The 72,089-nt window shown below is 32.7% G+C and overlaps 3 protein-coding genes and 2 pseudogenes across 7 annotated transcripts; 2 read left to right on the top strand and 3 right to left on the bottom strand.

The window, feature by feature from the left end:
• Positions 1–25,928: 25,928 nt before the first annotated feature.
• LOC114166537 (mitochondrial import inner membrane translocase subunit Tim9-like) lies at positions 25,929–27,850 on the bottom strand. Of its 2 annotated transcripts, XM_028051285.2 has the most exons (3): positions 27,642–27,850; positions 26,790–26,977; positions 25,929–26,394 (listed from the first exon to the last, which is right to left on the bottom strand). In XM_028051285.2, exons 1-3 carry the CDS (start codon positions 27,734–27,736, stop codon positions 26,369–26,371), a joined length of 309 nt encoding a protein of 102 aa, XP_027907086.1. In that variant the 5' UTR covers positions 27,737–27,850; the 3' UTR covers positions 25,929–26,368. The 2 variants fall into 2 exon arrangements, with proteins under 2 accessions (XP_027907086.1, XP_085524078.1); XM_085667952.1 differs by lacking the exon at positions 25,929–26,394 and having other exon boundaries at positions 26,567–26,977; positions 27,642–27,848.
• Positions 27,851–29,068: 1,218 nt separating this feature from the next.
• Positions 29,069–33,531, top strand: LOC114165223 (transcription factor MYB3R-3-like; annotated as a pseudogene). The gene is made up of 8 exons (XR_014984924.1): positions 29,069–29,216; positions 29,684–29,829; positions 30,063–30,114; positions 30,371–30,428; positions 30,879–30,973; positions 31,058–31,161; positions 31,541–31,669; positions 32,398–33,531. The product of XR_014984924.1 is annotated as a transcription factor MYB3R-3-like (transcript).
• Positions 33,532–35,127: 1,596 nt separating this feature from the next.
• LOC114167664 (uncharacterized) lies at positions 35,128–39,945 on the bottom strand. Of its 3 annotated transcripts, none has more exons than XM_028052782.2 (5): positions 39,838–39,945; positions 39,364–39,604; positions 38,708–38,751; positions 36,493–37,786; positions 35,128–35,947 (listed from the first exon to the last, which is right to left on the bottom strand). In XM_028052782.2, the coding sequence occupies exons 2-5, from the start codon at positions 39,527–39,529 to the stop codon at positions 35,271–35,273; spliced, it is 2,181 nt and encodes a 726-aa protein (XP_027908583.2). In that variant the 5' UTR covers positions 39,530–39,604; positions 39,838–39,945; the 3' UTR covers positions 35,128–35,270. The 3 variants fall into 3 exon arrangements, with proteins under 3 accessions (XP_027908583.2, XP_085524132.1, XP_085524133.1); XM_085668006.1 differs by lacking the exon at positions 39,838–39,945 and adding an exon at positions 39,723–39,777; XM_085668007.1 differs by lacking the exon at positions 39,838–39,945 and having other exon boundaries at positions 35,131–35,947; positions 36,493–37,793; positions 39,364–39,458.
• Positions 39,946–47,869: 7,924 nt separating this feature from the next.
• Positions 47,870–48,942, bottom strand: LOC146882125 (uncharacterized; annotated as a pseudogene).
• Positions 48,943–60,167: 11,225 nt separating this feature from the next.
• On the top strand, positions 60,168–63,459 carry LOC114166495 (putative protein phosphatase 2C 4). The gene is made up of 4 exons (XM_028051235.2): positions 60,168–61,715; positions 61,957–62,070; positions 62,164–62,428; positions 63,160–63,459. The coding sequence occupies exons 1-4, from the start codon at positions 60,291–60,293 to the stop codon at positions 63,273–63,275; spliced, it is 1,920 nt and encodes a 639-aa protein (XP_027907036.1). The 5' UTR covers positions 60,168–60,290; the 3' UTR covers positions 63,276–63,459.
• Positions 63,460–72,089: the final 8,630 nt, after the last annotated feature.

Raw genomic sequence — 72,089 nt, 5'->3', positions numbered from 1 at the left:
TAAAATCTCATAATGTGAATATTAAAATTACGAGTCGGGTCTCTATTTTGAAACAAAAGAAATATTTTAATGTCTATAACATTGCACAATATTATTTTTATTATTTAATAATTTTTCAAATTATAAAAATAGAAAGGATAAATAAAGAATTATGAAAGATACATTTTTTACTGGATTTAGAATAAAAATAAAAATAACCTAAATAAAAAATAATAAGGATTTAATGAATATGAGATTCAAAGAAAGCGTGATTGTGAATGTGCAAGTGATAAAATGCAAACAAAAGTTACAAAACTGATAGTTATATAATAAGGTCAATAAATTTCAAAATGTCTATAATAAAAATTAAAATGTTCACAAAAACTATATGACTAAGCTTCAGTTAATTCATTGATTATTTCTTTTTAAATAAAATTTTTTTCTTAAAAAAATTTGAGTTTTAAAAAATATATAAGGAAAAAACATACTGTACCCTGTATACACAGCAGTGTATATGCAGGTACACTAGTGGAAATAAATGTAATATACCGTGTACACTGGTAAAAATACAAGAATACGTGGATATGCATCTTTTATATTAAAAAAATACAAATAAAATATAACTATTGTAATAAATTAATTAAAAAAACTTACTAAATTTTATATTAAAGATTATAAAAAATAATGTACATAAAAAATAAATTTTCTAATTATTTAATTATTTAATAGAAACTCTTAGAAATGTTATAATAAAATATGCATAAAAATTAGTTATTAAATATTTTAATTTTAATTTTAAGCATTATGATTATTATGCAATAAAAACCATTTTTATGCATAATATCTACAAAAATATATATAAATACTCATATTTTACTCTTAATAATATTTTAAAATTAAAATAAATATACAATAATATACAAGGAGATATAAATTTAATATTTTTATTTTACTTTTGATTGTTTTCTAAAATAAAAGGATATTTTAACATTAAAATAACTACGGTATACTTACTTATTTCTTTTTGTGGAATAATTGTTATTAATATTGTTTTTCCTTAACTTACATAAAGTCATTTTTATAATATTCAATTATCTAATAGAAACTCTGAGAAAATTATAATAAATATGTCTAAAATTTTGTCTTAAAGATATTTTAATTTTAACTTTAATAATTATGATATTTTACGCACTTTTCATGTATAATATATCACAATATATAAAAACATTATCTTCTTCTTCATGTATATATTTTATATTTATATTTTACTCTTAATAGTATTCTAAAATTTTAAAAAATATATATAATAATATATAAGGTTTTATATATATATATATATATATATATATATATATATATATATATATATATATATATTATTTTACTTTTAGTTATATTTTACAAATAAAAAGATAAACTAAGTCAACATTAAAAGCAATTACTGTATGCTCACTTACTTTTTTCTATATAATCACTATTATTAATATTTTTTCCCTTAAATTATATAGAGTCATCAAGTGTTTTTATTTTTTTTACCACTAGACAGTGAACATTAAAAAGTTAGTTAATAAATATAAGCATAAAAATATCAAAGAAGTAACAATATTACAAAAATAAAAAAATATTTGTAAAATTTAATTTTTATTTTAAATTAACTATAGACAAAATCACTTTCCATTTGTCTAGACAAATTTGTAGAGGATGGAAATTAAAAAGTTGGTTATTGGATGAAATCATATTATATTATCAGTTACTAATCAAGAAATAACCCTTTATTAGCTATATATTAAGAAAAAAATATTAATATTGTTGTGTTGAAGTTTTAGTTACTTTTGATATATATTTTATTTTATTTCATAATATAATTAAGGATAAATTAGGTTTATGAGATGTGAAAGATTACCTAGTTACTTTATGAATGTCCAGTTTCAAAGATACAACGTTTTTTTCAATAGTTTCTCTTTGGATGATGTAGCTAGATATATTTTCATTCTTGGTAGCTACTCTTGCTCATCATATATGTCATAGCCTTCTTTGTTCTATAAGACTGATCATATATGTCATAGCCTTCCTTGTTCTATAAGGCCAAGCCATGTTGATACCTCTTACTTGATTATCTAAATCTCAAACTAGTTTACTCGATTCCTTTTAACAAAGCTATTAAATTCCTACATCAAGAGTCAAAACAATGGAGGCCAAAAATACAACTCCATTCCTCGTAGTTGCTTTCTTTGGATGATTTAAATTAGTTTAGATAATGAAATCATTTTCCAATCTAAGATCAAGTTCAAAGATTCCCCTCTAGTTCAAGAATTAAACACAAAAACCAAATCAAATGGAAGACATAAACATTTGAGTATAATTGCATAAACAAGAAGATAGTACAAGGAAATTATTGTTCCATTCAATTTGAACATAAAGAATCTTAGCTACTTGTGATTGGTAGGATATTACAATGCAAAGCAATAATACCAAATAACACAATATTACAATATAGAATTATATCTAATTTTGGCTTTTTATGACTCAATGTCTAAGACATTTATCTACTCTCTATTTATAGATTCAAACTACTTTGTTCTCTCTGAAAACTTTGCAATCAACATTGGTATGTTTCACTCAATTGATGACATTTTGTCATATCCAAGGTTTCCTTTATGTTTAGCCTCTTTGCAATGTGTTCAGTGGATTCTTTAACTCTCTTGGAGGGTTTCTTTTGGTGTTGAGCCTCTCTTCAAGTCACCTAACCCTCTAAAGCTCATCTAGTTAGTTAAACTTGTTATTTTTTTAGTCACTCAAACTCTGTGTTTGTATTAGTCAAGAGTGGCTTGTCAAAAAGAATATTTAGTTAACCCATAAGTGGCATGTGGAAAGAATACTTGAACAAGGCCAACTAAAATTGGTTGGGAGCCGAAAGAGTACTTATTTGTGCTTGGGAGAGTTAGCATGCTAGTAGAACTTCATTGGTTGGTTCAAAAAATATGTAGTTTGCATGATCATACAATCAATATGCATATGAGTATCTTTTCTCTGCTTGATCTTTTATATTGCACGTTATAATTGTTCAACTAACTAAAAAGGGAAGGAAAATTCAAAATCATACTTGCAAAAGCTTTTAATATATTATCTTATATCTATCTACGTATTGTCTAATAGTTCTTACACAAACTATACAAGCAAAAAAATCGCACAAATTTTTAAACATAATTCAACCCCTATTCTTGTTTTATTTTTGTTTTTCACAACTTGGATTTTTTGTTATGCTCGTACTCAAATGATTAAAGGTTATATCATCTTGATATGATTTGATTTAATAAGAATTCAATATTCAATTTTAACATTTTGACAACCCATTAAACTTATGCTTCATTCTATCAGTTTATTTAGTGTTCAAAATTGTTTGTGGAAATTTGATCACTTGAACCTTGTTTTTGAAAATATCATGTTAAACTTTATTGTTTTAAGCACCATGAAAAAGGGGTACTATTAGAGAAAAACCCAATAAACTATGTTTTGATTAAGTGTTGTCAAACAACAAAGTTGAAAATATGACCATACTTCACTTGTAAGATGAAAAGTAAAATGCAAGTGTTTTGTTTGTCAGACAATACATCACTATGCAATCTCTTTTATATTTGATAAGCATTGTTGTTCTCATACAATACATACGTTGTCATAAACTAACATTGTACTTCCTAAAATATCTTTGTGCTTATTTTATGTTGTGGAGAATGTTAGTTTCCTTCGTCTACCAAGAAGATTCAAAAAAGAATATGTGATATCAATAATCTCTTGGAATATAAAGTTGTTATGCATCAACATCGCCTTAGTGCTTGCTTTGTCAACTTTGGAAAACACTATCTGCCTTGTACGATTCAATGCTTTATACAATATCGAGTAAATTCACTTTGACAGAGACTTGATAAGCTCTACCAATTATTAGATCTTGCTTTGAAGAGGACAAAATCATTTAATACATGTATAAAGCACAATTAATGCACCATCTACATTCAAGGTGTTTAGATGCAAGGAAGATTTTCTAACGAGCAAAAACTACTCAATGGCCAAAAAAGGATTTAGGACTCTTTTCTTCAACACCTATAGAAATCTATATTTTAGGAAGTAGTGCAGCAAGTTCACATTGCAAAAGTGCCAAAACGTTTCTAGAATTGTTGTGCCATAAAAGCTTGTTAAGAACACTATTGTGTCCATTAATGAATGAGAAGAGAGAGTTTAATCCTTGTACACATCGAAAGACACTACCCTCTCTAATGAACGAATCCTAGGATCTTTTGATTACATCTTAGACAATCATTTGTCTTAGCCAAGGGTGACTAATAATACTTAGTGGGTTAGCTAGGAGTGTTACATTATAAAACAAAACTTGCTTTTTAGTTGAAGTGGCTAAGTGTTTGAAGAATACATGATGGGTTAACCAAGAATTACTACATTATGAAACAATACTTGTATATGTTAGTCAAGAGTGTCTATTAGCCGAAAGAATACTTGTGTTGTAACATGCAATGTTAGTCTGCTTAGTAGAATTCAATTTGTTGATTGAGAATTGAACGTAGTCCTTACCCATCTCGAGTATTTGTTTCCTTACCCATCTTCTTAATATTGCATGTTATTTCATTTGTGTCACTTACGAAGAATATTTTTTAAACGAAGTTTTTGAAGGTCTTTACAAAAACATCTACAAAGTCTAAAACAAGTGTTTTACTCCATATCATTAGGTATCATTAGACAATATTTATGAAACATTGCAGAAAAAATTAAACCAATTCAACTCTCTTTTCTTATATTTTGACGTATTTTTTACAACAATAAATCAAAATTAACTTGAAAATTTAGAAAAATCAAGAGAGAACTTCTACCCATTCTCTTATATTAAACTAATTTTAATTTGTAAAGTTCATTTAATTCTTTTCCTCACCCAAGAATTTGTTTGAATCAACAAAATATTTGTTTTCATAACTTTTGGTATAAGGAAACAACTATTGCAAAAACTTTCAAAATTTTCTCACTTTGAAAATCTTCTTAAAATGTTCTTTGACATTAAAAGGTAAAAGACTTCATTTGTGTTAAATTTGGACATAGAGGCTTTCTAAGATTTGCATCATTGTACTGCATAATGCTTAAAAAACATCATTTCATTGGACCACAATTGAGGAAGTGGACCATGGAAGATGTCCACAAGACTTGAATCATGTCTTTGATTGGAAAGAAAAAGGAAACCGAAAGGGAGAGTACAATGAAGAATAAGAAAGTGGGAAGAAAGTGGTTATGTCATTCGTGTAGTACAATTATCTTTTCTTTTTCATGTTTAATTTGCAACTCTGTTACACTAGTAGTAGTATATCATATTTCTTTTTCTCCTAATAGTTGAAGTCTTAGGCCAATCCAACTATTAATTTTTTTTTAATTATAAATCTTAAAATGAATAGAACGTGGTGGATTAAATATGATTTTAATTTCTAAATTTAGATGTAAAATTGAAATTTATCACTCTTCCAATTTTGACATTAAACTTAAAAAATAAATGAATATAATATTTTTTACCTAATAATATTAAAGAACTATATTCATTTATTTTTAAAATATAAAACATTTAAAAATAAATAAATTTTAATTTTACATCTAAATTTAAAAACTAAAAATATATTTACAATCTAAAAAGTTCCAACATTAAAACTTAGGCTATATAGTTTTTTTATTTTATTATTATGATGCTTTTTTTTTTTTCAATTTTATGCATTACTTTAAATGATCTCAATTTGATTTTTTTTAGTTTCAACATATCACTTTCGGTCAAATTTATATTTATAATAACAATAAATAATATGACATGACATATTTTATTGTTAAAGTTACATATCATTCATACATAGTATGGATGATATGTAATGTATGTTATTGATGTAACAATTATTGTTACTATTATTCTAATATCATTACTAAAAAACTGTATGAACTCATTTAAAAAAAAACAAAATCTAAATTAATAACATTCAAAACAATAAGATAAAATTGAAAAAACAAAAAAAAAAACTATATATGAACTCATTTAGAAAAAACAAAATCTAAATTATTAACATTCAAAACAATAAGATAAAATTGAAAAAACAAAATGCATCTTAGTGAAATAAAAAAGTCTATTTAATCTAAAATTTAATGTAAATTAAACTATTGTTTTATTATGATTCACTTAGTCCGTTACTTAGTTCGTTAGGTCCGATCCATTTTTAAAATCAATAATTGTATTAAAAACTATTCTATTAAAATACATTTATATATTATTTAATTGTCAAATTTAAAACCATCTTTTAAAGGGAGTTGAAATGGCTACTGCGAGATCAAGTCTAATTATCAGAGTTCATTGAAATTCTAATCTAATCATATCCATTTTAATATTTCTAGTCATAATTAATAGAGTTATTACGATTAGTTAGCATAGATTTTATTATAACCACTCTGCGTGATTTGCTGTTTTAGTAAAATATATTCATTATTTTTGGGATCTTTTTAGACCATATGAATATTTTTATTTTCTTTCTCAATCTTCCATTTATATATTTTAATTACTTAAGAAAATATCACACAAACACTTTATCTAAACAATACATAACCATCGTATAAAACACACACACACACACACATATATATATATATATATATATATATATATATATATATATATATATATATATATATATATATATATATATATATATATATATATATATATAAGAAGTGAGGTGAGGATTTTAAATAACAATAATACTTTACATTTTAAATGGTTAGTAAAAACTTAGTAAGGTGGTCTCAATCCGAACAATATCTAAAAAATTTAAGGCCTTATGGAATTAAAAGATATTGTATACATTATTTTATTTTATATTGTTTTTGTACTATACTAGGTAGATATGACAGGTGAGGTACCCAGCCTTATCCATCAACTTATAGTCCTATTTGCTATAAATCATTGATCAACTATATAGAAAAATAATACATACATGATGGCTAAGGTTACATACCGGTAAATGCCACCTACTCTAAACTTAGGAAATAATACCCATCGTTTCATAGGCCTGATACTTGGACCCTGATCAGACCCACACAAGCCCAAAGAAGACCCAACGAGCCCAATACAGGCTCAACCTCTAAGCTAGGTAATTTGTGATTAATATTTTATAAATACAGGTGGACCCCAGCAATTAAAGATATGCATTCATTAATACTGAAAATTGATATTTGACTTCTAGAACTCTTGCTCACTTGATCATTGGAGTCCTTCCTACAGGTAACCTCCCTAATGTTCCATCCAGTAGCTGGATATGAAGACATGCCAAGCGAGATCGTAGAGTATCCGCCCGAGAGATTCGAAGATTAGGTGAGACAAGATTTATGTCTCATGATAATCTGTATTGTTTTGCAGGAACAATTTTTAATTTTTCGAGTTGTAAAATTGTGTTTTCTTTTACATTAAATATTAAATATTATAATGTAATTTGTAACATCTCATTTAATAATATGTGACTATTAAATAAAGAAGTTCATAATACATAACCAACATATAAAACACACACACACACACACACACCTATATAATATATTTATACAATCATCCAAAAGGGATTTAATTATACAAACATAAGAATAAACTTAAAGATTTAACCACTAAAGGTTTCTATCAAAACTTTACGCATCTTCTATTCAACTAACTCAAGCCTCAAGCTGAAGACTTCTCCACATCCACTGATGCGTCAAGGCGGACATCATTCCCTGCTCACCACATTGGTGATCACAACAAAAGAAAATAAGATAGCACAAGACAAACAAAGAAAACAAACATGGTAAACTAGATGAATAAAATGATACATATGCATTATAAAACAGTCCATATACATATAAATTTTCAAATTCAAAGTATATAACACAACCACACAACATGTCATGTTATAAAGCAAACTCTTCTAGACTCAATATTATCTGGATACATGCACTTGTGTCAGACTAGCGAAGCCATGCAGTTGTGGTCATATAACCTGGTGTAGTGAGGCGAGCTACCACACACAGGGTTAATCCCTTTCATGATCATAAGAATAATGGAATCATCCTTATGACAAGACTTCATGCTACTCTCACCACCTAACCATTCTCCTTTACATGAGTATGAATAGCTTGTAGAGTTCAGAATAGACTCACAAAATGGATTAGTACTGATTGTCAAGACACACTCTAGTGAAACACATTACCAATTGGATTTCTTCCTCGGGAAATACCCTACAACCGCTCAAAACATACCTTTGTTTCATGATATAAACCAATAATGTCATATATGTAGTAATTCACTTTCGCCATAACACACCAAAGTTTAGCATAAAAAATAACTACTAGATTCTAATGTATTCGCTCAACGAGATCATTTATTCGCTAGGCAAAAATTTCACAGCTGTCCACTCGTTGAGCGATCGAATGGCTCGCTCAGCGATCGAATGGCTCGCTTAGTGAATAATCACTAGAGCTCATAGAGGTAACTTCCTTAAAAATCCGCTCAACAACTACATTTTCACTTAGTGACTACAAAGTCAGTAAGCACCCTGAATTTGGATTCGCTCAGCAAGCATATTCTCACTCAACAAGTCTCCATAATTCTGTAGAATTATTTCATTCCAGTCCATTCTAAGCAGTCCAACAGTCATTCTAAATGTAAAAAACATACCAAACCCAAATTCATCACAAACAACAGTACCAATTAATGTCAAATATAATAACAAATCAATCAATATTCCAAAGTAAGCATCATCACACCTAAAATCCATGATTCACACATCATATATCACTCAACATATCATATGCACAATCAAATCACAGTAAATTCATACAATTTACTCAAATATTGTTTCTATTAAAGGCAATTTACCAACCTCCTTCAAATTAATAGGATGCCCACACTAAACCTAGGAACAACACAACATGATTAGGACCATACCGTTAGAACCACAAATCATCAAAGGCTCACAAAGATGACTTAGACACCACATGTGAGTGAGAATCACTCACATGCAACAAGAAGATCAATTGATCATGAGAAAAGAACAGAAAACCAACTTTCTTAATTGGAGAAATTGATCCGACGAAAGTGGAGAGTTCGCCACGAGGATCAACCTAGTGGTCTTCAATCTTAAAAGAGATGAACATGTGATGAGAAATCCTAGAAAGAACTCTAGGCAGAGGCGATCCTTTTAAAGGACCGAGGGGAGCCACGACTCCCCTAACCTTTTTTTTTTTAAATTTATATGTATTTTAAAAATATATTTTTATATTATTTTATTATTTATATTAATTTAGTTTAGAAAAAGGTTTTTTAGGATTTGAAAACTGTGTTTTCTTCCTCTTCTGTTATTTTTTGTTCTGTTTTATTTGATTTCTTTCTTTTCTATACTTCTCTTTCTCATCTTTTCTTTTTATCTCAATTTTCCCTCTCAATCTCTCATCATTTTAAAAATCAAATTACACTAAGGCAAAATTAAAGAGTTAAGGAATATTTTGAACCGAATAACTTCTTCATTTTGAGTAGTTTATTTTTTAGCTTTTTTTTGTTATAAGCAATATGTTTTCCTCTTGTATGCGGCTTTTCTACATTATAGGTATATTTTTAGTTGTTACAGATAATAAAATCATGATATAATTATTGATAGAACTCTTCTGTGTGTAAATGGAGTTATTTTAGGCATTGAAGTTGTGTAAGGGAAAAACAATATTATTAAGAATTTACTTAAAGATAATGAAAGTTAATTATTTGGAAGTTGTTAATTTTATTAAAATATTGAGTTTTGGTTTTGAGATTTAGTTTGGAGTATTCATAATTTTTTCTTTTCCTAAATAGGTGAGAAGTGACAAATTCATATTAGAAAAATTACAGTAAAGAGTTAAAGAATTGATTCTTTTTTCAAGAAAAAGATTTGTGATGGATATGAAACAAAAATGTATCTACGTCAACTAAACCTGAAAAACTTCATAAGAATCCAAGAAGTGAAGAAAATGAAAAACAACTCTCTAAAATTGCTAGAGTTACATATAATGAATTTGAAAATTCTTTAGAACGTGATTCGGCGAAGTGTCAACTAAAAGATATTTTTCTGCAATAAAAATAATCAAGAATAGGTTGCGAAATAAGATTGAGCTTGAAATTTTAACAAGTAGCATGATAATCTATATTGAAAGAGATATTGCAACAAGTTTTAGTTTTAATTCAATTATTAAAGATTTTGAAGTCATTGAAATAACGTAGAGCAACAATTTGACTAAAAGTAAATTTTTCTTTTTAAGATATTATTATTAATGATAAACTTTATGTTTCACTTTCATATATATATTATTATATATTATTGTCATATTTTGTTGGATTCTACTATCATGTGTATTTGTTTTGAGTAGAGTAAATTGTGAGAGAAAATGATTTTTTTTAATTAGAAAAATAATTTATAAATAAAAAATATAACTTAGCCCCCTTAAATTTTTGTCCAAGTTCTGTCACTGATTATAGGAAAAAGATTTTTAGAGATGATGTATTATTTATAAATAATAAAACTCGTTTATAAAACATCTATTTATAATTTAACATTTTAATATTAAATTATTTGAATATTATTATTTTAAATACCCTATCCATTCTAAAATACCATTTTATGGGTCTTTACATAATTAGAAAATTTACTATCATTTCATGCATATTTTCAATATGTTATGCTATTCAACATGATCTTTTATAAATTATCATCCTTTGATTCTTCATATACTTGTTCTTGAACGGAATCAGGACTATTAGTATTTCTACATTATTGATCCATATATGTAATCATTTTTTTTCTCATAAATATAGTTATTTATTTTTGTATCTTTTCTATAAATGATAATAAATTTATCTAGAGTAACATAATGAAATTAATTTAATTTTCAACTCGTATTTTATTTAATTTTCTAAAATAAATTTTTTACTTGAATTAGCAGTATAAATAAAATAATACACTGTAACAAAAATAAAGCAAATAAAAATATGTTTTTTTCTTTTCCACAATGCTGGTTTATTCGGTGCAATCCACCGAGTAATTGGGTTGGTGACTTGTTAGTACATGTACTGCACTGCATTTGTAGTACTAACTATGTGCAAAAATCAAACGCACCCTCATCATATTAAAAAGTCAATTAGAAAAATCATTTTCCATAATTATGTCAGCAAAATATACCACTGTTGTATCACTTTCTTTTCGCATCTTTGTAATCTTGGCTACTGAAATTTATATATGATTGCACTAAACTATTAATTGTAAGGAATCACTTAAAAAGTGGTGATAGATATTTATTATATGAAACCGAGATCACCTTGGATTATCCCAACCAAGGAAATAGTGGAAAAAAGTTGACATGAACTTGCACAAACTTAGTGGAAGAAAGTTCATGAAGGTTGGCGGAGTACATCTTGGTTACTAGGAACAATAGTGAATAGTGTAAAATTGACCTCATACCAATTAATAACTTGACATATAATGTGACTGTCTATTGAAAATCGATAAATAATTTGACATTTCATAGGATAGACTTTTGTTTACGGAAACATTTATTATCTCTTAATACCTATAATTAATATGTGTTATTTTGGGAAGAATGATTTGAGGAAGAAAGTTGATCGATTTGAGTAGATTTGAAAGTGAAGTTTGTGTTGATTTTTTGAAGGGATTTGGAAGTAATGGTGAAATAGATTTGAAAGTAAAATTTGTGAAAGTTCCTGAGAGATTTGATTTATGTGACTAATTAAAAATCAAATTTAATAGATGAAATAGGTTGATTACCAAATTGTTCTTGATGTTAAAAGGAATATAAAATGATATTTAGATGAGTTGTAATTATTTTGAAAATATTTTTAATGATGAATAATATTATTAAAAACAATTATTAATTGAAATAGGTTCTATCAACACAACCAAAAATCTCAGAGAGTGGAATGGGTACCAAAATTAACAGAATCGATGCCATTATTGTTTTGAAAACTAGATTTGATTCCCAAAGACCTTGGATTTGATTCTGTTTTTGTTTTGCCTCCATGCACCAATGCACGTGATGGTTTTTTAGAGGATAGTTTGGTAAAATACCATTATTCACTTGCATATCTCTTCATTGAAGCAGTATGGGAAAAAATGACCTTCTCTTGTGGTTTCGCGCCTTCGCTTAAATCCAAATACACACAAAGGAACACATGAAATCATTGGTGATCATCACTTGCAATTCCCTTCTATGTTTTCACCCACACAAATGAACACAATATTAGGGATGACAAAGTGGACCAGACTAAATGGGCCAACCCCCCAACCTGACAAAAAATATACGGGTCGGGTTAGATATTTGAACCTGTCAACCTAAAGAAATCTGACCCACCTAACCCATCAACCTGTCGGGCTACAGACTGGACAGGGTGGGCTAACTCGTCAACTTGCATACGTTTGAGTAATTTGTTCACCCACCAAATTATACACACAACACAACAACAAAGGTGAGCCAGATCCAACAATTTTGTTCATCCACGAATGACGAGGGCGAAATCTCAAAGCGAGAGTAAGGACCAAATCCAGCAACGACGAAGGTGAGACCTGAGAGAGAGTGAAGGTCAGATCCAATAACGACAAGGGTGAGATATGCGAGACTGAGGGTTGCTTTGTTTGTTCGTAATGAACCTTCGATTTCCTTGCATGAGGGTTTCAAAATGGAGCCACCTCAATTGGATCATTAGAGGAATGAACACCACCGCATTGTTTGTCACTAGAGCCACCTCCGTCGATTGTCGTAGGCATCGAGACCAAAAGGTTTCGTGACACCATCTCCTTGTATTTTTTCTCCTCGCGTGTTATTTTGTTTAGGATTTAGGGTTTTCTTCTACGCTTGTTAAAATGTTGGTTGAAGCCTAATGTTGGTGGAACCCTAAAACTACAAAAAAAAATGTTGGGTAAACCCGTCAACTCGCCCAATGACGGGATGGGTTACCATTTTCAACTCATGTTTTACATTCGAGTTGGCCCAGCCCAGTTCGTTTTTTGTGGGTCAAATCAAAATGGATTGGGTTGGCTCATTTTACCACCCCTACCTATATTATTTTCAATATTGGAAAACTTTTTGTAGGGATCGAAAATTTTGGAGAATATTTAGATTATCATTCAGTACCTTATATGAGATCATAATTGCTAGAAGAACCTCCTTGGTCTCATTAAGAACATTTTTTGCGCCTATCATACGACTAGGAATAATTCTAGAAGGTTGTATGGTATTAATAACTGGAATGACAAGTGTCAATAGATAGAGATCAACAGAAGCTCAAACAACCAACAATAGTCAATTGACTCTTTTGACAGAATTGCAAAGAGAATTAGTTGAACTCAAAAGACAGAATGCCAAATAACTTATCACGTTGAGGCAAGAAAATGAAGTTATGAGAAGGAAACTAGCCGAGAAAACTCACATGTCCTACCAACCTGAAAATGATATTGATCAGGCCACCGAGAGAAAAACCTGGGTGTTACCCAAGCATATACTATTCAACTAGAAGAAGATCATTGATTTGATGTATCCAACACAATGATGTTGTGAAATAAATTTTGATGAAGTAAATATGAAGTTAGGCTACAATATTGATTAAGTTGTATTTAAATATTTGGCTTATCAAGTGGTGATTTCCTTGACAACCTTTTAGTTTGTTAAAGTGAAGTTTTAACAAGCTAAAATGTTGTTAGTTTCTTGAACATTTACTATGAACAGTTGATTTCACTAATTAAGTGAAACCAACCAATTATTCATTACATCAAATTGGTTAAATACATAAGAGATATGTCTATATATCATTATCTGTAGCTCTTTCGAAAACAAAAATTCTTTTCTGAAATCATTACTTTAAAAAGAGAGAGTTGGAGTATGGTATTAACAAGAAATTGTAAATATCATTCATTTTTTAGAAGAATTTTCTACAATGAGGCTTAGATGGCTTTCACATAAGATCGTGTATGTTGTGTTGTTCACTCTGTTAGGTTGTATTATTCAAAATTTTTTTCTAGTATTATTGTTTATACATTTGGTAGGATTCCAATATGTTGCAATAGGGTTTTGCATAGTTTTGTAGGCTTCTTGTAGGGTCCAGAAGCATTGAGTTTAAATTTGTATTGTGAAAGTCTTGTACCTTTTACTTTGTTGATTGATTTGTGGAACACTCTGCTTAGGTTGCAAACTAGAACTAGTGTAACTCTGAAAGAGTGAACCAATATAAAATCTTCTTGCATTTTTAGCTTTCTTTCTTTGAAGAACTTTATAAACATAAAATCTTTTTGTATGTACGTTTGGTTTCATTCTTTGTGTTTCACCAAAGGTTCTGTGTTTTCAAATATTATTGTTTGTAAATAGATATCGCAAGAAAATCAATTTGAAAATTATGTGTCCTTTTTTGAAATAAAATAATATTTTGTCCAGATATATATTTAATTGAATATATGTTTTAGATGGTTTAATAAGTGACTTTTTGGCAATGATTTTCTATATGTCTGATTGAATGGACTCAATAACGTTTCGCTTTTAAAACAACCCTTTAAGAAATTAAAAATTGGGTGTGAGTTCAATTCACCCCCCCTCTTGAACTCGGTCAAATATTTCCTACAATTGGTATCAAAGTAGGTTCTTGTAAGATTCAAGACTTTGGTCCTAACATATTATAAGTTTTCATAAACATGACCATGAGCAAGTTGCCCTTTCTTGAAGGAGCCTTTATTCATAGACCTCCTATGTTTAGTGGTGTCATATATCAATTTTGAAAAATAAGAATGAAAATTTTTATTGAGTCCATTGATCAAGGTATATGGGATGCAATTGTGAATAGTCCATTTATTCCTAAACATGTTAAAAAATTCACATGTAGAAAAACTGTGGAGCATGTGGATTGAAGAAGAGAAGAAAAAGGCACAAAATGATTGTGCAACAAAGAATATAATAACATTTCCCTTGAATCTAGATGAGTTCTTTAGAATATCACAATACAGTTGTGCTAAGGAGATGTGGGATGTTCTCAAGGTCAATCGTGAAGGGACGGGTGATGCAAAGAGAGTAAGGAAACATGCGTTTACTTAAGAGCATTAATTTTTTAGAGGCAACATGGATAAAGCATAACCGATGTTTAGAAATGATTTACACACGTTGTAAATCACTTAACTGGTCCGGGAAAATTTTTTTATGAAGAAGAACTGAATATAAGAGTACTAAAGTGTTTAGATAGAAGTTGGTAACCCAAGGTCATAACTATTTCTAAGTCAAAGGATTTATCAAGATTCACTACTGCCACATCGTTTGGAAAATTAAGGGAACATGAAATTGAGATGAATAGACTAAGTGAGCAAGAAAATCATGAGAAGAAAAACAGAAACATTGCCCCTGAAAAGTCTTGCTCAAAAGAAAGAAGCGAAGGAGTAATATAAAAGTACAATGACATTGAGAATCTAAATCTGCTCGTGGAGAAATTTGGAAATTTCTTGAAAGGAAAAGGTAAAGACAAAAGCAGGTATAAAAGAAGGTATGCTACAAAAGATTTGATTCTAACTCTTTAAACTTTACGTGTTTTAATTGCGGAAAATAGTGACACATCAAAATTGAGTGTCCTAACGTTAATTATGCAAAAAAAAAAGGTTATTGACAATAGAGAGAAAAATATGCCATAGGCTAGAAAAGCCTTATATTGCATGGGGAGATAATGATGACTCAACCACAAGCAGCTCATCTGAAAATGAGGAAGAAGAAGCAAAATTGTGTCTTATGGCTAGATATGAATCATCCACAAGTCAGGTAGGTTCGACATCTTTCAAGGATGAAAAAGATTATTATCAACTATTGCATGTATTTGAAAAATTACATGATGAAGCAAATAGATTTAGCTGTCTCAAATAACAGATTAAAAGATATAAATAATTGGCTAGGAAAGACCATGAACGAGCTTGAAAATGAATTAATCAATAAAAAATCAAACTTGAAAAACTTAGAATTGATATACAGAAAATCAAATTGTGTTTGTGAAAAACAATTAATTTCAAAAACCTGTGAAAATTGCACTATTTGGAAAACAACGTTAAATATCTTATTAAAATTTCTGCAAAGTTTACTATGGGAAAGGCAAATCTGGAAGCAATTCTAGGTTCTCAGAACTATGTTTTTGATAAACCAAGAATTGGCTAGAAAAACCTATGTTTCAACAAAACATGAAGAAGTTTTCAAATTTCTTCCCTTATAATAAGCCAAAATGTTATGCTTTTTATTGCCTAAGAAAGGGTCACACGTCTAAGAACTATAAAATGAGAAAAATTTTATGTTCCTAAAGGTATTTTTAAATGGATTCCAAAAGGTACATGGAAGAAAAGTAACTCTTTTGGGCCAACTTACTAAGGGTACCATATGCTACCTAAATCTATTTTGTAGGATAAATCAAGAGCCAAGAAGGACCTTTGGTATCCTGACAACAATTGTTCTAGGCATATGACTAGGGATTCTGACAAATTCATAAAGCCTACACACAAAAGTAAAGGCTATATTACATATGGTGACAATAATAAAGGAATAATTCTTGGTTTTGGAATCATTGGTGATGGAACTGGTTTAACAATAAAAAATGTGTTATACGTGGAAGGTTTGAAACACAATTTACTTAGTATAAGTCAGTTGTGAGATATAGGTTCTAAAGTTGTATTTGAATCTAATCATTATCTCATTCATGAAATAAAATCTGAAAGAATTATCCTCGTTAGAAAAAGGGTGAACAATATATATATGCTTGATTTAAATCATTTGTCATATGATCTTAAATGCTTAATGTCCAAAGAAGATGATACATGGTAATGACATAAAAGACTTGCACATATTGATATGGATTACTTAAATTGATTAAACAAAAAAGACCATATTCTTCAACACCTCCACCATCTCCATCATTTCTCCTCTCTCCACTTCATCACTAACACAACACCCATTATGTTTCTCGCCCCTCTTTCCATGCTCATCTCTAAAAGCACCCAACACCTCCATTTCCTCGTTTCCTTTCTCTAATCCATGTTCTTGATTCGAAATAATAACCAAAGAACAAATTAATTTATTGAAATATGTAAAATTGGTTAAATATGTGAAATTTAAAACCAAATCAGTTAAGTGTTTCCAATTTTCCTTCCATCTTGAAAACCCTTTTCGAAGTCAAGTACAAAATTTTTCCACATTCCATTTCCAATAAAGTATGTGTACTTACCCGACCCAACAAATGAACGTGGTCCAACAAGGATCATTCAACATTATTTGCCTAAAGTAGCTAAATAATATTAATAGATATATTTGTTGGTGCAGTTATTGTATATTAACAAAATATATGATCAAATCTCGATAGTTTGATTGTATCATAAATATCCTTTTATACCATATGTCAACAAAATATATGGTTAGTTAGTTAAGTAATATATTAATGTTGTTATCATGCTGATTTATCTTAGATGTGGTAAGTTTTTATTGTTCTTTTACTATAAATATATGGAGTATTTTCCCATAGAGTACAATGGCATTATCATATAACTACTATACTAATAGATCCTAAAGTCTCTTATTGATTTGAGCGTCAAAGAGTTGCAAGTGAATCTCCCCCTCTAAACAACAAGGAGTTTAGTTCTATCCATTAAGAACATTCTATAACTCGGATCTTCCCAAAGATTCATGCTTCAGATCTTGGTAATAACCATATGAAATTTCAAGTTTGACCCTTTTAGAATGATTGAATAAATACTATTTAAAATCATTGAGGAAGAAGGGAGTACAAATTCCTTGTGCGATGATATGGAATTCGGTCATTCAAATTGTAACACTTTCCCTTTTGCATTTCAAGTTTTGCCATAAAAATCCTAGAAGCGATTTTCTTTGGTTTCTGAATCGATAGAATAAACTTAGTAGACACAATATCTGTCTGGTGAGGGTGCACCTATTTCCTATTCAATGTAGATATTTGTTTCGACATAATTTTTGTTCCTTAAATTTTACTAAGATAGGGGAAAACAACAAATATTGTGAATGAGAAAAAAAGAAGTTAAAAATAGAGATGATTTAACTGAATAGATAAAATAAAAAAATAAAGATAGGAAAAAATCTGATACAGTGAGTGAGAAAAAAGAAGAAGGTAAAAATAGAGATTATTTAGCTGAATAGATAAAATAAAAACAGTAAAAACAAAGATTTTATCTTAGAGAAGGTAAAAGTAAAATATTTATTATTATCATAAAAATAAAAAGAGGTAGTAAAAGAGATAACAAAAGAGATAAAAAAATGAGATAAATTAAAAGTATAAATTGTTTTGAAGGAAAACAAATAAGAAAGAGAATGAAAATAAAAAAATTATAATAAAAAACAAAATAAATAATTTATTATTAATACTTGTATTATACTGTTAGCAAGTTATATAGGACTGATCCAAAATAGAATAGAACTTTTTTGAATAATTTAGAAAGAAGTTTGGAAAATTATTTTAATACTTTGTATTATATTGTTTAGACTCGTGTCCTATCTTTAAGATGGAAGTAATGTAAGGCCCACTTACATTTCTACTTTTATTTTAAAGGGGCTGTCCCAAATCAGTTAGGCCTAGGGCTGACTCAAAGGAAATCAAGGACCCTAAACTGCCCTAACTCCATTCATTCTTCTCACTTTCAAAAAATAACCTCCCGTCTCTTAGAATAGTAACACTCCTTTGCTAGGGTTTGGATTTGATCCAAGTTCAAGTGAGTTCAACCTCCTTCTTCCACTCACGTAAGTTATTTTTAGTGCATACTCTTCCCCTTTAGTTTGATTTTCGTGAATCTAGTAAGGGTTCACCATGGTAACCCATTTGGAATCGGTTTTTGTAAGGCCCGTAGAATTTAATTATTAAATAATTAATTAATTAATAAATGCGGGTAGGAAGAGCCTTTATGACATTAAATTCTGATTGGTATGACGTGGAAAAGTACTAGCTCAAATGGTTGAGAGTACTTGTTTGTGTGAGGGAAAATGGGTTTGAGTCCTATGTATGCCATTATGTGTTATTTAATTATTATTTTTTTAATGTTATGGTTGATCATGTTGAATGATGAGATAACTTTAGAATTTTAGTAATTATCGAGAAACATGAATTGGCTTGATGGTTATGCATCGATTTAGCATTGGCAAGGGTAGGGGTTCGATCCTTGGTAGAACCAAATTAAACTCTATTTTTGCTAAACGTAGTTTTTGGCTTGAATATGAAGGGATAGAGAAAACCCTAAGTGAGTGGGCAGCCAAGGGAGGCTGGAAAAGCAGCCGTAAGTGATTTTAATTAGAAATTATATTCTCTTTAATGCTATTTTCGTTTTTAGGACAATTAAGAGTAATTAACACATAATTAAGGGAGTTTTGAGAGAGAAAGAGAGAGCTTGGAGTGTTCTTGGTTCTGCACAATTGGGAGGCGAATTCAGAGTGTTTTAGTGCGTGAGAGGAGCATAGGAGTTGATTGGAGGGAGTGCTAAGAAGACTTTTGTTGCCTTAAAGAAGAACTTTGGATTTCTCAAGCAAATAGCAAGGAAACCAGGTTAGGGGAGTTTTCCACGTTAGATTTTGTATGTTTGATTTGGAATTACATGATACGTAGTGAATTGCATGAATACCTTTTGATCTGTTGCATTTTTTTTTTGTGTTTTCTGGAAAATTTCCAAAAATCGCCTGATTTGATTTGGCACATGCATTTTAACATGGTTCTAGGTTCCTGGAGAGAAATCGCCTGGCGACACATTCCCGGCCGTCAGGTGATGCATGGTGTTTACCAATTTCTGGGTTTCTGGATGATGGGTCTGGCGGTATTTAACTGAACCGCTAGGCGACACGAGCTAAATGATTCGTTTTTAGTGTTTTATGGGGGCTGGGTTAATTCTGATCGGAGGGAAGCTTAATTTTGACTATGGTGGAATGATTGGATGTCAAATGGTGTTGTAACACATAACCTTGATAGCTAAATGTAATGGAACAGTACGAAGATATAATTAGGGTTTGAAATTTGGAGTTTTAATACCTAGATATTAAGGATGGTTGATTTCACTCAAATTGTAGCTGGAAATTTGTTAAAATTTGATTATCGAATCACGAATATGTTGGTTTGTGGGAGAACACTTAAGGAATGCAAAGAGAGAAACAATGGGAAATGAGAGGGGACCCGATAGCTGCTAAAATTCTGGGAATTTGCCAGAATTGCTTGCTCTGCCTGGCGGCAAGGAGCTTGCCGTCAGGCGCCACCACAAAGAAGTGGTTTCTGCGTGGCTATTGGTGCAGTTTGGGGTATGGAAGGGGTCAGTGAAGTTAATTGAGATGTATGAGAAGGTAGGAAGTAGTTTGGTGGTTATGGTGTTAAGTGAAGAATTTGTGTTTGAAAAGAGGGCTAGCGTGTGAATCCATGAATGTTGAATAAAAATGGATGTTTTCGTATGGGATTTTAGATTGATCAAACCACTAGAAGATTTGGCAGGTAAGAAGTTTGTGATTAGGGAAGTATTATAGACTGAAGTGTCTAACTAGAAGAACGAAGTAAATACAAGTGATTTATAATGGCCATAACTGCCAAGGATCCTTAGAGTACAGGTATAGAGGGGGAAAATTTGCTATGGTATAGTCTTTAATGGCAAAACCAGCAGAATGTGAGCTTGTCAGTGTTGAACCTAAGTAAGATTGAAAGTGGTAAGCTTTGAAATTATGGTTCTAAAGTTACATAGGTACTATGTTGATGAGATATACTACAGAATTAACGTAGTGCATTTAGAGAAGTTCACTAAGGGTTTAATCGCCAGTTTAAACGTGCAATCTGACTCAGAAGAATAGAAAACCAGTATTGTGCAACTACTGGTATGTCGCCTGGCGGTGAGCTTTGTTCTGCCAGGCGATAGCATCAGGATCAGTGAGTGACTCGAGCTCGCGACGTCTGGCGTCAGGGTTAGTTATGCCCGGCGATAGAGACATAGACAATGGGCTCTTGGTACGTTTGCGCCTAGCAATAAGGGTAGACTCGCCAGACGGGGTCTGTAGCGTGGGGGTTTTCTGAGGCACTACGCGCCTGGCGATACGCGTCAATTGCCAGGCGGTCTGGAAGCGATAGTGCCTGGCGGTACGTGTCCCCCGCCAGGCGATTTGGCTGCTGCAGCTTTGGGTTCTGGATTTCTGAATGCGTGATCTATAAGGCTTTTGGTGATGCTTCAAAGGTGGGATTGCTGGGTTCCTTGAGTTGAGCTCGGAACGTATCCCTTGAGTTGAGCTCGGGATAGGGGTTGAGCACGTAGCATTCCTCGAGTTAAGCTCGGAATGGCATCCCTCGAGTTGAGCTCGGGATGGCGGATGAACACGAGGAACCCTTGAGTTGAGCTCGGGTTGGCGAGTGTTGCCGTTGTGAGTGTGCTGGTTGTGGCCAATACGGATGGGTCTAGAGAGATTGCCCTCCTTAGTAGTTAACTGACGAGTTTGGTAGTCTTAGGACATTGTGAACTATGTTCGTATTTGGGAACTCCACCTGGCGTTACGGTGTTTGATCCGTGGCAATGGTTTCCCGCACGTGCTCTATCAGTTGTGGCCGATAGGTATGGCAGCAAGTCACCTTGAGGTAATCACCAAAAGAGGTAGAACACGAATAACCTAGTTATGGCCAGGGAATATGGAATTGAATGAGGAATTTGTATTTGCTGTGTTTGCATAAAATATATAAGTGACTTATATATGCATATGAATATAATTATATGCTTTATCTGTTAAGCTCACCCTATCTACTTGTGATTGGCGATGATCGTGTACGCGGTACACGTGAGTAGATGATGTTGATGCAGGTGGTTCTGGTGAAGCTTAGCTACGGAGAGGGGATAGCTTGGGAGTTTTATCTTTATATATATTTTCTGTTTTGGAAATAAGTTATAAACTCTTTTGAGACGTTTTTGGATTATTCCCTTTTTGTAATTCTGGATATTGGTTTTATCATTAGCATTTATAAAGGTTTAAAATTCCCGCGTTGGGAAATGAGGTATTGTTAAATGCGACGTTATTTATTTTCTTTATTTTATTAAAAATTAGTAATATCCTGACGGGATGTTACAGTTTCCACTATTTTCCAGCTCCCAAACCCATTCTTGAAATTGTTGTGCTCATTCGCTTAAGTGTCGGAGTCGCTTGGCTGGCCCTTTCCAAGTAAGGGAAGCTAGGGTTTCTTATTTTAACCGTATTTTGCCTGCGTTTGGGTTCTGTTATGTATCTCTGGTGGTTGTATGGTGCCTACTTTGAAATGGATATGCTTGGTATACTGTTTTGGATGAATCTCGGATTTTACAAGTGTAGAGCAGTGAGGGAGAAATGCTATTTTCGCCCAAGCGAGCTCGTCTCGCCTAGGCAAGAGTAGCAGAGGCTTGCCCAGGGGTTTTCGCTCGAGCACTCGCTCAGGCGGAAAACCAAGTTTTTAAGCGAAAAACCATCTCGCTCAGGCGAGCGAGATGGCCTCGCCTAAGCAAGAGTTCGCGAAACCCCCAGAACCTCTATTCGTAGTCTCACTTAAGCGAGAGCCTGCAGCTTGAGCGAGAGTACCCCTCTCGCCTGAGCGAGGGCTTCTGGCTTGGGCGAGACCTGCTGCAGGCCACACTGTTTTCTCAATTGATTGTTATTGATTGTATGATTGGTTGGTTTGCTCTATTTAAAGTATGGGGTATGCGAATATGCATGAAATATCTGAGGTTATGAACTGGATTGATGTGTTGGTATGATCTTGGCATGTAAAACGAATGGGATGGTTGGTTATAAAAGTGGCATGGTTTTGGCATGAGGAATGATTCTATATTGATTAATGGAAACATGATATTGGTTTGGTTAGGGAAAAATTCCACGATAGTTTCGTGGTGGTGCCTCATTGGTTAGGGCGTAATTCCATGAATCTCTTGGTGAGATCTCATGGTGGTGCCTCAGTTGGTCAGGATGTAATTCCATGACCCATGCTAGTGGGAGTTCATGATGGTGCCTCATTTATATAATTTAGTAAGGATTCAAGGTAAGGATTGCATCCTGACACTCTAAAAAGTCAGTTAGTCTCACATAGAATGTGCTGAATCAAGTGGTGAGAGTAGCAGGAGGCCTGGAACACTTTAAGGGCTAAACTTGTGTGTGGGGGATGAGACACTGAACATTTAGCTCGGTAGAGCAGTTAAGACCACCACAAGTGCAAGCATCCGCTGAATCTGACTAATTATATGTATCTGGATGAGTCGTGTCTTGAGTCTTAACGAATTGTTTGCGAGCATAACATGATTGATCGATATATGCATGTTGGATTATGAAAGTGTATGTATTTGTATGATAAATCATTTCCTATTCCAGCTTACCCTTTTTTGCTTGTTGTATGTTCTGTGTGTGTGATTTTCTCTTTTTGTGATGATCATCAATTTATTGAAGTGAGCAAAGGCGAGAACTCCTCGTGGTCAACAGGGAGATGATGATTCCGCTGCTTAGCCTGTCTGGGATGGTTTCCGTTTCTTCGAGTTTTCATTTAAGGCCATGGCCCATGTATCATCTTGTTTTTAAGTATTAATTAATTTCTGTCAATCCTTCTACTTCGTTGTGTTTTGGCATCGTGGTGTGCCTTGTCTTCTTTTAAGTACCTTGGATACTTAAAGGAGTGACGTTATGCTCCAAACCTTTGCTCTTCATATTATATTGTATGACATGTCGTTTAAGTAAGTCTATTTATTAAATGGGAAATTAAAAGGAACACTGGAATCACCCAACTAATTTGGTTTTGAATTTCATGTTTAACCAATCTTACATATTTCAATAAATTAATTTGTTGGTTGGGTTATTTTGAATCTTGAAGATGGATTAGAGAAGGTAAATGAGGAAATGGAGGTGCCGAGTGTTTTTGGAGATGAGCACAAAAAGAGGGAGGGAAAAATGCAATGAGTGTTGTGTTAGTAATGGAACAGAGAGAGGGAAGATGATGGAGAAGGTGGAAGTGTTGAAGAATCTGGTTTGTGTGGATTGCAAAGAATGGAGGAAAAATGAAAGTTGGAGTGGGTGATGTTTGAGTGTAGGTGGACGATCAGGGTGACTAGAAGATAAATGTTGATGATGAGATTTGAAGAGGATGATATTGGGAGATGAACTGGAGAGGAAAAATTTAGAGAAAAATTAAGGTGGAAGAAGAAAATTCTTTAAAGCCCACATAAAAAAAGTATAAACGTAGGCGTGTATAAAATAACAATGGCTATATTAATTTGTTTTTAAAAGTTTAAAAATAAATTAAATCAAAATTAGAAGAGTGAATACATTCAATTTCACGTTATATTTTAGAAACTAAAAGTATATATATATATATATATATATATATATATATATATATATATATATATATATATATATATATATATATATATATATATATATCACCTCAAATTTAGAGAAAAATAAAGGTGGGAAGAAGAAAAATCTTTAAAACCCGTATAAAAATATAAACGTAGGCGTGTATAGAATAACAATGATTATATTAATTCGTTTTTAAACGTTTGATGATAAATTTAATCAAAATTTGAAAATACATTCAATTTCATGTTATATTTTAGAATATATATATATATATATATATATATATATATATATATATATATATATATATATATATATATATATATAACTTTTAATTTTTATAATTTGTTTTCAATTTTTTATTTTTGAAACTTGTTTAGATATACATATAAATAAAATCAAAATCATATTTAATCTTATAAAATATTTTTTTAACTTTTAATTGATTAGTTAATATTTTTAATTAGATAAATTAAATTAAAATTAAAATTAAAATAATTATTATTTTTACGTGTTAAATTACTCTATTATAATTAATAACTAGAACTTAATTTGTAAGTGTTAATAATTTAAATTACAATACTATTATATATTTACACTTTTAAAAATTATAATATAGAAAAGTTAATCTTTTAAATTATTTTTTATTTTTATTTTTGGTTTAAAAAAACGAATCAATGAGTCTGACCGACATTTTGGCCCGTCAAATTGATGAGTGAGACGAATTGAGCCAAAAATGGTTGACAGGATGAAATTCAACCTGACCCATTCCATTTTGGACAAACTAATAGGCGAAATGTCAAACCCAACTCGTTTTGTCATCCCTAATTGAATGTGGGTTTGTCCTCAATTCGACTTAACTTGAGCCAAGACAAACTTTGCTAAACTTGAACCCATACCAACTAGGATAAACTTGAGTATAGACCAACTTAGCTCAACCTAACCTTGAACCAACTCGACTTAATCTTAGTCTAGACTAACTCAATTTGACTTGAACCCAAACCAACTCAACTTAACCAACACCCGAGCTTACTAGATTCTATCTAAAGCCCAAACCAAAGCCCAAACCAATGCGACTTAAATGAAGGTTAAACCTAATTGGCTCAATTTGGACCCAAACCAAATGGACTTTACTTGGTCTTTGGATGGTTTTGCTTGACTTTGACACAAGTTGGCTTGACCCTAACTTTGCATGAGTTTGAACCTACTATCTTGAAATACTTTATAAAAAAAATTGAAATTCACTAAATTTGAAAAACCTTATCCAAACAAATAAAGTTGAAAAATAAAACAACTTGAAATATCATTCATTCAAATGCAATGTATTTGAATGTCTTACAAATTGTGAATTTCCTCTCCAAGGTTAAGCTAAAGCTTCACAACTTCTACACTTTATAAGAGATGAATTAATCCCCCCAAGCAATTCCTCAAAAGTGGTTTTCTTCTATTTGAATAGTTAGCTGCTAAATGTTAAGCAGATTTCTCATGCATACCTCTGATTCATCATTTCCATTCGACATATCTAGCAATTGAATATTCTCATTAACATATCAAAATTATGCATTAGCTAGAAAAACACTAGCCTTATCTTCTAGTACTATGCATCAGTTACAAAACGAGAACACAATTCAATATTCTGACATGCCTTATCTACAAATAAGTGTAGCACATACTTCTAATTCATAATGTAACAAAACTAATACAATTGCAGAAATCATGTTCGTCAATATGAAGACATCAATTTATTTTCTACCATTAATAGGTTCCACATATGTGATGTATTTTGATCCTAACCTCTCACGTCGCAGTTTCTTTTGCGTCTTAAAGAACTAATATTACTTTTTTTACTCTATTCTTTTTCATTTATAGTATACGCCGAAATTGACTCTGTATAAGTCAATGCAAATTAGCAATTCACAGTAACAACTCTCTGCTGAGAATTAACTCAATTAGTTGCATGCCCTCAACAATCAAGTTTACTTTCTGCACCTGCAATGATGTGCATTGAGGAAGGAGAAGAAAACAAGAAATTTAGTAAATTGCAGTTGCATCTCCAATGTTGGAAAGTGAAGTACAAAGCTAAAGAACCGCTCTAAGAAATATTGAAGCCTTGATACATATTTTATATACAATATAATATAAAAATCATAGGAATAGAAAATTGAAACGAAAAGGTATCATATTTAACTAAAAATGTTAAAAGAACAATGTACACTGCTTCAAAGCAAGATGTCAAAAACAATTCCGTTTCCTTTATTCTATCCAAGTACTTTCACAAATCATAAATATTGCTGGTTAGTAATAAAGAAAATAGAACACAAATATAGTAAAAATGATTTCTAGGTGATACACAACGTATAGTCCAGAGGTTTACTCAAAAACACCTTTATCTGTTGTAGATGCTTCTTGTGTGAGATCTGAAAATCTCAAACCAACTTGCGTTGAAAGACTCAAGAACTTTTGAGCACATCTGAGAACACAAGTTTCCTCTTGCTTGGTAAGGGATTTTCGATAAAATGCATTGACACATTCGTTGAAGCATCTCTCCACTACTGAATTATACATCCTTAGACTGCATTTTTGTTGGAGCAGAGAACAAATCAACAACAAAATCCGCGGTATGCAACAAGGCAGAATAAAACTCTACATTCACATCTTTGCAACTTTTAACTCAGTAAATTATAAGTATGGTGTCAATGTATTATGCAACAGAACATTCCTGCAAGTCCTCAAGAATCAAAGTCACAATGTCCACCCTAACTAATTTATGATTCCCAATAATACATAATTTTCGCTCTGAAATTCAATATAATTTTCACTCTGAAATTCAATAGATAGTAGATTCACCATGAACAGGTTAAGAACAATGTCAAATACCAGAAACACAACACAGGTCATAGTTTAGAAACTTTACCAATAAAGCATCAATCTTCACTCATTTAAACCATAAAAGTCAAAAACCCATCCAATGGAAAATACAAACGATCATTGATCATTCAGTATACATTCTTATCAGCATAAACCAACTAAAGAATCAGATTCACTATTTTCCCCTAACAGGAAAAAAATTCGATTCATTTAAAGCACACAAATCCACCTACACGTACATGCATCCAATTTTGACCCACAGATTTATTATTTAATCTAAGGGAACTACATCACACATATGAACATCTCATTACAACTAAACAACAGAGTTTAAAATCATGAATCAATAAAAATAATTGATCATTTACCTGTCTCGGAACTGGAGCTGGTCTACAACGGTGGACATTCTTTGCTTATCTTCTTCAGGGAAATTATCCAAGTCTGAAATTATTTTCTTGTCCATTTTTCGATCAAGGCGCAGTATGAGAGGGACAGAGAACAGTGGCAAAGGTTTTAGGTCTTTCGCCAGTAACGGCTCTGTTTGGTGAAGAACCAAAAAGAAAGCAGCTTCTATGCTTAAACCCTACACCCATATTTCATGTGATCGGGTTAGTGGGTCAATCCACCCGACCCGTGAATCCAAATAAAAAAAGGTTAGGAATGGATGTGAGGTTCTGCTATCCATTACATTACATTACACATTTTAGTTTATTAAGATCGAAGAACAATAATTTTTGGACAAATTAAATGTAGGAAATAGAAATAGAAATACAAACAGTAACATCAGAATGCAATACATGTATAATGTAAAAGTAAGTACATATAACACGTTTGAAACTTTGGGTAATGTATTTATTATAAATTTTAATTTTGAAAATTTTAAATATTTATATTTAAGTATTAATGTGGATTCCTTTTTTTCATAATTATCTTCTAATTTTATTATTTAAATTAAAATAATTATTTTATCAATTTTAAATGATTATTTTTTTAAATTTGACCAATTTGTTCTAAGTAGATCTTTTAAACTTAAATGGTTTTTAATTAAAATTAAAATACTATTTATAATAAAATAATAAAAATAATAATTATTTTATTTTATTTTTTATTATAAAGAATATTGAACATATATGCACGTGATTTTACTAGTTTATTGTTATAATTTTTATTTATATAAAATAAATATATATTCTGTATAGAGACAAAAATACTATTTACCTATTAAACTATTAACTTAAAGGAAGAAGATGATGTAATTTCATTCAGTAATAGAGATAGGAAGAGTAACGGAATCTAAGCTGTGTTTTATAAGATATATAAATATTCTGATAAAAGAAAAATATAAATTAAATTTAAAATAAAACAGAAAAATCAATCAGATTGTTAATGGACAAAGGGAAAGAGGATATAATTTCATAGATAGAAAGAGTAACTGAATCTAAGGTGTGTTTTATAAGATATATAAAAATTCTGATAAAAAAATTATATAAATGTGAAACGGTAACTGAAGTCGTGGCTTGATTCTGTTTTCAATCTTTGAATGTTAAATAAATCCTGATTTAATTTTTCAAATTAAAAAATATTACATTCTAAAATAAGTGTTATCTTAATCATTTGGAAACTAACAATAATTTTAATTTGTTTATCTTAAGTATAATATCTGGATACTATAAATATATTTTTTTTTACTCTAAAAGGCTAAAATATTTGAGAAAATAAAAGCAGATTCCTTCTCACGGGTTAATTAATAAAAACAGCCTAAATTAGTTATCCAATATTATTTTATTGTTTTTTAAACTTGATTTGATTTTTCTCTTCTGTGTTACGTGGTCTCAACGGTTTACCAGTCCTCAAAAGCCATTGTTACTCTTCTCTGTAGCTCTCCTTAGTTTCTACCTCCTTTCTTCTTCCTATTCCCCGCCACTTTTCCGCCAACGGTGGAGGTATCTCTTCTCTTTCACGTAAATTCACAGTTTTTTTTTTTTCCCTTATGTTTGTTTGTTTTTTCTGCTTCTGTTCACTCTCAGTCTCTCTTTCTCTATATCAAGGTAACTCTATGTCTTGAAAGAGTTTTTTCTGTTTTTTTTTTTCACTGTAGGTTTTGACTTTTGGCTCATAGAATTTACTATCATGATTTAATTATGTGGTTAATGCCCATGATTTTTCATAACGTGTTCTTTTTTTTTTTTTTTTTTTTTTAGTTTTTTCATGTTGGTGGTGCTATGATTTAATAATTGTTTTTGAGAATTGAAGTTTTTGTCTTTTACATCTAAAGATTGAAACTTGTAGTGTTTGAGAGGGTTTTTGATATTTTCATGCAAATATATGTATACAGTTCGCCGAGCAATTTTTAGGAAGTTACGTGCAATTGTTTGTTGATTGTGATTTTGGGTTTTGGTGATGATTTTAGAAGGAGATGACCGAGGAGAAACCAGAGCAGCTTTGTTTGAAGAATAAGCAAACCGATGCTGCTTCTAGTTCTTCTGTATCAGATGGAAATGGCAGTGCTATTCCAACATCATCAAGGAAAACGGGATCAGCATTGCCGTGTAATAGGTAACTTTGTTTTAAGTTCTTTAATTGTTCTCCAGTATTCATCGTAGTGTTGCAGTTTGAGGGAACTGCAGTGTACTGTTTATTTGTTGTTGCTTAATTTTACATGTTGTAACAGTACCTGATTTTACTTTTTGCTCTGGAGGATTCTTTTTTTATTTTCTTCCTTTTTCATTGTTTTTTCTACAATCTTTCTGCACTGGATTTCATTACGTGAATGCTTTTATTGCATGTAGGAGGACCACTGGTCCTGTTAGACGGGTAAAGGATGGTTGGACGGAAAAGGAGGTTAGTCTCTGGGACGTTCAGTTACCAAATCTTTTTGTTTTAGTTTTTTAACATTTATGTGCTTGCTTCTTAGGAATTGATTACATGGTGAATTCGGATTACTACATTTAATGACTGTTAATCTACGTGTACATCTACAAAAAAGTTGCTATATATATTTTTTGTTTAGCTTATTGTATATTGAATTCAATGTATTTGTATTCATTGCTACTCCTACTTGGAATTCAATTTAGTTGTTTTCTTTAATTTGCTGCAGGATGAAACATTAAAGAATGCTGTTGAAGTTTTTAATGGCAAGAATTGGAAGAAAATAGGTATATACTTTTATTTGCTATGTAGTGATGACCTTTGATATTGAGTTAAAAGTTTATTTGCTATTGCATGCTGGTAAAATAAGATGTGAGTCGAGTGACTTTGTTGAGGTGTATTGAGTGTTTGAACCTGAGATATTAGAATTGAAGGACTAAGCTTGTTGGTTTCTAAAATAAATTGCACAATGACCCCATAAGGGTTGAGGATGAACTTATTAGCTTAAGTCAGAATTAAACCAGGGAAACTATAGTCCTTAAACCTCTATTTCCATCTTTCCTTAATGTTTGAATGCATTATTTTTTGTGAATGAGAATTGATATATGGGTGAACCAATGGAATTATTTTGTGTGATGTGACCATAATCATCATATATTCAAGATCTTTTGTATTGAGTTCTTTCTGAAAGCATTATTCTCATTTCATGAAACTGATTTATCAAATGTGGAATGCAGCTGAGTTTTTTCCGGATAAATCAGAAGTTCAATGTCTTCACAGATGGAAAAAAGTTCTTAATCCTGAACTTGTTAAAGGACATTGGACAAAGGAGGTTAAAACATAGTTCTTTCCTTTTCAATTTTTGTTACTTTCTAACAATTCTATTCATAATTAACTTCTCTTAGTTGACATGCAGGAGGATGATAAAATAATTGAACTGGTGACTATACATGGACCTACAAAATGGTCTTTGATATCCCAGTCTTTGCCTGGTCGAATAGGAAAACAGTGCAGAGAACGGTAAGGTTAACTGAACTTTGTGAGAAATTCTTCTATCTTTTTTTAATTAATTCTTTTGTATTGATAAATGCTAAGCTTCATTGTATATGACTTAATTAGAATGTTTAGCCTTTAAATCTAAAACCTTTCATCAAACTATACCTAAGCTTAAAGAATAACTCTTTTTAGAATATTATAAGATTTGGCAACTCGTAGCTTTGTATATGGGCTACTAAAGAATTAAGTTGTACTAGCTTTGTTATTTTTGCTTTTCATTTTTCTGGTATTATTATATACTCTGTTGCTTACTAAATCCTTCATGAACACCAAATACATACGCATTGGCTTTGGTATATACATATATGTTCATTATCATGAAATTAATTTCAAACATTTACAGATGGTGCAATCATCTTAGTCCAGACATAAAGAAGGATCCCTGGACTTTGGAGGAGGAATTAGCTCTTATGAAAGCTCATTGTATACATGGCAACAAATGGGCTGAAATAGCCAAGGTTCTATGTGGAAGGTATATTTTCCAATTAATTCTTTAGCTGTCATAAAGGAAATTAGAGTCATAATTAACATGTAACAAGTTTCATCGAGTGCTATTTTTATTTTATTATTATGCTAGTTGTGGAGTTCTGATTTTTTGGGGTATTCTTTCTCTCTTTGTTGTCATACACTCCCTTTCAATGAAATTTAGTTCAACCCACCCACCTGCAATACAAAGGACAAAGAATAATGTCCTGAAGAAAAATGCTATAGTAGGCAGGAGCTACTTTATCCAATGAATATAATAAATATAAAGAGTTAAATATGCTTTTAGACCCCATAAATATGATTAAATTTGGTTTCAGCCTTTTAACTTTTTCTTGTAAGTTTGAAGTATTTCTGTAAGGTCTTTATCACCATGCTTACTGATGATATGGCAATGATATGCCAGATGTATGCTATTTCACCACTAAGTGGTGATTCAGACCATTTCAAAAATCTTAAACTCTACGAGGCTCAAGCCTACAAATAGTATTTAGAGAACATAACCCAAATTTAACCATATTAACAAGAACTGAACAACATGTAAGTCAATTTTAAATGGTACTTCTTCCAGGTGTGAGTTTTCCCTTTAAAATATACATATAATTTTTTTATATTCTTGTCAGGATATCTTGTCATAGGTAGAATGTATCACTGTACAACAATAAATACTCATGTGTACCAGTTTCTATATACCCTTTACATTTTTTTTTCCTGCAGGACTGATAATGCAATAAAGAATCACTGGAATGGTTCTTTGAAGAAAAAGAAAGATTTCTATTTAGCTAATGGAAGACTTCCGCCCATCCCAAAGAGCAGTACGGAAGCTGCTGTCAAAGATACAGTCAAACATTCTACAACTAACACAATTCATGTTTGTTCAAATAAAGGATTAGATGCCACTGTTGCATCATCATCTAAAGCTACAGACATTACTAACCTTGATAACAGTGATAAGAATCAACTAGAATCCTCTGGAATAGTTAGAGAGATTGGAGATTCTTCAAGTGTTCCACCAAAAAAATGTGCTGATTCTGATTGTGTAGACTGCAATAGATTATTCCACAGAGGTCTCCGCTGTAGTAACTTGGAATCAGGGTCAGGAGATAATTTTAAAATAAACAGGGGGCCAAAATTTGTGAATCCTGGACCCAATGCTAACCCGAGAATTGATCATTGTCTGAATTATAGTGATATGAACAGTGACAAATCAACCAGAATTTTTTATTCAAAGGAAGGTCTAACGTTTGGTTCTTTTTGTCATGAACCATCACGGCTTGATAATCCACATCCTTCAGAATCTCTTGATTTTAACATCTCTTCTGGCCTGCAGAATGAGTTCATTTCTCCACCGTTGAAGTCATGTGTTGGTTTGGTAACTCCACCTCATGTGAAGGGAATTGAATCATGCTCAGAATCTATTGAATCAATACTGAGAAAAGCAGCCAAAACATTCCCAACTCCTTCAATAATAAGGAAGAGAAGAAATGGAGGTGAATTACCTGCCACTCCCAGAAAGCTTGCAAATGCAGTTCATTCACATGTATGTAATGAAGAAGTGAGTTCAAATGATGTTTCTTGCTCTGGAGTTCATGTTCATGGCCATGGGAGTAATAGTCTCCTAAATAATGCTTTGAACATAATTCCTCTATACCGATTAGGATCCAAGCAAACAGCTATTAAGTCTTTGACGAAACAACTTGATTCTGCATTTTACATGGAAAAAAGTGCTTCTGAGATGGAAAAGTCTACTGAGAGAGTGTTGTGATGACTAAAGATGGTCTTCATAAGACAAAATTGGCAGAGAAGTACGTTCTTCTTACTCATTTTCCTTTAATTGTTCATTTAGATTGAAAAACAACTCTTTCTTATAGAAAGAAGGTCAACTGACTGAAAAAGTCAACTCCCTAGGAACAGAAGGTTTTGTTGATATTGGTTGCAGTATAATATTATCATAGAATATTTTGATTGAATTAGCAGGAAAATATTTGCATAATATGTTAAGACCTTAGAGATGTGAAATTAAAGGATTGAGAAAATGACTTGTTTTTCTTCCTTGAAATGACAATGCAACTTCAGCGGAGCTAAAGACATGGTTATTTGAATATGATTTTCTTATAATTGTTCTACCTTAGAAAGTTTTTTGGAAATTAATAATATATTTTCCTTGCTTTCACTGTTACATTTTAAATTATCTAGCATTGCATTTTCAGAATTTACCTGAATTTTGATAACAGCTTCTCTGCTTTGTAGGGATTGCCATTGGTATTGCTGAAGCTGATTGAATTTTGACCACATTCTGACAATTTTGCAAGTGCTATATTTCATTGATGGTGAAGCAGAAACCGTTACACGACGTGTATATTTCATTTGATTGTGGATATATAGTTCATATAGTTTTATACTGATCACACAACTTCTGTAGATATTTATATACCTTGAGAAATAAATTGTGGCAAATTTCAGAACAAACTTTGATTTTATATCTTACATTGAATATAGATTTAAAGCCCTTGTTGAATGAAACCTTGTGGCAAGTGCAGTCACAATAGTATTTCAAAGAGTGAGTTTCTTTTTCAAGATGTAAGGTATTTGACTTATATACGGGGACTGTATATAAGTCAACCCGACTCATTATAGGTTCTATCTAGGTGAGCTGGGTTCTTAGTTGATTGGGTTCATTTTTAGTCCGTATTGAAATTTGTAATTTCTTTTTAATCCAACCCTGCTCGAACTCATGGTGGATCGGGTTGGCTCACAAGTTTTAATCCATTTTAATAGTTTTAAAAATTCCTTATCATTAGGGATGACAATATGGGGTGAGTTACACAAGCCAGCCAGCAGACCCACAAAAAAAAGTGTGAGGCCGATTGAGTATTTTAACTTGCTAACCTGTCTAGGACTACCCGCATAATCTGCAATCCGAGCAAACCAATGGTAGGATGACCGGCATTTGACCCACATAGTCCGCTATGTGATGTAAATGATTTAACTCAAACTTATTAATTAAAATCAGCTATTTATAAACTTTGATAACTTGTAAGGTTATAAATAAGAATAAAATTCGAGATATCTATTTACAAATAATAATAAAAATTAAGGTCTAATTAATTAATCTATTTAAATACGTGATCAATTTGAAGATGAATTAAAATAAAAGCTAAACTTTAAGGTTTGTATTGATGAACATAATTAAAGTTTAAAGGATTAAATAAATTTCTTTTTCTAAAACATAGGGTATGCCATGATATACTAGGATTAGTTTGACATTAGATTGAGTAAGCTTTGACTTATGTGATCGATATGATATCCAAATGGAAAAAAATTGTAGGACACTGTTTGATAATTCATGTAAGAATAAAATGGTCATAAAAAATGTAAAGACAATAAATAAATAAAAAAAAGTAAAAAGTAGCGAAAGATAATATTGTAAAAAAAATTTTAGAATGTCAAAATTCAAACTATTTTGAATAACTTGGACTTCTCCCCTTGAATCATGATAGAGTCTCCAAACTATGAATACATTTCCTTCTAAATAAGATTACAAAGGATGAAACTAAGAAAATGCACATTATTTCAGTAACTTAAGATCCTTAAATGGATGTTGCTAAGTCACATGATATTTCTTCCAGAAGATCATGCAAAATCAAGTCTTCAAGCTCCAAACTGACACACTGTGCATACAATTGAGGGTTCACCCACCCATCACGTCTTTCTAGATCACGACTTACATGGTCATCTATGGTTAGCCCAGTTTTGGATCTAAGGCACAAGGATTTGTTCATACCAGTCCACACTTGATAAAGAGTGTGACACCCTTTTGGCATTGGATGAGATGATGAAAAGGGTATGGAACAACAACAGTAACACCTCCCAGAAAGTTCCAACAATGTCTCATTGATTAGGTCAAAAAACACATGGTGATTGCACTGGCCACTTCCACCATAGCTGCAGAAATCAAGGTCATTCTCCATTTCTTCATAGAGTAGTGGATCAACTGGGTGCTCACTTGAATGCCATGCTGAAAGGCACTCTTTACCAGTGAGTCCAGATATCTCAAGTACAAATTTCACGTAGTTAAAGTCAGCTTTGTCTTTCATGGGGATATGGGAAAGAGTAATGTCATAGTTCATGTGCTTGCTTTGATTCTCCACTTTTTCAGCATTCTCTGTGCTTTCTTTCACTTTAACTGAATCTGTGATTGTAGCCTCTTGTTTCTCAATAATGTTTTCTAGTTCATTGCCGGGTTCCGTAATCAATTTTGAATCCACTGAAATCAAAGAATGCAACCTAGTAAGCTGCAGCCAACACTAGATTTAACATGCAGATGAAATACATCATGATTTATATTAAACTGAACAACTTTTTACAAAGGAAATATATATATATATATATATATATTAAATGCATTTATATCAAATTGATATATATGTGTTCTAGCCAGAAAGAATTAGGATTGGTCAGCCATAAGTATTTAATGGATCTGTCCTTTTCCTTGTCTCTCGTCCTCTTTTTAACCCCTCTTTTTCTGCCCCATCTCCCTTCCTGAAACATCTCATTATTGTCTCTTGTCTTTATTAGTCATAAACAACCTTAAAGTACTCTCAACGGTTCAATCAGTCATTGGACCTTAGTGAACATTCATGGAACCTATCACTGATCAGATCGGATGTTGGACCCACCACCACATATACAAAATTTAATCCAAACTATTTCTTTTCTATCTTATGGGTTATGAAAATGTATTTAAACCACAACTATGTAAGAGAGAGCAGCATATATTAAGAAAAAAAGAGTTGAGTGAGATAGGGTAACCTGATTCTTCTATTGCAGTCATGTTTTCTTTTATTGGCTCAATCATTTCTTGGTCATTAGAGGTGTCACCACTTTTAAAACAACTATGTCCGAAATCATCAGTTGTCACACTAGCCTTGTCATTAATCTCACTACTGCACTCTGATCCTCGTTCAACAATATTACTAATCTCTTGATGATTTTCATCCACACTGTGAGGGTGTTTTTGAATAAAATCTTCTACAGGTGTCTCTGGTTGAAGCTGAACTTTTGAATGTAAATTAAGGCTAGACCTTCTTTTCTGATGGAAAATGTTGTCTGAACTCAATGTTGCATCGCCAGAAGCTACTTTTGCCTTTGGTTCAGTCAAAGATGAAATATCAGGGAAGGACAAGGAATTGAGATCAGGCAACGAAAGCATCCTTTGTACCAACATCTTCAATCGTGAATGTCCTTTTTCTGTTCTTAATTTTAGCTGCTTAGATTGAGGATGACTTTGTTCTGCATTAAAGCCCTTGTCATCGGAGCGAAAATAATTGTCTAGTGGTTCTTCAAGAGACAATTTTCTTCTTATGATGTTCCAGTGATGCTTGGCAAATGAATTAGTAACGTTACCACTGATCTCATTACATTTTCCATGACAGGTTTCATCTTCTCTACTCACATTAGAATCTGTTATTTTCTTAAAAACTTCCTTCTTCAAATCACTCGATATCTCATGACCTTGAGGAAGTTTGTCAATGATAGCATCCATAGCAACTCGAAGCTTTTCTTTTCTACTTTCTCCTATAACATGCTCTATTTTCTGCTTCAGATTCTTAAAATGTTTGATTTCGTTCAGACTTTGATCCTGAGCTGAAGAACTAGTAACATCTCTTGTAATCATTGCTTCATTTACGTTGAAACATTGAGACAAGGACCTTAGGTAAAACTTTCTTGAGGATTCAAAATTAGCTGACTTTGGTGTTTTGGTTTCGAAACATAATTTTCCTTTCCCTTTTGGTGAAAAAGCGTTCCCTACAGTCCCAAAACTTTGTCTTTTTGATAAGGGGTCAGGTAGAGGAAATGACATAGACCTAGTTAATTTCATTTTTGTGGTATACACATGTTGTTTATGGAGGTGATAGACCAAAGGAGAGACAGGATCTTGCACAAATGTTGTTAACAAGTTGTCGTTCATGCTGATTGCAGACGTTGGACATGTTGAACTTCTATGATGTCTGCTCCTCTTTTTTGACATCTCTTTCCATAATATTAACTTTCTTCTTATAGACTCTTTTGTCACTGAAGAACATGGTGTCGTCCTTTTCTCAACCTGCAAGCTTCAAATTAGATACAACCTTTTATTTATTTATTTCCCGGTAAGTTAGTGGACTCATATTCTGCATTGTGAAAAAACCATCGCATCCGGAATCCAATATCAATTGAATTAAAAACTATATAAAATGCTTGCAAGTTAGTTAGAAATGCATAATCATAAATAAGATTAAATATATTTTTATTCAAGAAATATTGACGTAAAAATAGAATTTGTCATCTTGTTTCTATTTGAAAATTTGATACATTTTGTTTTTCAAACTTTATAATGAATAAATATAGTCTTTTTAACTCAATTTCATTAAATTTGTTTGATTTAATAAATGCGAAAAACACATTTAACACTTCAAGAAAAAATGAATCTATTATGTTAAAATGACTATATTCATTCATTTTTAAAGATTGCGTATCGAAATATATAATTTTTTTTAAGAGAGATGAATTCAAATGTTTTTTTTTTTATCAGAGATGAATTCAAATGTTTGCATCAAAGAGAAGGGATTAAAATCATATTTATCTCTAATTGATAAGGTACTATTGATTTTTCAAATGATGTACAATTGGGTCGAAGCATAACCATTCAAGGTGTTTTTATGGAGAAACAACTATTGCTTGGGGAAATCAACATTTGCCAAATGCATTTTGGGTTGGACATTAAGTTGCTAGATATGCATATGTCTTTTACCTCAATGATAAGTATATCTTTTAATTTTCGATCTATGTTTTTCAATCGTAATAAATACAAACATCGTTGATAAAGAAAAAATTAAAAATTTTGCTTTTAATTCAACATATTATGTGCTTTCCTAAAGAATTTTTTTTTTCACTATTATTTTAACAATTAAAGACTACAATAATGTAAAGGGTGACATGGAACAAGGAGAAAAGAAATAAGTTGAACTAGAAGGGGAGAACTTACATTTGAATTTCTTGTTACATGGTTGAGTCCCTTCCTTCTATCAGCTGAGAATATAGGTACATAGTTTGCATGAGATTAGGAGCTAATTATTCAAAATTTAGAAGGCAATGACATCTTTGAGAAATATTTAGTCCTTAGATAATGCAGAAAATTTGCTAAATAATGTTTACACTAAAGTTCATTTAATATACATATTCCTTAAAAAATAGGAAAAAGAAGTCCTTCCAGTATAGAAATATTTAAATTTATTATATCCTAAACAATTTATACAAAATGAGCTTAACATATGTTGATCACCTTTCAAGACAAACAAATTGATTTCAACTAAATTTGAATGGGAATTTGCGATAATGTAAGAATTCCTTCGATATTTTCTAATGTTTTAATATATCCTAAACAATTTATACAATGAGCTTCACATGGCAGAAAAATAAAATATTGATCAGAATTTTAGACAAACAATTGTTTTCAACTAAATTAAATGAGGATTTTCAATAATGTAAGAATTCCTTTCATATTTTCTACAAGAAAACTTGTTTTGCTCAATCAATTTCATTTATGAATTAGCCAATTGTTCTCCTAACCATTGCCTACAACACTAAATCCATGCCAGTTTTTACTTCAAAATGAAAAAGAAGAGAGGAAAATGCACTAACCTAAATAATTTCTTTCATCACCATCTCTTTTGTATGCAAGTCTGTCAAAGAAATGACTCAATAGGGGATGATACTTAATAACATGAAATAGGGACTTTTTGCCCTCTGGGTCATGATGATTCACCCATAACGATTCAGAATTTTTATCTTTCATCTTCCTTGCCATGCCTGGCAAAATTCACCTTTTAAACAAGCTTGGTTTAGAAATGATATGCATTTTGTTGCAACAAGCTTGTCAAACCTGCACAAGTTACAAAAATAAAATATCAAACACATATATATGGATGAGGAATTCAAGTAAGTGTAGCAATTATCCAATCAGCTTATAAATCTTCTTAATTATCTCGTGGTTTCAATACCGAAATTGATTTGTCAGTTTTTCGCAGGGTTTCACACAAACATGTTACGATAAACATGAACAATTCTTCAAAATCAAAATGACTGTTAAATGGTAAAATATGTCAAGAAAATTACCGAAGGCTTCAAAATTAGAATATTCTCTGTTAACAAGAGAAGAAGAAAAGATTCAATGATGGTTGTAAATATATCTATCTTTTCATAATAATTTAACACCAAGAAAAGATTTAGGTACAAAGAAGTTATTTCTCAAATTTTGTCAAGGATGTGACTAAAAGAAGAATATTTCCTTTCCACTTTTTTAGGATTCCTTATGGCTGATAAAATGCTACAATCTTGGAAAAAAAGAAGTTAAAACACATTATTTATTTTTTTACACCATATTAAAAAAATATGAAATAACATTGTCACATTTTATATATATATATATGTGTGTGTGTGTGTGTGATTAAATATATTTATCGTGTCTGAATTTCGTTTTTAAATCAAATTAAGTACCAATTTTGTCCCAACATTAAATTGTGTTTGTAAAATGTGGAGTAGTTGTTGTTGTATAGAGTAGGCTCGGGATCAGTAATAGGGTTATAGGTCTCCGACCCCTTTTTCTCTTTGTTGCGAGCATTAAATTCCTTACGTAAAAGATGAAAATGACTCTTGTGATTGGGAGCAACACTTTCATGGAAGCCATTGTTGGAAAAAACTTGCATACACTAAAATAAAATAAAAGAACATGCAACGTAACTCAATGATTTTTATTGACGGAGAGAATGAGTTATTATATAATTACTTACAAACAAAATATTAACAAAAAAAATTAAATCTTAATCTAATCTAATTTAATATGACGTATTAATAAACTAAATTTTAAATATTCCAACTAACTTAAATCTAATTTATCAAATATATATCACTTTGCTAAATACAAACAATTCCATAAGCTAAAACGTAATTTAAAGATTATCTAACAAAATTAATGATTATTCAACAAAACTCCCCCATAAGCATTACATTTTTCCTTCTATCATTTTGAACAATCTTCTATCTCCATAGTCGACTTGCTTCTCTCTTTGATCGACTTGAACTGCTCTTTGACCAACTTCATCTTCTCATTGACCGACTTCATCTTAACCTTGGTTGACTTACCCTTTGCGGGGTTTTTTATTGTCTTTGTGGCTGACTTGTCATTAACCAAGTTTCTCTGAATAGGTCGAGTTCTCTTTAAGAGATCGAACAATTCCCACGCCTTCTTCACACCAAACTCATCATTTGTTTCAAATTGCCACTTCTAATCTTGCACCTCTACTATAACTCTCAAATCCTTCTCAGCATGCAACTGCTCTTCTTGTTCAAGATCCGAGCTATCCACAATCCACACTGAGCTATCTAAGCTAGCTAGACGCTTTACCAAGCTACCAAGGCTCCCTGCTAAGCTTTTCGAGGTGATCACTTGCTCCCCCGAATGATATGGGAAATCCACTTGCTCCACCAACTTAATCAAGCAATTCAAATTTCCCACTGAGCTAACTGAATTAGCGTCTCCACCGAGATCTTCACATGCTCCATCAAACTCTTCACATGCTCCACTGAGCTATACGCACGTCTTGACGACATCTCCATGCTACTGGACTGATTTATGACACTCAACCTTATTGTCGACTTCTCCACTTGTTTGTGCTTGTCCCCCGAGCTACATCCCATCATCAACAACACTGCTTCTTCTTCAACTTCTTCAACAAGATTGGTTGTGTCTTCTCTTTCAAATCGCATTGCTTTAATTTGCTTATTGGTCTCTTTCTTCACCACATTGTTGCGAACAGATCTTGCACCACCTTCACTGTCCTCACGTTTCAAACACCTTTTCTGCAGGATGCTCAACTCCAATTTGTACATCCGATTTTTCTTCTTTTCTACCCGAGCTGCTAGCCGACTGTAAGACCCACTAATTTAAATAATTAAATAAATCTGAATTTAATTAAATGAGGGTAGTAAAAGCCTTTATGGCAATTAATGCTAACCTTTATGATGTGGAAAAGTACTAGCTCAAATGGTTGAGAGTACTTGATTGTGTGAGAGGACTTGGGTTTGAGTCCTATGTATGCCATTTATGTGTTATTTATGTGATTTTATATAATCGTGTTGTAGAATGATATAGTAATTAAATTATATTAATTAGCATGAAACATGAATTGGCGTGATGGTTTGATATTGACTTGGCATTGCATGGTTGTGGGTTCAAGCTTTGGGGAACCCAAATTAAACTTCATTTTTGGCTATTTTTGGATTTGGCTTGGAATTTGAAGGGTTAAAGGAAAACCCTAATAGACATGGCAGCCAAGGGGGGGGGGGCTGAAAAATAGAACCTAATTAGGACATTGAATGGTAATTAACTTAGGATTAATGCCATTTTCGTTTTTTTCTCAATAAACCCACATTAAGACCATTTTAAAAGGGAATTTTGAGGTAGGAGAGAAGGTTTGGTTGGGCTGTAATTGTGATGGCAGAAGAGAACACGAAATTGTGAGTTTTGGTGAGTGTTGAGTGAGGTTTTGGGGGCAGAGTTGGAAGAAGAGCAAGAAGGCTATTGGCGATCAAGGAGGAAGAGGGGAGTTCCTATTGGTTGTTTTCAATTTAAATTGCATGAAATCGTGGTGTATCAAGGGTTTGGGACTAAATTTTATGTTTTATTAGAGTTGGATTCAGGTTTCTGGAATTTTTCTAGAAACCGCCTGGCGGTGGCGCGCGACTCGCCGGGCGACACAAGCTACAGACCCAGTTTCTGTGTAACATCCCGTCAGGATCTTACAGATTTTAAATAAAATAAAGAAAATAAATAATCACGTCGCATTTAATAATACCTCATTTTCCAAAACGCGGGAAATTTAAAACTTTATTAAATCTATGAATAGTCTAAAATTCCATAATTTATAAAACTCAAAATAATATAAAACATCCATAGTGTTTACAATTTATTTCAAAGCCATAAATCACAAAAACTTCCATGCTATCCCCGCTCCATAGCTAAGTCTCACCAGGACCACTTGCATCAACATCATCTACTCACGTGTACCGCATACACGATCGCCAAACACAAGCAGATAGGGTGAGCTTAACAAATAAAGCGTATAAAATGGCATACACATATATAACACATTTATATATAGGAAATACATCCATCCCAAATGAATTCCATCCCTTTTAATTCATACCACCGGGCCACAACCAGGTTATTCGTGCTCTACATCTTCTGGTGATTACTTCGAGGTGACTTGCTGCCATACCTATCGGCCACAACCGATAGAGCACGTACGGGAAACCATTGCTACGGATCATACACGGTAATGCTAGGTGGAGTTCCCAAATACGAACATAGTTCGCAACGTCCCAAGACTACCAAACTCGTCAGCCAACTACTGAGGAGGGCAATCTATTTGGACCCATTCGTACTGGCCATAACCAGCACACTCACACCGGCAACACTCGCCAATCCGAGCCACAACTCAAGGGTTCCTCGTGTTCATCCGCCATCCCGAGTCACAACTCAAGAGATGTTATTCCGAGCCACAACTCAAGGAATACCACGTGCTTAACCCCTATCCCGAGCCACAACTCAAGGGATACGTTCCGAGCCACAACTCAAGGAACACCAGCAATCCCACCTTTGAAGCATCACCAAAAGCCTTGTAGATCACGCCTACAGAATCAACAACACCAATACTGCTGCAGTAAAATCGTCTGGCGGGAGACACGTACCGCCAGGCGCTGCCCGCTTCCAAACCGCCTGGAAGGTATGATGAATCAAACCTTGGTTCACATTCAATAATTAAATTTTGGGAATTTAATATTATTTTTGCGCTTAAAATTGTATTTAGTTGCATATTATATTATTGGATATTCTTGAGTTTAATAATGCAATTGTAATTTATTTTAGGTTCTTAAGAGTGTAAATAATGAATATTTTAATTCATAAATTAAGTCCCAAAATAAGAATTTTGGAGAGGAATAGTTCAGGTACTAAATACACACCCAATTCTCATGTTTACACCCCTTTTTTCCAATTGGATTATCTATTTCTAAGAAAGGACATTTCTGGAGCTAACTGCACCCCCTGTTTTCAGGTTCACACCCCTTTTGTAATTGGACTTTCAATTTCTGTTCTGCACCCCTCCTTTTTACTAAGCTGCACCCCTAATGTCACTTAAAAATCTAATCCACCAGATTTCGCCACGTGGCAATCCTTCACTTAATACAATAACCACTCACAGTTTGCCACCTCATTAATCCTCCACTAACTCAAATCACCAATCAAAACATGTCACCTCATCACTCTCTCTCTCTTTCACACCACCAAAACCCTAACCCTAATCTTCTTCTCCCTCTCCATCACTCTCACGCCGCTGGCATCCCTCACGGGCGCCACGAACCAGTTCGGCCACCGTTGCTCACACCGGAGCGCAGCCACCACGACGCGCTAACCCAGGAAAACCCCGTCACCGCTGCTGCACCGGTGGTCCGCGACTGCATCGTCTTCTCCGCGCGTCCTGCAGCCACCACCATGCCGGGACTACACTCGCCGACAATGGACTGCATCCACGAGCACGAACCACCACACCCTCTTCTTCCTCGCGCCATCGTCAAAATGCAGACCCCACTGCTGCCGTCGGAGTTCGCGCCCGTATCCATCGCGACACCATCGTCACGCTTACGTCGAGACGTCGCCACTTACGCGCTCCAGGAGCTCGAACCTGTCACTTTCGCGCTGTCGTCAAGCCTCTATTGTGCCTCCATTGCGCCTACATCGCCGCCCCCTGCGTCGTGAGAGAAATTGTGGTCACTACGGCGCCTCCATACCTGTAACAGCAAGCAACTCGCGTCGCGACCTCCCTCAAACTAGCACTCAATCAATTCGATATCCACCGCGACAACCACCATGAACTCGCCGAACCACTCGTGACTCTATGAAACGCACCTTGCGCCAAACCCTAATTCTGGAAAGAGAAAGTGCTGCCACATGTTCGCTTCTCAATGGACAGTCCAAAAGTCAAACTGGTCAACCAGTCAACTCTGAGTAAGGGTTGGTCAACCGTGGTCAATTTGTATATTTTACGCTATATTTGACAGATGGTTCCTCTATAGGAACCCTAAATTTCCTAGAAGAGGAAAGAATCGTCTGGCGACAATTCATTGTCGACCAGACAATTTCTGGAAATTTCCCAGAAACAATAAATTAAAAGGAATAAAATATCAATCATGTTCATACCAAATTCAACATATCAATTAGACTTAAATTAATCAACTCATGAAATTATCCTATTTAGCATGCCATTCCAATTTAAAATCCAATTAACGCGTAAGGTTACTCTAATTAGCATGCGAATCAAATTTAAAATAAAGTTAACGCGTAAGGTTACTCTATTTAGCATGCCCATCAAACTTAAAATAAAATTAGCGCGTAAAAGCTCTCCTAACCTGGTTTCCTTAGCTTAAACTTTGACACTGAAAAAATTCTCCCTTGATCACTAAGGACTCCCCTTGGTTCTTCTCAATTCGACTCCAAAAACCTCGTTCAAACCTCACCACTCTAACAAAATTCGTGCCCTATTTTCTGAGTGCAATTTCAGTCTTGCAAAACCCTTCTCCTAACCTAATTCTTGCCTTTTATTATCATTCATTACTCCTTTATGGTCCGTTCCAATTCATGTTTCTTGTTAATTAATATAATTCAAGTATTATATTATTCTACTACATGATTAACATATATTTAAAACAATAACAAATAAATATACACAATTGGCATACATAAGACTTGAACCCAACTCCTCTCACACAATAAAGTACTCTCAACCAATTGAGCTAATACTTTTCCATGTCATACAAATCAGAATTAAATACCATAAATGTTCTTCCTACCTGCATTTGTTAATTAATTATTTAATTAATTAATTAAATTTCGCGGGTCTTATATTCTGGGTTTCCTCCATGAACCGCATGGCGGTAGGGGATGATTCGCCAAGCGGCACGAACACAGTTAAGCTATTTTTGGCTGTTTTGGATATTTTTGGGGTACCTATGGTGTCGTCGTGATGTTCCTATGCTTAAATGTGAATTTTGATGAGTATAGTTGACTGTGTATATCATGTTTTTGCAGAATGCATGAATTTTGTATGAAATTGGGGTTAGGGTTATGTTGGGGATTGGAAACAATTATGCATGATCAAATTGTTGTTCCACTGTGGTTGAGGCTATTGATTGTTTTGCTGCATATCTGTATGTCTGGCGGAATTAGTAGGGTAATGAGATGGAAGAAATTTCGATATAGGATATCATGGGAAGTGTGTATGAGTATGTGAAAATTGAGATATGTGTTACACTAAATAAAGTTTTATGTTGTTATGAACTGAAGCTAATGGCAAACTATGATTACAGAAACCATATGCGATTGGGGTAAATGAGTAATAAATACTAAATTGGTATCATGTGGAGTGAGTGGTAGACAATATTAGAGTGGTGTAAGGGTGTGTTGAAATTGTAAAATTGTGAGCTTATGGAAGTATGTTCTGCATTTGTGGTATGAGGTATATGTGTATGGTAATGTAGTTACCGGACTATTCTTGGTGAACATATGGTGCTATATTTTTTGTGTAAATACCTATTTGGGTCATTGGTAGGTGCAATGTTGGTACTGTGTTAAGGTGTAAAGTATTGATAATGATGAAGTAAGTGGAAATTGTAAATAAAGAGAACTTAATCACACTACAATTTGCATGATTAAAAGGTGTGTATGATAATCTGGTGATAGAACTGTGCTTGGTACTGTGTTGGCGCTTGGCGCCTGGCGGTGTGATATGCCCGCTAGGCGGTATGGACCCAGATTCCGCCTAGCGGCGTGTGATGCGCGCCAGGCGGTTTGGGTGCAGCGATGGTGCGCGAGGAAAGGTTTCTACACAACTTTAGGTGATGTTCATGATACGAGGCTTTGGCTGGGGGCCCAGTTACGAGTGTAACTTGTATTGGGGTAACACGTGACTACTCTAGGTTGTAGCATGGTGGTTTAGGAAGTCCAATGGAGTGTGCAAGTTGTGGCTCGTACGGTGAGGTTTCGGGTGATTGCCCTCTTCAGTGTATTCTGATAAAGTTTTTGGTAGTCTGGGAACAACTACAAACTTATGTTTGTTTTGGGGAGCTCCACTTGGTGTCACAGTGAGATGTTGTGGCAAAGTTATTCCCACGTGTGGACTATCAGGTGGTGGCCTGTAGTCGGAGGGGCGAGTAGACGCTCGTGCAGCAAAGATCGATCATTGATTTCACCTAAAGGGTATAGAAATGATAGACGTCTAATGCAAGTGCTGGAAATGGAGAAGTAAGGAAAAGGGAGAAGAATACTAACCCGGGTTTTAATGTTGAGATATTGTATTTAATATTATATTTGTTTGGTTTTATTTAAATGAGCTCACCCTATATGTGTGTGCTTGGCGATGATCATGTAACTTGTTACATGGGAGCAGATGTTGATGCAGGTGAGCAGACTGATGCATAGAGACGAAGTGGGAATCTCTTGAGGATTTTATCATTGGTTTATTTTGTTGGACTATGGTTCTATTGTAATAGTTTTATAGACAATTTTATTTGTAATACGGTATTGCCGTGAATTATTTTATCTCTTTTGGCGCGTTGAACTTGAGGTTTTAAATATTTTCCCGTATTTTGGGAAATTGTTGAATAATAAACGAGGTTGTTTTATTAAAATTTATTTTTGTTTATTTTTAATAAGTAATTTCCGACTAGGATGTTACACCGACTGTACTTGTCCTTCAAGTATAGTACTCGATTCTTTCATCAGAATCGAGTTTTCTTTCTCCACTCTCTGACCTATGCTTAAAATATTACTCTTCAGCTCAGGAACATAGTAGACATCCCTAATTTCTCCAACTCGTCCATCTTTTTGCATATGTCGGATTGATCCACGCCCTTTTATCACCATCTTGGAATCATCTCCACATGACACTAATTAGGCCTCCATCTTGCTGAGTTCGTTGAAGAAACTCTCATCTCCACACATGTGATTGTTTGCTCCAGTGTCTAGATATCAGACTGAGCTATTTAACCAACCTGGACTAAGCTCGTCACCTGATTTTCTTTCCTTCACACAGCCCTAACGCCACTCAGCTTCCGATTTACCGCTCTTTAGTTTGACATCTGAGTTTTGCATCATCATTAAAATTCTTATCTCTTTCTCGTCATCTTCCTTTGTGAGAAGACTTTTCTCGCTTTTTTAAGTTCGATGAAACTTCACTATATGACCAGCCTTGCCACAATTGTAGCAACTTACCGATCTACATTCTCTTGTGTAGTGGTTGTGCTTGCCACACCGGATGCATTCCACTTCTAACTAGGTCAAATCTCCTTAGTCCCTTTCTTGACCATGACCATGCCGATTATGCTGCCTGGTTTGATCCGTGCTCTCTTGAACATCACCTTTGTCATGTCCACCTCGACCTCGGCCATCTCATCCTCTGCTACCTCGTCCTCTACCTCCAGAACCTCAGCTTTGAGTATTCCGAGTTTCATTCAAATCAAGTTGCGCTTGTAGTGCTTGGTCACACAGTTCATGCTTCTTCCATCTCCTTTGTTCATAGGCCTCAAGTGACCCGACAAGTTCTTCCACTGAGAGAACTGATAGGTCCTTCGACTCCTTGATGGCACATACGATGCTCTCAAAATCATCTCTTAGTGATCTCAAGATTTTCTCCACAACCTGGCTTGCTGGCATCGGCTCTCCATTCTTGTCGAGTTGGTTGGCCACCTTCTCTACCCGAGTTATGTACTCGGTTACCTGCTATTTATCTTCCATCTTCAAGCCTTCAAACTCTCCTCTAGGAGCTTGAAGTCGGACTTGTCTGACCCAATTGTTACCTTTGTATGAAAACTCTAGAATATCCTACACTTCCTTGAAGATGCAACGTTTGCAATCTTCTCAAAGCCTGACTCATCCACCGCATTGTACAAGAAATAAAGAACTGACTTGTCTCTCACTCGTGTCTTGTTCAACGCGGTAATCTGGGCCGCCGTCTGATTTGCTTCCTTCTCGGGTTCTTGATACCCGATCTCCACTACATCCCAAATATCTTGGGATCCTAAAAAGGTCTTCATTTGCAAACACCAATTATCATAATTGGTTTTCTTCGTCAGTTGCGGCACCGTCATACCATTCACCACTTTATTCATCTCTCACTCAAGCATACTCCTTTCTTCCTTTGTCCCATTGTTTCACTCTCCCTCCTTTTTTTCTCTCGGTACTCAGAGCATAAAGCTTTGATACTACTTTGTTGGAAAAAACTCACACACTAAAAGAATATGCAACATAAGTCACTGTGGTGATTTTCATTGATGGAGAATGGGCTATTATATAGCCACTTACAAACCAAATATTAACAAACCAAACTAAATCTTAATCTAATCTAACCTAATCTAATCTAATATGCCATATTAATAAACTAAATCTTAGATACTCCAACTAACTAAAATAACAACTAACTTAAATCTAATTCAAAAATATAAAATACCCTATCACTTTGCTAAATAAAAATACCTCTGTAATCTAAAACGTAATCTAAAGATTATCTAACAAAATTAAAGATTATCCAACAGACATTACACTTGCAAATGACAACACAGAAAGTAAGCTAAATTAACATATAAGCTAAAAGCAAAGGATGAACACATCGAAACATATCCACATGGGATGAGGGGATATTAACACAACCCCTGTTGCTGAGTGGAGAGTTGTGGAGGGAGTGTATCCAATAGACTAAGAAAGAAGTGAAGATAAGAACATACTTTACACGAGCACAAAATCAACTTGGGACTCTTCGACTAGTAGAACAATCAAATGTGGTGCCCTAGTGTCCCACGAGCCTATTTATAGACAAATTGTGAGGGCATTCAAATGTACCCTTCACACCCAACCGTTAGATGTAAGACCCGTAGAATTTAATTAATTAAATAAATAAATAAATAATAGATGCGGGTAGTGAGAGCCTTTATGGCATTAAATTCTAACTTGTATGATGTGGAAACGTACTAGCTCAAATGGTTGAGAGTATTTGATTGTGTGAAAGTACTTAGGTTTGAGTTCGCTGTATGTCAATTGTGTGTTATTTATTTGTTATTATTTTAAATATATGTTGATCAAGTTGAGGGATAGTATAATCATTGAATTATATTAGTCAACATGAAATATGAATTGGTTGAATGGTTAAGCATTGATTTGACGTTGGCATGGTTGTGGGTTCAAGTCTTGGAGAACTCGAATTAAACTTTATTTTTGCTAAACTTAGTTTTGGCTTGAATGTGAAAAGTTGAAGGAAACCCTAACTGAATGGGTAGCCTAGAGGTGGCTGAAAAACAATCCACCTATGAATGGCAATAAACACCAACATTAAACCCTTTTCGTTTTTATGCCATTAACCCACATTAAGACCCAATTAAAAGGCCAATTAGAGGTAAGAGAGAAGGTTTTAGTGGTTGCCATTAGAGAGGCCATTGTGAGAAACGAAATTCAGAGAGAAAAGTGTGATACTAGTGTGAAATAAGGGCTGTTTTGAGAAGGAATCAAAGGAAGGTGCATTGGTGTTCAAGGGGAAGATCCATAATTCAAACTTTAAGCAAAGGAATTCTAGGTTAGAGGAGTTTTACCACGTTAGTGTTATACTTTTGGTTAACTATATGATGTGTGACTTGAATATGCATGATTTCTCCTTGCTGTATGATGAATTTTGTGTTTCTGGAAAATTTCCAGAAACCGCTTGGCGGGCTATTCATAGTCGCTAGGCGACACATGCCAGCTTAGTGTTTTTTGGGTTCCCTTGAGGAACCGCCTGGCAGTGAAGCCCTGTACCGTCAGGCGACACTAGCCTACAAACCCAAATTTTTGGGTTTTTGATGAACTTTCTGACAGTGATGAGTACTCGCCAGGCGACGCGAACTGATCTCAGTTATATTTTGATGTCCTGTTGGTTTTTGGATTATTTTGATTGGGGGACGCCAAATTAACTGTGAAAGGATGATTTGAGGTCACATAGCATTTAATTTCACGTAATTGAGGGCTTAGTTGAATGGAACAGTGTTATGACGCTTTTTAGGGTTGGAAATTGGGGTCTGGTTGTCCACTATCATATTGGTGATTTAATGGTACTAGTAAGAGCGAATGAATGGGTTCATAATGGGAAACCTTATAATCATAAGTGAATTCGCGTGAGAAGTGGGAGAAAGCTGTAAGAGAGGAATGTTGAGAAGTTGGAACTTCGCAGGTGTAGGGCAAAGTTCTGGAATTCCCCAAAACTGATGCACCACCTGGCGGCACGGGGCTTGCCGCCAGGCGCCAGCGCAGTGGTAGTGACTCTATGTAGCTGAGAAGGAATTTGAGGGTCTGTGGTTTTCTGTGAAAATTAGTTCATTATGATGGAGCATGGGGTCACTGGATCATGAGCGTGTGAATTGAAACTGCCTCAATTGTAGATAGGTTATGTGGAGTTAAGTATATGAGATTAATAGGAAAGGATAGGTGTTAAGATACTGGTGTGATGCATAAACTGGTTTGATTAAAATATAGGATCCTGATAGGCCTTGTTTGGATGCCATAGTGAATGCACGAGGTTAGTTAAGATACGAGTATAAGATGGTGAGTTGGCTTTGATATGTACGTAAGCTATAAAGAGGGAGAAGTGGAAGCAAGCCTAGTAGAGACATAGGTACTACTTGGAGTAAATGATGGATCATACTAATTAGTATTAGGATCAATATTGGCAGATTTGGAATTCCAAGTGTTGAACTTAAGGAAGTCTAAGAATGGGAATGCCTCATTTGGGGGACCCAAATAATTATAGGTACGTTAGTAGCCAGCCAAACTCATAAGAATTGATGTAATTCACTTAGTGAAGTTTACAGTGGGTGCTAGTATCTATTAAAATTTGATCATCAAGGTTGGAGGATTTAAACCAGTAACCATCACTATACTGGTGCAGTGCCTGGCGGCAGAACGAGATCCGCCAGGAGATAGTTGTAGTTCTAGAAAGCAATAGAGAGCTTGGCGCCTGGCGATGATGGTCGATCCGCCAGGGGGTAACTATAGGACAATGGACTACAGAGGCGTAGGGCGCCTGGCGGTACGTGTCCCCCGCTAGGCGGCTTGTAAGCGTTGTGCGCCTGGTGCCTAGTGTGTTGCGCCAAGCAATACCGAGAAGCAAAAGAGCTTTGTGTGCATAATCTACACTGTTTCTAGGATATCTTAAAGGTCGGCTTGCTGGTATTCCTTAAGTTGAGCTCGAAACGTATCCCTTGAGTTGAGCTCGGGATAGGGGTTAAGCACATGGCATTCCTCGAGTTGAGCTCGGAATGGCATCCCTCGAGTTGAGCTTAGGATGGCGGATGAACACGAGGAACCCTTGAGTTGAGCTCGGGTTGGCGAGTGTTGCCAGTGTGAGTGTGCTGGTTGTGGCCAGTACGGATGAGTCCAGATAGATTACCCTTCTCAGTAACTAGCTGACGAGTTTGGTAGTCTTGGAACGTTACGAACTATGTTTGTATTTGGGAACTCCACCTGGCGTTACGGTATATGATCCATAGCATGGTTTCCCGCACGTGCTCTATCTGTTGTGGTCGATAGGTATGGCAGCAAGACACCTTGAGGTACTCACTTGGAGATGTAGAACGCGATTAACATGGTTGTGGCCATGTGATATGGAAATCAAAGGAGGAAATTACTATAGTGTGATTGTATGACATATATATATATATATAAGCGTTTGTATATGTATATATAGTTTTATATGTTTTTTCTGTTAAACTCACCCTATCTGCTTGTGTTTGGCGTTGATCGTGTACTCGGTAAGCGTGAGCAAAGGATGTTGCAGGTGGATCCGGTGAGACATAGAGACGGAGCAGGGGCTAGACTGGGGATATTTCATCATGAATTTATATTTTATGATTTTTAAATCAAATGTAAACTCTTATATTATCAGATTCAGATTTATAATGGATAATTACTCATTTTGTATTTCAGTTATTGCTATCGTGAAATAAAGATTTAAATTTCCCACATTTTTGTGAAATGCAGTTGTATTAATTGACTTGAAATTACTTTTTCTTTATTTACTATTTAAAATTCGTAATATCCTGACGGGATGTTACATTAGATCCGCTTAGATCCAAGGGTCTTGATGAGTTGTTATCTGCCTTCCCAAGTCAAATCAAAATGTCACATCACTTATGAGTCAGGCCTAGTCCATCTTCTCTCCTTTAAAGCCTTTTTATTCTCTTTGTATCGACTTAGTTGATAGATAACATATATACATGAAGAACAAAATGACAAGTAGACACATGTGCTTCTAAGTACATCTCGACCTAGTAGTACAATTTGTTTTTCTCTTTAATGTGTAGTTTGGGTTATTTACTTTATGCTACCATGACCAATAGATATAAATAGATACAGGGTCTCTTCAAATAATATTGGTATTATTCATCTTCTTCCTTCTATGTATATTCATAGTATTTTTATGTCTTTATGTATCTATTTAACTTATTATGCCTTAAACGATTCATAGTTGCCTTGATTGTATTATCTCTTTAGTTAATATTTTTTTCTATTTGTAGTATCAGAACTTAGGACAGATAATTAACACTATGTGCATTGCTTCGGTAAAGAATTCAACCTATGTTTCTCTTTTATTTCAACAAAAAGCAATATTTAAATTTCGTTTTTTTTTTTTACAAAAATAGGTCACTTTAACTCTTTTTTTTTATAAAACATGGATCGTTTAATAATAAATTACATTGCATGATGCAAGTCGTGCAAACCCAACTAGACTTTTATACTGAAGTGAAGTCTTATGTGACATGAGAACGACTTCTTCACGAAATTAAAAAAGATTAAGTCGTCATTGTAAACAACAACTTTAAGTAAAAAAATAATAAATTAAAGTCGTTATGAATCATAAGATATTTGATTTGAAAGAAGTCTTAAAATATATTAATGATTTTCGATTTCACCTTAAAATAATATTTTATTATTATTATTATTATTTTCATTTTAGAGAAGTCATTGTTATCAACTACCACTTCTCTCTTATTTTTTTTAACTTTTTTATAATTTCTAAAATTTTGTATACATATTTTTTTAAAAATAATTTGATTAAAATTATTTTAAATAAAATTTTATTAAAATTTTGAAATTTTAAAATTTAATATCTTAAATTTGATTATTATATTTTATTATTAAAATATTAAACATAAATAAAATACAATAATATTTATCATTTTAAAATTTAAACTAAAAAAAATGTGTTTATGTAAATTAAGAAAAAACATAAATAGTATTATATATATATATATATATATACCATGTATAAATTTAATAATTTATTTATATAAGACTTAAGAAATATTAACATATAAAGTTAGAAATTTTAATTTCAATTTGTGAATTAAATTATTAAAATATGTTTACAGAAAAATTTTAAAATTTTAAAATTATTTCTAATTAAATTATTAAAAAACTTTAAGATATAAATATTATCAAAACTTTTAAATTATTAGAATAAATTAAAAGTATATGATTATGTACAAATATATTAAAAGTATTATAATTTTTAAAATCCAATTAATCAGCTTATTAAAAAATAATATAAAATTAATAGAATATATATATATATATATATATATATATATATATATATATATATATATATATATATATATATATATATATATATATATATATATTAGAATTTTAGAATTTATGAAATTTGAAGTCTTAAGGTCTTAATATTTTTTTAATAATTTAATTAAAACGAAATTTTATTTTTTAAAATTTTGAGTAATTTTTTTCCTTTAAGTCATATTTTAATAATTTAATTCTCAAATTAAAATAAAAAGTTTTAACTTTGCAGATTAATATTTTTTAGTTTCTAAGTAAATTAATCATTTAATTTATACATAGTATATATATAATTTTAGAAATTTTAAAAAAGTTAAAAAAATAATAAGAGAAGTCGTGGTTTATCATAACGACTCCTCTAAAATCAAGAAAAAAAATTAATAAAATATTATCATACCGTGAAATTGAAAGCCATTTAATATACCTAGTCACTTCTCCTATATCAAATGTCGTTACAGACCTATAACCATTTTAGTTTAATTTTTTTTTCACATAAGTAGTTATTTATAATGACGACCTCATCTTTTTTAATTTTATGAAAATATCGTCCTTATACCATTCGACTTTGGTATAAAAAATCGTGTTGGATATGCAATGTTTGTCTCTGCAATATAATTTTTTACTAGACTATCCAATTTTGTAAAGCAATAGAGGAAGTGACCCATAAAAAATCCTTAAATTTGAAATAAATTGTTAAAGAGAGAAAAGTACGTGTATTTGAGAGGTTAATTTTCGAAAATAGGTCAATTTACTTTTTAATTTATGCAAAGGGTTTGTTTTTGAAATTATTATGAAATTGGGTTAAGTAGTAAGAGTATTGATGATTTTAGGACATTTGTTAGGGTGAAGTCGTTATTGGTGTGACGACTTTTACATTTTCTTTAGAGAACTCTTCACAACAATGACAACTTTAGGTTTTTTTTTTTTTTTATCTCAATTGAAGTCATATTAGGAGTGACCAGTGACGGATCTTGACCAACATTGTTGGAGAAGTCAAAATAATACGCCCAAAATTTATATATTTAATTATTGTTACTAATACAATAAAAAATAAGTACATAATTTTGTATAACGAAAACTAACAAAAAAAATCACACAGACTTTCATTGTATTATTATAGTTTATAATGTTATTAATGTATAGATTGATTCAACAAATCTTCACAAACTTTCATTACATTGTTATGCGATGAGCAATGACTATCTCCAATGTGGTTGAGAAATGCACATTTTTTTTCTTACATTAACCTTTTCCCATGATCTAAAATCTTGTTTAGTAAACACATCTGACCCAGGATGACCATCTAGCTTTGAATTAAATAGATAACATGCCAAACAATAAGCTCCATCATTAGTCGGGAATACTCTAGCTATGAAGGATACATTTTAAACAAATTAGATTGAAATATCCTTGGATGTTTTTCCTTTAAGGATAGTTTTCAAGTTGTATTTCATATGGACCCCATTTTAAATAAGCTCTTCTAATTTCATCTCTTTGGCTCATTGGATATTCTCAAATTTGAAGAAGTTGTTATGGATCACGTTCCAAAGAATTAATATGAAACTCCTCACCTATACTTCTTTGAACCTTAAGAAAGGGCTCCTCTAGTTGAAGAATTGGATCATTAGTATCATGCTTCAGAAGTTGAATTTGTCTTGCTTTCATCTTCACGGGTAGTTTTCCTTTATCATTTTTTAAAAAATGAATATATTATTTTATTCTTCATCAATATAACTATTTAAAAAAAATAAGACTAAAATATAATTTATTATAATCTAATACAAAATTGAGAGACGTAAAAACTAAAGAAAAAATCAATGATAATCAAACCACAATTAAAATCCAGTTATAGAAAAACACACAGTACAATACTTTTTCTTCTATGTTCATAAAATAAAAAATTAATATACAAGATCCTCATGAAATAAATTAATAAAATAATATTTCACTATCAAGTGAGACGACAAGAGAGAATTATCTTATTTTCTTTTTCAAGAATGGAAGAGAACACATGAAAAATGAGAACAAAAAATATATCTTTTTCTCTTCAAGAACAAAAGAAAACAATTATAAACATTATATGTTGTACTTTATAAAAAAAAATATTTAATTTAATTATTATTAATATTTAATATATTATCTATAACAAAAAAAAATCAAAATTTGTGGAGGCCATGCCCCCTAGTCTCCACTATGCTCCACCATTGGGAGTGACAACTTTAGATTATTATTATTTTTTTAGATGTGAAGTTGTCATAGGTATGAAGACTTTAGTTTGATTTTTTTAATTGTAATTTTTTTTAATTTGTTTTTATTATTTATTTAAATATATTATTAATTTGTTTAAAGTAAAGTGATACATAATTTTTATTATATTATATTTTAATGATTTATTTTTTGTTTTTTATTTAACTAATTCAATTTATTGAATACATGACAAAATAATAAAGCAAAGAAAAATTGTAATTATATTAGTAACACTTGAGGAAATTAAAAATAATGAAAATAAAATAAGTGGAATGAAATACATTATAAATACTTATCAGTGTAAATGAGTGTCACATGGTGGCCTTCTTCATTGTCTTCTAGGTCTTTGGTGACCTCCATGTTCAATAGATGACTGCGATGACGATGCAACTAGCATGATAAAATATTCTTCAACATTATCATCATTTTGACCATCTTCATTATCCCTACCATCGTTATCATATCGCTGTGAAGACATTGTAAGTCGATAACAATCCATATCTTAAACAATCAGGAAGGTCAACTATTGCTTGTATCTATAATGAAATGGATCAATAAACTAAGAGTAAGCAAAAAAAAAATGTTCTTACTATCGTAACAAGGTTACAATCGTGAATATTTTTCATATAGGCAATGATGCATCATTTTGTATTATTTATTTGCACTTTATTAAATTTTTTATATTAAGTAATTTCAATTTTATTACTATAATAATCTTTATCATGTATTTAATTAATTAAATTTATTTTAAACATTAAATTAATTAAATAAAAAATAAATCATTAAAATATAATAGAATAAAAATTATATATTAATATATTTTTTAAACAAATTAATAATACATTTAAAAATAATAAAAACAAATTAAAAAAATTAACAAATAAATAAAAAAAATCAAACTTAAAAAAATTATATATTAATATATTTTTTAAACAAATAAATAAAAACTATAACAACTTCATTTAAAATAAGAATAATCTAGAAGTCGTCGTTCCTAACAGTTGAGTCATAATGAAAAACTGGAGTTGTTATTATTGTGAAAACTTCTGTGAGAAAAAAGATAGAAGTCATTATATCAATGACGACTTCATTCTTATATCCTTATAGAAGTCATCAATGATCTTACCACTTCACCTAAGTTGGTAATAATTTTAAAAATAGGCCCTTTTATGTAAATTAAGAAATAAATATACCCGTTTCCGTAATTAACTGTGTATTTGAGAAGATTGCGAAGACAATGGAACTTTTCTAGTGATAAACACTCTGCTCCCAATGGGCATCTCAAAAGTTTCTTGTCCGTTCACAAGATAAACAACGATTCTCATTTTAAAAGAACAGAACAAAGATAAATGATACATTGACATCTAAAATTGATCACTATCATTATCACCTGACGTGGCAGCAGCAATTTGATTTAATTTTTTTTTATAATTGAAAAATGAAATGAAACTGATCAAGCTTGTTTCCCCGCTCACAGTCACTTGCCCACTCCTCACACACCAGTCCGCGTAAATTTTTTTCATTTTCGAAAACGCCTCTCCTGCTTCTCCAGTTTCTCTAAAGTGCCCACAAACCCTCCCCTGCCACTCGCCACTCATCACAGAACACTCAATCGAAAGCGCACAGAACCCTTCCCGCACACACACACACACCTCTGGTCGCCTTCTTCCCGCAACCGTCGCCCCACAACCATCCTCCCGCACACACACACACACCTTTGGTCGACCAAGTATTAATATTAATTGTCGGAATTGCTGGCTGACCCATACTGACATCTAACATGCTACCCAAGCACATATAAAAAGTAATCCAGCACATAGTTTTTGGACAAATTACTTGTAACATTTGTTAATAAAATAATCATCTCAGGACATTGCTGGACCTCAGTTTGTTCCCCCCGTTTGAAGACAGACAATATTTAATTTGTTCTAATAAATGCATAGGTTCTAAGTGACTAAAAACATTGGTGGACCTTGTTGAAATTTAACATGCGACCCAATAAAAAATAAGCTGTAATCCATGATAGAGTTTTTAGACAAATTACTTGTAGCATATTTTAATAAAATAATTATCCCAGGGCATTGCTGGACCCCAGTTTGTTCCCCCCTTTGAAGACAACCAATATTTAATTTGTTTGAATAAATGCATAGGTTATAAGTCACTAAAAACATTGGTGGACCTTGCTGAAATTTAACATGCGACCCAATCAAATGTAAGCTGTAACCCAGAATAAAGTTTTCGGACAAATTAATTGTAACATATTTTAATGAAATAATTATCTCAGGGCATTGCTGGACCCGAGTTTGTTCCCCCCTTTGAAGACAGACAATATTTAATTTGTTTTAATAAATGCATAGGTTATAAATGACTAAAAACATTGGTGGACCTTGTTGAAATTTAACATGCGACCCAATCAAATGTAAGCTGTAACCCAAGATATAGTTTTTGGACAAATTAATTGTAACTCATGCCCTGGGGTAATTATTTTATTAAAATATGTTACAATTAATTTGTCCAAAAACTTTATCCTGGGTTACAGCTTACATTTGATTGGGTCGCATGTTAAATTTCAGCAAGGTCCACCAATGTTTTTAGTGACTTATAACCTATGCATTTATTAAAACAAATTAAATATTTTCTGTCTTCAAAAGGGGGAACAAACTGGGGTCTAGCAATGCCCTGGGATAATTATTTCATTAAAATATGCTACAAGTAATTTGTCTAAAAACTCTATCATGGATTACAACTTATTTTTGATTGGGTCGCATGTTAAATTTCAACAAGGTCCATTAATGTTTTTAGTCACTTAGAACCTATGCATTTATTAGAACAAATTAAATATTGTCTGTCTTCAAACGGGGGAACAAACTGGGGTCCAGCAATGCCCTGGAATGATTATTTTATTAACAAATGTTACAAGTAATTTGTCTAAAAACTATGTGTTAGATTACATTTTATATGTGTTTGGGTAGCATGTTAGATGTCAGTACGGGTCAGCCAGCAATTCCGACAATTAAAATTAATACTTGGTCGACCAGAGGTGTGTGTGTGTGTGTGTGTGTGCGGGATGATGGTTGTGGGGCGGCGGTTTCGGGAAGAGGTCGACCAGAGGAAGGGTTCTGTGGTGCGGGAAGGATTTTGTGGGGCGGCGGTTGCGGGAAGAAGGTGACCAGAGGTGTGTGTGTGTGTGCGGGAAGGGTTCTGTGCGCTTTCGATTGAGTGTTCTGTGATGAGTGGCGAGTGACAGGGGAGGGTTTGTGGGCACTTTAGAAAAACTAGAGAAGCGGTGGAGGAGAGGCATTTTTGAAAACAAAAAAAATTTGCGCGGACTGGTGTGTGAGGAGTGAGCAAGTGGATGTGACTACAACGGGGAAATAAGCTTGATCAGTTTCATTTCATTTTTCAATTATAAAAAAAAAATTAAATCAAATTGTTAGGTGGTAAAGAAAGTGGTATTTTTGGATGTTAAAGTATCATTTCTCCGGAAGAGAACAAATGACACCACTCAGTTTTTTTTAAGTCAACTACTTTTTTCTTCTACTTCTCCATATAACACACCAACTCTTCACTGTAATTATTAACATAAAGTTAACACATTCAAACAGTCTTCTCTATGGGCAACCACGTCGTAAAAGGGTGCCTCTGCTCCGCCGGCGCCGGAGATATCTCCCGCCGGTACCACCATAGCAATGCCAACCCCTTCGGAAACTCAATATGTTACGTTCGACCGCCGGACCTTTTCTCCACCGATAACGTCACTACGATCACAACCTTCCGATCAGTTTCCGGCGCTTCCGTCAGCGCTAACTCCTCCACCCCGCCTTCCACCACCTTCGATTCTCTCCACCACAGCGCAACCAATTCCCCCGTCGTGTTGGACTCCTCGGCGTCGTTTGAGAGCTCCCCATCGTTCACGTCGATGCCTCTGCAGCAACAACACGCTTCGTGTCGTGATGGATCCTTTGGGGGAAGCTGCAACCCCGTTTGGTGCAGCCCAATGGAGAGAGGGTTCTCTTCGGGCCCCGTGGTGCTTGGCGCTTTGATGAATGAAAGAGATTTGAAGAAGAAGCTGCGGAGAAGATTCTCTCATGACAATGGGTTTGCGTTTGAGGACAAAAGTAAGAAGCAAAGCGTGAGGAAGATTCTCAAGAGGGTGATTTCTGGGTCCTTTGTTAAAAGGGTGGTTTCCATTGGAGGGTACAAGAAAAAGAAAGAAAATGACATTGTTAAAGTTGACGGCGATGATGACGGTGGTGGTGGTGACGATGATAAGAATTCTGATGATCATCCTTCTTTAGATGATAATGATGATGATCATCATCATCCTTATTTGAGTGATGATAACGAGAAGTTTAACGTTGTTGGAAGTTGTTGCAGTGACTTTAAAAATCAAGACTTTATGGCGTCGGTTACGGTTGCAGACCGTGAATTGATGGGATGTGAGAATCTAGAATGGGCTGAAGGGAGAGCAGGTGAGGATCGTGTGCATATTGTGATTTCTGAGGAGCATGGGTGGGTTTTTGTAGGAATTTATGATGGGTTCAATGGTCCTGATGCTACTGATTATCTTCTTGATAATCTTTTCCATTCTGTGCATGATGAGCTCAAGGGCATGCTATGTGGCGACACGTCGGAGAAAGTGTTGTTAGGTTTGGTTAATGGTAGTGGTAGGTCCTCCAAAATAAGGAACACAGTGGTCAAAGGTTGTTGTTCTTCGATGTTGGATAACTGGGATTCTTTGAATTGTTGGAAGAAATTGGAGTTAAGCGTGAAAGGGGCATCAAGTTTTGGGCATTCAGATGCGTTGGTTGGTCTTTCTGAGGCGTTGAGGAAGACGGAGGATGCGTTTCTGAAGAAAGTTGATGAAGTGATTGGTAATAATCCTGTGTTGACTATGATGGGGTCTTGTGTTTTGGTGATGCTGATGAAGGGAGAAGATGTTTACTTGATGAATGTGGGAGACAGTCGTGCAATATTGGCTGATCACAGTGTTAATTCTCTTCAGCTCACCATGGAGCACAGTACCCTTGTCAAAGAGGTATACGTATATGTGTATGTTAGAACTGGTTTTCTTGACGAGAAGGTTATTTTCAACATAAAACTTTAAGACTTGAATGTGACATATCAGTTGTTAAATTTGTGAAATATAACACATTTACAGAAGATTAAGACATGATTTCCTAATCAACTTCTGGTATTTAGAGGAGACAAATTTATGAACATAGGCTTCTGGTTTGTGTCACTTAATTGTGTTATATGACACATTTACCAAATCTCAGGAGGTTGACAGAATCATGAAGGAGCACCCAGATGACCCTTGTGCAATTACTAAAGGAAGGGTGAAAGGTTACTTAAATGTTACAAGAGCTTTTGGTGCTGGCTTCCTGAAGGAGGTATAATCTATGGTATTTATTTAAAGAGTACTAATAGATTCACAACAAATATATAAATTTGAAAGTTTTATTATATTTATATGCATTTTGCAGCCTAAACAGAATAATGCAGTATTAGAGAGTCTGAAAGTTAACTACATAGGGGAATCCCCATACATCGTATGTTCTCCTTCACTTTACCACCACAGGCTGAGGCCAAGTGACAGATTCTTGATATTGTGTTCTGATGGACTCCAACAATACTTCACAAACGAAGAAGCAGTTGCCATAGTGGACTCGTTCATCACTTCCTCTCCAGATACAGATCCTGCACAACTCCTTATAAATGAAGCACTATTTCGGGCAGCCAAAAAAGCTGGTAAAATCTCTTCTGCATGTTTCATTCAGTTTAATTTGATAAAAAAAGTTAAATATGTTTTAAGCACTTAAAATTTAGAAACAAAAATTAAAATTTATTCATATTTCAAACTTTAACAAATGGATATAATTATTTTAATTCAGATATGTTAATTTTTTTTAGATATTAAATGATTTTTTATGTTGACATTTGAGTTGGAATGTGTCAAATGTCAACCTATAACACTTAAAAAAAATTAACATTGTTCAATTTATAAAATTATACTAATTCATTTTTAAAATTTATAAATCAAAATGTATCAAAATTTGAGATGTAGACTAATTTCAATTTTGAATATAAATCTAAGCACTAAAAACATAGTTGAAAAAGAAATTCATGATACCTTCTCACTTATAATTTTTTTTATAATACTATAAAATTGTATTTCGTTTTTAAATTAAATTATAAATATTTTTTCCATTCACTTTATAAGAATAATGTAAAATATTTTCCCCGTGAATGTTATGCTATAATTCACTTTAAAATTCTAAATTCTAAGAAAATCCCCGTATATAATATTCTGGAAAGAAATATCTTACATGCCTTTCATAAAATGTGAAAATTAAATTTTCATAAAATATTAAAAATAAATATTTTATTTTTTAATTTAATGATAAAATACAAATTTTTATAATAATTGAATGATTAAGTCAAAAACATCTTAGTAATTGTTTTTACATGGTCTTTTGCAGGTATGGACTTCCATGAATTGCTGAATATCCCACACGGGGAACGACGTCTTTATCATGATGACATTTCTATAGTAATAATCTCCTTCAAGGGAAAAATATGGCGTTCATCACTTTAAATTTATACATATACCAACTAATTTTTCCCATAGATGCTAACAATAACTTTGGGGAACTTTGTTTGCTTTTATTTTTAATCTCCCCATTTTGTTAACACTTTTTTTTTTAAAGTCGAAGCTTGTAAGCTATTAAAGAAGTTTTCGTGAGTCGTTATATAATTTAATTATATGTATGAGAAGGTAAACTGTTCCTGAAATATTCTTTTGACTTTGCTAGTTGTGGATAACATGAATATAAGCACTCCCAATAAGTTTCTGAATTCTTTTAAAAGCAATTTTGTTTGAGAAAGAAAAACAAGAGAAATATGATGATTGGTGTGTGAAGATGGAGACAATTCCTTTTTTCAAGAAGTTGATGAAATTCTGAAGTATGGTTTCAAAGAATCACCCAAGAATGTTGAAGAAGAGGTAAAAAAGTAATTTAAGGTGAAGAAGAAATGGGTCTACAAAGCTCGGGTACTCTAACATCAACGTGTTGCTGCCACTTTTTTCAAAAAATTTCAAACGTTGTAACAACAAAGGAAGCATAGGATATCTTGTAACAACATTGTTGAGAAAGTTTTGCAGACCTTGACCCCTCAATTCGATCATATTCTGGTTGGTATTGAGGTATCTAAAGATTTAGAAGCAATGTCAATTGAGGAATTGTCGAATTCCTTAGAGGCTCATGAGCAACGGCTAGTTAAAAGAAAGAATAATGAGAAAGTCACTGAGCATGCATTGCAAGCCAAAGTTGGTCAAAGTACTAGAGGGTGAAACGACCGGAACAAGTGTGGTAGAGGAAGGTCTAGAGGAGGGAGAAATGGGAACAAAAATACAGTAGACTCAACCTCCAAAGATTGTTCCTATAGTAGTGGAGGCAATGAGTAGAAAGTAGGCATCATAAGAAATTCATATAGAGTTTTTTTTTTTTTTTTGTTAGTGTTGAGTTTTTTTTTTCCTTCAATGATTTAGTTTGTTTTAGTTGCATCAATAATCTTAAATTTGTAACATTTGATTGGGTTTTTTTCTTGCAACCAATTTAGAGTGTGCTTCTAGGTTAAGTACACAGTTATAGTGTCCATGTTTCACTAATATCATTGACTTGTTGCTTTAAAGTCATACTATCGCTTAAGAAATCTGCATGCTTTGTCAAGTGATAATCCTTCAATCAATCCTTGCTTTATTTGATCTAACTCATTTGAGCGAATAAAATTTTTTCAACCAACCTTTATCTTTTCTTGAGTGAATGTCTTGTATGGTATTGGCCTATCTAGATTCCATCACTCAAACAACTTCAATTTTTGCTCAAGTGAACATCTAAGTTCATTTAATCTTGTTAAATAAAACAAAAAAAAAAAATAGTGAAATTACAATAAAGAGAATTTATACAAAGTTTAATCAAAACTTACTAAAGGATAAGTGTAGATAAGTTACTATAAGAAAATTCTTAAATAATGATAAATTTTAATGACAAAAACTATTAGAAGTGGGTTTTTAAGCCTAACTCAACCCCACAAAATCGGCTTATAAGGTGAGGATTGCATCCATTTATAATGGGTGGAACAGAATGTCCAAGAAAGTTCGCTAGGATAGGCTCTAACTTGACTCTGATAGCATGTTAGAAGTGAGTTTTTAAGTCTAACTCAACCCCACAAAACTGGCTTGTAAGGTGAGGATTGCATCCACATATATATTGTGAATTGACCTTATTTATAGTTGATGTAGGACTTCCAACAAAAACTATGTTTAGAGACCAATTTCTTAATTAGAGACTTAGATATCAATTTCTTTAATAGTCAAAACCTTATGTTAGTACCTAATTTATATACTAATTCATAATAAAAACTATTTTACTTACAAATATAGAAACCAATTCTAATTTTGTATTTATAATAGAAACAATTTTAATTATCAATAATTTTTAATTTACAAATTGATAACTAAATTGGTTACTATAGTGATTAATTATTTTTAGCCACTAAAATTAATCATTATTTAGAATTTTTAACTTTCTAAATAATTATTATATTTAGTATAAAAATGTTTATATATTTAGCATTAAAATACACCAAACTTAAAACAAATCTTTTATCTCTTTTCTCAATTACTTAGAAAAGCACATAATTTAAGACATTAAATCAAATCCGCAACCAAAGTGATTATTTTTCTTTATCTACTTTTATTGTCCCTGACGATTATGAAAATGACTTCGCATTTAACTAAACTTCCTCGTTCTACAAAGTTCATCTAGGAGTTTAATACCAAGTTTAAACTATCTTAAGAGGGCCAGGAATTGGTTTGCTACTAATTATTTAAAGGGTCAACTTTATTATTTCTTATTTTCGTTAAATCTTACATTAGTTCTCCTAAAATACGTGGACCCTACATACTTTTTATTAAAAATAATTTAGAAAAATTGATATGAAACTACTGTGGGACTACATATAGCTATCTCCTAACAGTTAAAAGTCATAATCAAGCTGTTAAAGGAGTAGGAACTAGATTAAAATATAAGATAAAAAATAGTAATTTTTATTACAAAATCTAAAAGTACAGATTGGGATTTAAATAAACTATTCGGAATTGACTTTGAAGGCCATACTTTTAAGTCATAAAAAGTAAACCATTCTCACATTTTCTAACTACTTAATTGGCTAATGATATCAGCAAAATGTACATACAAATTACGTTGACTATTGAAGAAGCAAGATAAAAAAAAATAATAATCTTTTGAATACATTTTCGATCAAGACTTCGTCAATTTATCCCAAATCATATATTAATCTTAATCGTAATAATGGATTATTAATCCGATAAATTTTCGTAAATATTTATTAATGCTTTAAATTTAACTACATTCGAATCCTTAGAGTGGTTATAGAGATTAGAGAACGCAAATAATTAGGAAATTCTATATAATAAAGTTGGATGTACGCACACAGATACATCCAAATTAACTAGTGGTTAATAGTGGTTTAGGTTATCAAAGATCCAAAGAGCAGTTAACTACTCTGTCAATTATACAGGCTTTGTTTTTGTTTTTCATGTGATATCATGGAAGTTTCACATGGTGGAATTGGTACAAGTAGGTTCTTGTTTTATCTGTCTAGCATGTTAGAAAGTGTATATATTTAATTCAGGTGAGAATCTAGAAAATAATCTAAGAGCAGTGATGGTTTTAAAAAATGACAGTAAAATATCTTAATAATAAAAGTGGAAATTATGAATAGGTATTTTATTAATAGAAGTTCATTTTATAAAATTTACTATCTTTCTAAACTTTTTATGTATTTTTTTTTAATCTCTGACTTTATCCTTAGTCTATTTGAAAATTAGAGTACGCCGTAAGGCTCTTGGTATTGAAGTCTACAATCCTATCACATCAAAATCTTGAACTAAATAAGTTCATTTTTTGTCATTCTCTTTGGTCTTTTAAGAAATTTGTTGGATGTGGGGTGTTCAGGCTGGGCTAGTCACCCCCCCCGCTTTGAAAATGTAGGCTCAAAAGTCTAGCCTGACCCATATAGGTTTTGACTTGCGGGGCAACCCATTTTTATTTATTTTATTTATTTCTCATGATAAAACTTTCAATGTCAGACAAATTGGAAAGCTTTAACAAGTTTACAAAATTAAGTTGACTTTGGGGAGTTGAATAATAAATTGATAATCCAACATTTTCATCACATATATATTCGTACTTATATTCGTACTTTGACATGCACGATGAATCCTTGAAATTTTAGCACATTCAGAAATACATAATACTGATTTTTTCCACTCATACAATAATTTGGAATGTCTATGTAGAATTCCAAAAAAAGGAAGTAACCAACATATACAAGTGCAAGTTTTTTTTTTTTGCAGGTCACGAGTTGGCCCACCCCACCCTGTCCTTCGCCTGCACAAGCTACCGGCCTATGCGGGTTGGCAAGCCTAGAATCTCAGCCCACCACGCGTTTTTTTGTGCGAGTCGACCAGTGTGGCATGTCTCGCTTTGCCATCCCTACACACACACACACACACACATGTACGCACATGTACATGCACACACGCACACATATACACAAACATACACGCACGCATATACACACACATTAAGTTTATGCGTATCTCACATGATATTTGTAGATTATGATATTTGCAGATTAAATTCATGTTACAAAGGTTAGAAATAAATAGTTATTGATCACGACGAAGATAAAAGTATACTTTATAAATTATTTTAAATTTAAAAGATGATAATACAATAAAACAATTCCATTTAATTTTATTATGATAACAAAGTCAAAACCAAAGTACTAACACCTAAGAAAAAACCTTTACAAAAGAAACAAGCCCCTCCCTAAGGAACACGCCTGAAGAAGTGAAGACCACCCTGTTTCACTCACTATATACCACTCAATGCTAACCGAGCTCGCATATTCGACGATACTCTTAATGCCAACGTCATACCACCTTGAGGAAATTACCCGCACCACCAAATGTAGATACCACCAAGCAATATAGGCACTCTCCCCTCCTCGGCATTCCACTAGGAGAGGAGTAAAAGTCTCAAATCAAAAGTAATGACGCTGGAGATGAGTAAACATCGTAGATTAGGAGAAGATGCGTCTCAAAAGGATATTGTAAGGACGTCTCAACCCCTACTAGAACAAATACAAATTGTTGGAAATTTTGAAACAGGTTAAAAGGATCTAACCTGAATATTATTTGTAATTATTTGAACAAAATCTTACTATGTATATAATAAAAAAATTTATAAAACAACTTAAAAAAAGTGACTTTTAATAGCTTATATAAACTGAGTTATAAATAATAAGATATTATTACAAGAAAACATATATTTAGCATTGACTAAAAGCCAACGCTAACAAAGAAAAGTTGAACCTACATGGTTTTTATAGTCGAATTTGCGCCACATACGCATACAACTCTAAAATCAAGATGCTAATTTGTTAGCATCGACTTTTGAAGGCCAGCTCTAAGTAGCATCGACTAAATATTTTAATTAACGTAGTTTAGCGGTAGTCAAGCAGAAACTAATGAATTTTTATTTTAAAATTTATTCAATTTAGCTTTGACTACAGAAGCTAAATTAAATCCAATTTTATTATTAAATTAATTTACATTGACTTGGCTGATGCTAATGATAGTAACATGACTTGGCCGATGCACTTGTGGTGGATTCCCTGCTCTACCGAGTTGCTCACCCTCGAGCTAAGTGTTACAATGTCTCAACCCACACACACAAGTTTAGCCCTTAATGGGTTTCGGGCCTCCTACTACTCTCACCACATGAGTGAGTCCGCTCTATGTGAGACTAACTGACCCCTTAGAGTGTCAGGATGCAACCTTACCTTGAATCCTTACTAAATTATATAGATGGGGCACCACCATGAACTCCCACTAACAGGGGTCATGGAATTACGTCCCGACCAACTAAGGCACCATCCTAAAAGTTCACCTAGAGATTTAGGGAATTACGTCCTAACCACAAACAAATCATGTTTCACCAGCCAAATAGGTATTCATCATGCATACACATGTTGATTTTCGGATCTAACTTGGAAGTAATAAATAATACCAAAATGTTTTTTACTACTCACTTTGAGATGGAAGGTTTAGGTGAGGCAACTGTTATTCTTAGTGTCAAAATAAGGAAAACCGAATTTAGCTTTTCATTATGTCAATCACATTACATTGAAAAGATACTTAAGAAATTTGATTGTTTTGATGCAATGCCTATGAGAACTCCTTATGACCCTAGCATGAGTCTTAAAAGGAACAAAAGTGATAGTGTTTCACAAGTTGAATATGCTAAGGTTATAGGAAGTGTTATGTATCTCACAAACTAAAGACCTGATATTGCTTATGTTGTAAGTAGATTAAGTAGATACAGTCATAATCCTAATAGTGAACACTAGAATACACTTCATCGATTATTAAAATACCTTAAGGGAACTATGAATTTATGTTTTCATTTTAACAAGTTTTCTACTATTTTAGAAGGTTATTGTGATGCAAATTGGGTGACAGATAATAATGAGGTGAGTTCTACTAGTGGATATGTGTTCACTTTAAGGGGAGAAGTTGTTTCATGGAAATCTTCCAAACAAACCTGTATTGCTCGTTCCACCATGGAATCTGAATTCATTGCTCTTGAGCTAGCAGGTGAAGAAGCTGAATGGTCGAAAAACTTGTTAGGTGATATTCCATTGTGAGGGTCTTCTGTACCAATATCATTACATTGCGATTCACAAACCGCTTTGGATTTTCCAAAAATTATGTGTATAATGGTAAAAGAAGACATATTCGCATAAGACATGGTGCAGTTAAACAAATCTTGAAGAATTGAGTAATTTGTCTAGAGTTTGTGAGATCATAAAGAAACCTAGCAGATCCTTTAACAAAGGGATTGAGTAGGAGAGTCATTCAAGAGACTTCTCAAGGGATGGGACTTAAGCTTTTGGCTTGAAAATATTGTGATGCATTACAGTCCATCCATGTACCTATGGTAGTGATTAAATCCATAACTCTATATGTTAAGTGGTCCTCAATAGGACTTGATGGATGATTGTGATATAAGTGTAAAGGACGTAATAACTTTATAGCTCTATTTGTTGAGTGGTCTATTGTGATAGACTTGATAAAGTTATTGTTTAGATGAGTGTGAAGGTGGGCCGCCTTCTATGAAAGAATACAAAAATTTGCTTTCTAGAGCACTCCAAGTATATGGGATGAAATGTCATGATTGTCATGTATTTCTACACCGCTTTCTTCCTCTTTCAATATGCAGTGTTCTTCAAAGGAAGTTTGTGATGCCCGAATTGAATTAAGTTTTTGTTTTAGAGAGTTATGCTAAAAAAACATTGAATCTAGACACTTTAGACATGCTAGAAAAATCTATAGTTTTAACCTTATGTAAGTTGGAGAAAATATTTCCTCCATCCTTTTTTGACATAATGGTCCATTTACCCATTCACTTAGCACATGAGGCAAAGATTGCAGGACCAGTGTAATATCGTTGGATGTATCCAATTGAAAGGTACCTTCGCAAGCTCAAATCATATGTAAGAAATAAGGCTCGACCAGAAGGATGTATCGCTGAAGCTTATATTGCACAAGAGTGTGTGCACTTTTGTTCAAGATATTTGGATGGAGTTGAGACAAGATTAAATAGATATGGAAGAAATCACGAAGGTGATCTACATCAATTAGATAAATCAAAGCTAAAAGTTTTTCTACAACTTGGAAAACCACTGCATGCAAAAAAATATGTTGAGTTAAATGTAGTTGAAGAAGAGCAAGCAAGAAATTATGTCCTCCAAAATTGTGATGAAGTTTCACCTTTCCTTGAGTGAGTTATTTTATTAAATTACATATTCCTATTATTTTGGTTATATATAATCCAGTATAACAATGTATTTATTATCAAATATTACACAAACAAGAATTGGAGAAAGCAAATTCAAAAAATGTGGAACAAAGACATGAAAGAGAATTTTTCCAATGGTTCAAAAAATATGTAAGAATTAATTAAATGTGTTTACTATTATTACATAGCTTGAGCACATTTAACTATTTTTTTTTTCACAGGTTGCATTTTTGAAAAGAGAATGTGACATAAGAATAAACGAGTCATTATTATCCTTGGTTTGTGGACCAGATTCACGTGTTTTTCGATATACAAGTTATTTGATAAATGGCTAGAGGTTCAATGTCAAAAATCGAGACATGTCCTTGAAATCACAAAATAGTGGACTTTTAGTTAGAGGTGACGAGAATACAGGTAATTTAGACTACTTTGGTGTCTTGACGGATATTATTGAATTAAGTTACTTAAATGGAAATAATGTCATTTTATTTAAATGTGATTGGTGGGATGTGTGTGCATTCTAAGGGGAGAGGATACAAGGAAGACAAATATGGATTTATTCTTATTAATAGTAAGCGTAAATTGAGGACCAATGAGCCATATGTCTTAGCTAGTCAAGCTCAACAAGTGTACTATGTTAAAGACACCAAAGATTCTAATTGGCTAGTAGTAGTGAAAACAAAACCACGAGATTGGTATGATATGCTAATGGAATCTTCAAATGAGGTGTGTTAAGAAAATGAAGACATTGACTCAATCTCATTGATATCTAATGTGTCACATGAGCATGATTTTCCCTTGCACATAAATGACTTAGTTCAATCCATAACTACTGAAAATCCAACGATACCTATAAAGGTTATTTATGACGACAACGAAGAAAGTGATAATGAAAGTATTGATTTATCAGAAGATGAAGAAAATAATATTATTGAGGAAGATGATAGTGATGATAATTGATTATTGTTTTATACCATTTTGTAAAACAATCTTTCTTATTAATTATGTTTATTATTTTGATTATCTAGATTAATGTATGTTATTAATTATGTTTATTATTTTGATTATCTAGATTAATGTATGTTATGTATTTATTTATTTTAATCCATCTACCTATTTAACTATTTAAATGTTATATGTTAAATTTAATTTCAAGTTGACATGTTATTTATTATATAATAATAAAAAGTAAAAAAATATGAACTAATAGATAATTTAGTACATTAGGATGACAAAACAAGTAATTATAAAGTGGCATAGTGCAAATAAAGTGTTCAGTGAAAGAACCTAAGTTCAACTTATATTGTGAAACATATTTTTCCTTTTTCTTTTTTAACAAAACTAATAATATAAAAATAACAATACTAATTAATATTATATGATCATTCTTAATTTACAAAAATTAAATAAATTTGATATTAATTATATTCTTATCAAAAGAAAAATACTTTTATCAT

Source organism: Vigna unguiculata, chromosome 10 (assembly GCF_037176805.1).
Source record: "Vigna unguiculata cultivar grain cowpea cultivar isolate G323 ecotype 2 chromosome 10, ASM3717680v1, whole genome shotgun sequence".
In the NCBI taxonomy this organism is placed as follows: Eukaryota; Viridiplantae; Streptophyta; class Magnoliopsida; order Fabales; family Fabaceae; genus Vigna; species Vigna unguiculata.
The sequence above is the reverse complement of the archived record's forward strand: the minus strand, read 5'-3'. Positions and strand labels throughout refer to the sequence as shown.

Excerpts from the sequence above, each read along its gene's own strand:
- LOC114166495 (XM_028051235.2), top strand. The coding sequence starts at position 60,291 with ATGGGCAACCACGTCGTAAAAGGGTGCCTCTGCTCCGCCGGCGCCGGA. Across the intron at positions 62,071-62,163 it reads GTGCTGGCTTCCTGAAGGAG|CCTAAACAGAATAATGCAGT; the intron begins GTATAATCTATG and ends TGCATTTTGCAG. Across the intron at positions 62,429-63,159 it reads TCGGGCAGCCAAAAAAGCTG|GTATGGACTTCCATGAATTG; the intron begins GTAAAATCTCTT and ends GGTCTTTTGCAG.
- LOC114166537 (XM_028051285.2), bottom strand. The coding sequence starts at position 27,736 with ATGGACAAGAAAATAATTTCAGACTTGGATAATTTCCCTGAAGAAGAT. Across the intron at positions 26,978-27,641 it reads CAGCTCCAGTTCCGAGACAG|TCTAAGGATGTATAATTCAG; the intron begins GTAAATGATCAA and ends ACAAAAATGCAG. Across the intron at positions 26,395-26,789 it reads AGCATCTACAACAGATAAAG|GTGCAGAAAGTAAACTTGAT; the intron begins GTGTTTTTGAGT and ends ACATCATTGCAG.
- LOC114167664 (XM_028052782.2), bottom strand. The coding sequence starts at position 39,529 with ATGGCAAGGAAGATGAAAGATAAAAATTCTGAATCGTTATGGGTGAAT. Across the intron at positions 38,752-39,363 it reads TGATGAAAGAAATTATTTAG|CTGATAGAAGGAAGGGACTC; the intron begins GTTAGTGCATTT and ends CTATATTCTCAG. Across the intron at positions 37,787-38,707 it reads ATGTAACAAGAAATTCAAAT|GTTGAGAAAAGGACGACACC; the intron begins GTAAGTTCTCCC and ends TGAAGCTTGCAG.